This window comes from Apium graveolens, chromosome 4, assembly GCF_009905375.1.
Source record: "Apium graveolens cultivar Ventura chromosome 4, ASM990537v1, whole genome shotgun sequence".
In the NCBI taxonomy this organism is placed as follows: domain Eukaryota; kingdom Viridiplantae; phylum Streptophyta; class Magnoliopsida; order Apiales; family Apiaceae; genus Apium; species Apium graveolens.
Genome location: NC_133650.1, coordinates 227,549,971 through 227,622,059, shown reverse-complemented (window position 1 = coordinate 227,622,059; position 72,089 = coordinate 227,549,971).

Below are 72,089 nucleotides of genomic sequence, written 5' to 3'. Positions count from 1 at the left end.
TGCTATGAAAGATTCAGATGTGATAGCAGGTACCCTTTCTCTAAATTCAGTCAGTGGAAATGTTTTATTTGATTCGGGAGCAACTAAATCTTTTATATCAAAGGACCTTGCGCGTAAGTTAAAACTTAAGGCTGAACCCTTGATAGAACCCTTACAAGTAGAAATAGCCAATCATGAAATTATTCCTGTTAACCAGATTCACCCCGTCTGTGAGATAGGCATAGGGGAGCAATCTTTCAGTGTTGATCTGATTCCTTTTAAATTAGGGGAGTTTGATGTGATTTTGGGAATGGACTGGCTATCTAGCAACGATGCTCAGATAGACTGTAAAGGGAAGAAAGTTAAGTTAAATGTCCCAGGGAAGAAAGAAGTTATATTTAGAGGAAAGAGGCAGACGCAGAAATTTTTGACTATGGCCCAGGCCAAAAGGATGCTACGAAAAGGAAGTGAGGCTTACCTAGCCTATGTGGTGGACACGCAGAAGGAGGTGCCCAACTTACAAGATATTCCAGTAGTCAACGAATTTGAAGATGTATTCCCACAAGACCTTCCGGGATTACCACCCGATAGAGTGATTGAATTTGCTATTGAGTTGGCCCCAGGGACGGCGCCAGTTTCAAAAGCACCTTACCGGTTAGCCCCATTAGAAATGAAGGAATTAGCTATCCAATTGCAGGAACTCTTGGATAAGGGTATGATAAGACCCAGTGTGTCTCCGTGGGGAGCACCAGTTTTATTTGTTAAGAAGAAAGATGGGAGCATGAGGTTGTGCATAGACTATCGAGAGTTGAACAAGCTAACCATAAAGAACAGGTACCCATTACCTAGAATAGACGATCTGTTCGACCAGCTAAAGGATGCTGTTTATTTTTCCAAGATCGACCTGAGAACTGGATATCACCAACTAAAGATTAAACCCGAAGATATTTCCAAGACAGCGTTCCGTACCAGGTATGGGCATTATGAGTTCTTGGTAATGTCCTTTGGATTAACCAACGCCCCAGCGGCTTTCATGGATTTAATGAATAGAGTATTTAAGAAGTACTTGGACAAGTGTGTGATAGTTTTTATCGATGATATTTTGATCTACTCAAGTACTGAGGCAGAACATGCAGAGCATTTGAGGATAGCTCTAGGAATACTCAGAGAGGAGCAGTTATATGCCAAATTCTCGAAGTGTGAATTTTGGCGGAATGAAGTACAGTTTTTAGGACATGTGATCAATAAAGAAGGAGTATTGGTCGACCCCTCCAAGATAGAGGCGGTCTCAAATTGGGAAAGGCCAACCACACCCACAGAGGTAAGAAGTTTCATAGGATTGGCCGGCTACTATCGTAGATTTGTTCAGGACTTTGCGAAGATCGCAGCCCCTTTGACACGACTTACTCGTAAGACAGAGAAGTTTGAATGGACGGAGAAATGCGAGAACAGTTTTCAGGAATTAAAGAAAAGGTTGATAACGGCTCCGATATTGGCATTGCCGGACGGAAAAGGAGATTTTGTGATATATAGTGACGCGTCGCACAAAGGATTAGGATGTGTGCTTATGCAGCACGGTAAAGTTATTGCATATGCGTCGAGACAACTAAAGGAATACGAGGTTAGATATCCTACTCATGACCTTGAGCTCGCGGCAGTAGTATTTGCTTTAAAAATTTGGAGGCACTACTTGTATGGAGAGAAGTGCGAGATTTTCACAGACCATAAGAGCCTCAAGTACATATTTACACAGAAAGAGCTCAACATGCGCCAGAGGAGATGGTTAGAACTAATCAAGGACTATGATTGTGAGATTCTCTATCATCCAGGGAAAGCCAATGTGGTGGCTGATGCCCTTAGTAGAAAGGAAAGACTCAAAATGATAACGACTTCGGAAGAGTTGATAAGGGATTTTGAGAGAATGGAAATAGAAGTAAAGGTAACCGGAACCGGAGCTGAAAAACTTTTTGAGATCTCAATGCAGCCAGAGTTATTGGAAAAGATCAGATTGTGCCAGGAGAAAATAATGAATGAAGGCAGAGAGTCAATGACTGGAGAGGAGATCCATACTGAGAAAGATGATAAAGGGATAATGAGGTACTCCTACCGAATTTGGGTTCCGAATGTTCAAGAACTTAAAGATGAGATTTTGGATGAAAGCCATAGTTCAAGGTATTCCATTCACCCGGGAAGTACCAAGATGTATAGGGATTTGAAGGAATATTACTGGTGGCCCAACATGAAGAGGGATGTAGCAGAATGGGTAAACAAGTGTTTGACTTGCCAAAGAGTAAAGGCAGAGCACCAGAGACCCAGTGGACTTTTGCGACCCCTGGAGATTCCCGAATGGAAATGGGAACAGATAGCGATGGATTTTGTTGTAGGCTTGCCAAGGACGAAAGCCAATCACGACGCCATTTGGGTAATTATAGACCGACTGACAAAGTCAGCTCATTTCATTCCTATCAATGAGAGATACACAGTCGATAGACTGGTAGACATTTACCTTAAGGAAATAGTGACGCGACATGGAGTCCCAGCGTCCATTGTCTCAGACCGAGACCCCAGGTTCAACTCCAGATTTTGGAGGAGCTTTCAGGAATGTGCGGGGACCAAGTTAAATATGAGTACCACGTACCATCCCCAGACGGATGGACAGAGTGAAAGGACCATCCAGACACTAGAGGATATGTTGAGAGTCTGTGCAATAGACCTTAAAGGAAGTTGGGATGATCACTTGCCGTTGATCGAGTTTTCTTATAATAATAGCTTTCATGCTAGCATCGGAATGCCGCCTTATGAGGCCCTGTACGGAAGAAGGTGTCGATCTCCCTTATACTGGGATGAAGTAGGAGAGCGGAAGATGCTCGGACCCGAAGTGGTCCAAAGGACCAAAGATATAGTGGATCTTATCAGAGGGCGACTTGTAGCAGCCCAAGACAGACAGAACAAATATGCAGACCTAGCCCGAAAGGACAAGGAATATGAAGTAGGGGACTTAGTACTGTTGAAAGTATCCCCTTGGAAGGGATTAATGAGGTTCGGAAAGAAAGGAAAACTAAGCCCAAGATACATTGGACCTTTTGAGATATTAAGACGGATTGGAAAGTTAGCTTACGAGCTAGCCCTACCCCCTAATTTGCAACAAGTTCATAATGTGTTCCATGTGTCAATGCTAAGGAGGTATCATCGGGATGCCAGGCACATAGTGGAGTACGAGCAGGTGGATATGCAGCCAGATCTAACTTACGTGGAGAAGCCAGTAAGGATTATGGATAAGAAGGAGCAGGTGCTTCGGAACAAAGTGATCAAGCTAGTCAGAGTACTATGGCAGAATCATAATGTGGAAGAATCAACTTGGGAACTAGAGAGCACAATGCTAGAAAAGTACCCCCATTTGTTTTCTGTTTGATTCCGGGACGGAATCCTTTTAAGGAGGGGAGACTGTAATAACCCCAAAAAAATTTCAACTTTTTGTAACCCTTGTGAATAGTGTTTTAGCTGAATGAAGAAACTTTTCACGCCACACTATGTAGGGGTTCTGTTATGGATATTCTGGGATATTATTAGTACTCTATGTAGTATATAAGTGTATGTAAAGATCGTCAGAATCCAATTCCGAACACTTTGGTTTTTTCCGGAAATCCACAAGATACGGAGAGAATTGAGTATAAGGTAATAGGATAAAAAGGATTTAAATTAAAGGATTATAATAGAGGATCATAAAAAGGAATATAATGTATTGAGAAAGGTTAAGGGAACCTAAGTAATAAGATCCCGGGTATGATCCTTCAAACGATAAACGAGAACGAAAGTAAGCGAACCGTATAACAGATCAGCGGTCATTAGGCAAACGATTAGGAAGTTAATCAAAGGGATTAGTGGGAATGATGTCATCCAACCAATAGAAAGAGGACAAGGAAGGGAGGATGACATCATGAGGATGACATAAGCATGACATGGGAAGGAAGGAAGTGTGGTGGCTTTGTAACCACACAAATTCAAGGGCAAAAAGGTAATTGACTAAATCAAATACAAAAACCAAGCAACCAAGCCAAGTAAATTCATTCTTCATCAAAAATCAAAAAGCAACCAAGGCTTTGTTCTTGAAGCTCTCGGCTTTTCACTATTCAAAAGGCAAGAAAAATTCAAAATCAAAGATCCAAGCTTCCTAAATTGGTAAGATAATTCCCTAATCATCTTCATGCTTAGTTAGGACTATATCATGAGTTTAAGCCATTAATTCCTTCTCAATCTTCTTCATTTAATCAAAGAAGAAGACAATGAATAGTGTTTTCAAGTTTTTAACTTGAACTTTTTCTTGTTTTTCTTGAAGATCCAAGCATTCTTAAGACTTCTCAAAGCTTCTTAAGGCTTCCTAGCTCCTCCCACCACTTCAAGGAAGGTATACCATCTCCAAACCCTAGATTCCTATATATTATAAGATGATTTTGATTAGTAGGATGATATTGTAGCTTGTTGTTGTGATTAGAGTTTGGGATTTGAAATGGTAGTGAAATGGAATGGTAAATGTTGAGGTTTTGATGAAAAGAACTTAAGTATGGTTAAATTAAGCTTAGGCATAAGTATAAATGATTAAATTGAATTGGTTGGGGTTTTTATGATGTGATAAGGATGGATGTTGGTTGTATGTTGGATTTGAGGTTGAATTGGGAGGGTTTTGAATGATTTAAAATATTGGAAATCGCGTAAACATAGCCGTCGTAACGTCCGATTTTCTTTGGACTGTTTTTGTGCATAGCATTAGGACCCGATAACCCCCTGCTAGTTTATGACCACTGCCATGTTTAGATAGCTCATGTTACGAGCTTCGTTTTGATATGTAGTTCGTTCGATTCCGATGCACGGTTTAGGAGAAACGACCGTTTCAAGTAACGGCGTTTCGCGAACGAAACTTTTTCCCTCGCCTTACTTTGAAACATAGGTTAAAGACCAAAAAGGGTTAATTAATGTATGAAACATTTATGGTAAGTGTGTTAGGCAGTTGGTAAGACACTCGCGAAGGAATCGCTTTAAAACTCGTAAAGGTTAAATTATTAAAAATGGTGGAGCCGAGGGTACCCGAGTGACTTAAGCAAATCAGTGAGCGCAAAACAAGCGTTAGAGTCTAAGTTAGTTAAAGTAAAGATTTACAAGTGATTTTGGTTTAATTCCAACTTACTTGTTGTTTATAGGTTACCAGACTCGTCCCGAGCCTTTTATCACCCCAAGTCGCTCAGGCAAGTATTCTATCTGTTATACTGTTGTTGTGATGTATACATTTGTATATGCATGATCTTGCGATAAATGCATATTGGTTATTTAGCAAATTCTTGCGATATATTGTAGCATGTGATATGGTATATATGCATGCCTGTTTCATATTCTTGAAATATATATCTGTTGGTTCAGTTGATAATACCTATGCTAGAGAATAGCGGTAACTTGCATATACCCTTAGTATAGGGACCCAAAGGTGAAAATATTTTCTAAAACCGGGAGTCGAGGATCCCGAGTAGATTTTGTATATATGGATATGGATATATATATATATATATTTATATATATATATATATATTTATATATATATATGGTTATAGTTTTCCAAACTATTAATCGAATAAGGTTTATTCGATAACTTTAACTTTATTTTATTATTGAATATTATTTTGAATATTATTCGAGGGCTTATGACTCTTTTATATTATTTATTGAATATTATTTGAATATTCATTCAAAGGCTTATGACTCAGTTTATATTATTTAATGAATATTATTTGAATATTCATTTGAGGTTCTATGACTCCGATTATTTGCTGAGGTATATTCTTTATTTTATTAAAGAATAAGGTGTCAATAATCAAACTTATTTTCGATTATTCAAATAAAGATAATACTTTCATATAAGTATATCTTTGGTTATTTAATACCATATCAGCTTAAATCAGCTTTACTCCAAACACTCTATAAAGTGTTTTCGAGTCTTCAAAATGATTTTTAAAGTTAGAGCGGATCCCAAAACTCATTTTTATATTTAAGATCTTCCTTTTAAGGGGATTTAAATACTCGCTCAAAACCTGGGGAATCCGGCTCTGTGGTGTATTTTATATTCGCAACGAGGTTGCAGTTTTGGTAAATGAATTGATTACTTGCCCAATGTTCGGGAAGTAAGCCCATCTAATTGAGTCGGCATAAGCGACAGGCCGGGGTACGGTCTATTATTGTGTAAGTGGCTGGGTGGCAGTCCATCAACGCGTAAGAGGCCGGGTGGCGGTCCAGCACAAGGCCCTTATGAGGCCAGGGTGATGACCGGAGGGGGATTCATCCATCTACTAGTAGAAAAGGTTACTTATTGGTATCTTTTCCTGATCAGCAAGATATCTGGTTTATGCCAAAATTCTTTTCCTTCCTAAAATTTATTGGATGTTTCAAACTCTGTTCATACTTTACATAACAGAGGTTCCAGGAAATGTTTAAGAGATATATATGTGGATATAAAAACTTATAATACTTTGAACGGTGGTAGTTCAAGTAGCTTTATAAATGATATAAGTGTGGTGAAGTATTGGTAACTTCATTCCTTGTTTTTACTTATATCTAGTAAGTAATTATCTTACACATGATAGAGATTTTAGTAAGTATCCATTTAGATACTTATATTATTGTTATCACTATATATTATCTTGCGAGCTGTAAGGCTCACTCTTGCTTTATTTCTTCATCACACAACAACAGTTAGGAAAGATGGCCAGACTCCAGCAGACCCAGCGCAAGCGCGTGGGAAGCGTCCCGCGTCTTCCCGATGATGTTGTAGCTGCTATAGCTGCAGAGGTAGATCCATTGTAGATCAGACCATCTACTTTTGAGAATCAAATTATGTATAATTATAACTTGTGGCAAATAATGGCAATTAACTGTAAATTTATCAAGTAATCATTTTGGGTTGTAATAACTGTTAAATGGTGGATTCAAAGACTTGTATTTATTTCAATTTCATCTCTGAGACTATAACGGGTTGTGGTGTGTTAGTATGGGGTCACAGCATGAGGTTATTTATTATTAATTAAGTGAAGTGATATTGTGGAAAGAAAGACCGTGACAACCCGGATCCCCGACCCCGGATCTGGGGGTGTTACACATTCTCTCACAATTAACACACATCAATCACCACACACTTCCTCACCATCTCTAGATGTGGATATGTTATTCCCATCAATTCCTGATTCTCCCTCTTTACAACTCAGGAAGGAGCCCCACTCAAATATAGGTGATCATCATCTTTTAGAGGATTTGTTGGATCACCCGCAAATTCTTTCAGATGTAATTGAAGGATCTGTGTCACCAAAACTCATATCAATCTACACAGATTCAACAATTATATCACTTTCAAGTTCTATTTCTTTTCCTTCTTCAACGGATATCACTCATCCGTTGACAAGTGGTTGTTCTTCAACGGATAAGCTTAACAGCAGTTATCCGTTGATACCATCAGTTTCACCTTCAACGGCTATTCCTCATCCGTTGATAGTCTCTACACACACAACTGAAACAATTCCAAGTGTAGAAGACTTGATTACTGTACAATCACTTCTAGGACTGAGGGAAGGGAGTGACAATTTGAGTGAGAGGCTGGGTTGCTCCCAGGCAAAAGGAGAGATTGAGAGCTCAAATATGCATGCTATTTCTTCCAGCATGGCAAAAGTAAGTGAGAGGAGTACCACCTTAGTAGGTGAAGGTGAGGGAGTGAGTTGTGTGAGCGAGGGGGAGCCCCTGATGCAAGAACATAGAGAAAATGAGAGAAAGGCAGGTACAGCAGATATAAGGATGGATCCAGCCATTGCGAATGAGTCAATGATTGTGAATGATGCTGAAAAGGAAAGACAATTTCAGCAACATTACAAAGCTGTAATTGATAACATTTCCTTGGATGCTGACACTTTTACTCATCCTGTTTCAGCCTATCAAGTATTGGCTGCACAGGGCAATGTGGAGGCAGAAAAGACACTACATCTAGTACATACAACAGCATCTCTTCAAAGGGACAAAACTGCTATTAACAAGATGCCTTCAACAGCTGGTGAGTCATTTGAAGAATTTGGAGTAAATTCTGATGATGATGACTTTGTTTCTTCTGATGGAAGCATGAACTTAGGGGGAGATGAAGGCCCTAGTTCTATTCCAAATCTACCTGAATGGGCCTTCATAAAGGAGTCTACAACAGGGCAATTCAATGTCTCCTTAGTCAAACAAATCAGTACTATCAAACAGGCCATTCAGAAAACTTCTCTTGCTGGTACAAAGGCAATCCTTACAGCTCACTTGGACTCACTGCATCTCATGAAGTTGCAGCAAATAAGACAGAATCTGAGTGTGGATGAACTCAGAAAGGATATTGCTGACTTGAAATCCTACAATTCTGAAAAATTGGATTCAATCATGCCCTTTGGTACAATGCAGGACATTTTGTTGAGATTGAAAAAGGAATCACATACTGAAAAGAGGCTGGCCAAATTGGAAGACAGAGTTCAAGTTATTGAAGATTCTGTGGCCACCATTCTTCACAACCAACAATCTCAAACAAATCTACTTATGCAGCTGGCAAAAGCACAGAGCTTGACCCCTCTCCTTGATGATAACAAAAAGGGGGAGAGTAAAAGGGAAGGGGAAGGAGAGCCATCTACAAAAATCAAAATATCTAAAGTGCTAGTTCCTGCCATCACTACTTCTCCAATCATTCAAATCAAAGGAAAGCCTAATGGAATTGATTTAATCCAGCTAGCAGCAGCTGAAATTCAAGTGAAAGAGCAAAGGAGGAGAATTGATGAAAGGATGCAACAGCTGTTTGGCTCAACACAAGATAAATCAATATCTGTGAAACATAGCACAAAGGTTGAACCGATCAATATGGAGCACAAGCCAGAAAGGAGAAATAAGGTTGGAGAGACTTCTTTCAAGAATCTAAAACCTATGGTTCTCAAGCCCAACACCAGATCCAGCAAGGACTCCACAAAGAACCCTCTTGACTTTGCTCAGATGAAAGAAGTGGACTTTCCTCTTCCAAAGCCTGATGAAGACAAAGTTTTGGGTACAAGCATCATAAAACACAAGGAGACCATGGATGAGGCAGTAAGGAGAAACATGGCTATTATCTTTAGAGAGGGAAAGAGCATATGTGTGATGCAAGGACATCCCAAATTCTCAATAGCCAAGAGGGAAGAAACCAAAAGGTTAAAGAAAGAAGCTGAAAAACTCAAGGCTGACAAAAGAGCACAAGCAAAGCTTGAACAAAAGCTAAAGTCAAGTCTAGTTGAAAATGAGAAAGGAATTGAAGTCATGGGTGAAGACAAGATTGCAAACTTAGATGAGGTTTTTGGGAGTATATTTGGTGAAAGCATGGAGGAAAAAGAGAAATGGCAGAAGGGAAACAGAAGAAAGGCCAAGGCACATAGAAGGAGTGAAGGCAACACTGAAGAAACTAAATCTCTACCTTCCATACCTGAACCCTTTATTGCTGATCCCACTATAAACATCCATGGTGAACCAATCATCCCAAAAGAGGAACCTATTGATTGGGACACCATCAATTTGCCTACCTTTTTAACCACTCTTCCACTACCAAAGAAACAGAAAAGAAAATCCAAATCTACACCTCCCCTAAACTCTAAGAAATTCACTCAAAAACATAAACCTAACCCTAAGCCACCCATTTCTAAAGATGATTATGTTCACATCTGTGACATAAAAGAAATTTCAGACATTGAACTCTATCTGGATGAGCTGGAGGATGTAAGGGGAATTGCTGCTTACAGACAGCTACCAGAGAGATTGGTGTTCAGATACAAAGGAGCTGGGGAAAGAACATGGCCTCTCTACAGGATTCTGAATGAAGGCTACTCTACCTTGATCAGAGTCTTTTCAGCCATACAAAAGGATTCTGGATTTACCAGGACTGCCAAGACTGAAATTCTCAACAAGATTGCCAACATAAGGAAAACTTGGAGGGAGCCCAATGCTTTGCCCAGAACCTTACTCATTCAAGAAAGGGGAACTACAATTCACAAATCACCTCATTGGTTGATGGAATTCAGAGATGATAAAGGAGTCAGAAGATTTTTCAGACTTGAAGACCAACTCAAGATTGCCAGCAATGAAACTCTCAAAGAAATGCAATCTAAGTTGGATATCAGTGATGAAGATGAAGCTGAATTCTTCAGACAACTCCAACTCTAAATTGAGGAAAATGACAAAGGGCTAGGAAAGAAAACCAGGGATCAAAGAAGGAAAAGATGATTTGCTCAGGCTAGTGGAGCACCCTTGGAAACACTGTAAATCTTCAATTACCCTCTAGTATATACACTTTTGCAGCACTTTTAAATTTCTACTTAGTTTCAGTTCATATATTTGTTAAGTGTTTTGTTATCATCAAGTTAACCTTGAATTTATGTCTACAATTCTTATAGACATAAATAGGGGGAGATTGTTAGGAATATATGTGCATTAGTTTGATGATATGTTTAACAAAACACTTAAGTAGAAATCTAGTGTTTGTAGCCTCAACGGATAAGACCACTTTGGCTATCCGTTGATGGTGTAGCTTTACTTAGAAATAAGTCTAGTGTTGTAGCACATTTCAGTCTCTGAATTTGAGATATAATTCTTAAATGTTGAGGGAAATTATAAGTCATGTTGACTACTAAAGGATATGCAGATAGGAAGGCCAATTGTAAATATTTCATGCCTTGTAATTTTGTATAAATGAAATGGTGTCAACGGATAACTTAAAGACCTTCAACGGATGAGAAACAAAGCTTCAACGGATGTCTCTAAAGCTTCAACGGATAACATCCTTCAATGGATGAGTGCATCAACGGATAGAGCTTCAACTGTTAACACATCAACGGATAAAGCCATCAACGGATGAAGGCTTCAATGGATGTTCTGTTAAATAGCAGTTGACAAGTGGTAGTTGTACCTACAAACAGAGGCACATGGGTTGACAGAGACAACTGTGATGTGGTAGCCTATTTCAGGAACATCAGAAAAAGCAGTCGTTCTACTCTAGTATAAAGAGGCAATAGTCAACAATGCACTGGAGTAAAATGGAGAAGAAACAAGTGGAGAACTTATTTTATTATTGTACTTTTATCTTTGTCTTCACTTGTAAATTTGGTGTTATATAAACCAAGTAGCAACTAGTAATTAGATAAGAATTTTTCCAGAGCTGTTTAGAAAAATCTTGAGAAAAATTATCTAGTTTGTACTAGGATGCAGCTGTGATCAACTTCTTGAATCACAGATTTTCTGAAATACCATCTCTGGTGGAATAACAAATCCACCAGAAAAGTTTTTAAGGTCTGTTGTGTTCTGTACTTTTGTGCTTGAATATATATCTGTCTGTATTAGCTTAAAGCAATTCACACATTTGTTTATCTTAAACACACAGCCTTTGAAACTACTCAAAACTTGAAAAAGTTTTGAGATTTACATTCAACCCCCCTTCTGTAAATCTCATTGTTAGTTCACTAGGAATAACAGCGGATCAAGCCAGGAAAGATATGGACTATCAGGAAGGAGAAAATGTACTACTCAAAATATCACCATGGAAAGGATTGACCGGATTTGGCAATAAGGGTAAATTGAAACCACGATACGTCGGACCATTTGAAATTTTGAAGAAAGTGGGAAAAGTTGTGTACGAATTAGCTTTACCGCCTCATATGCAACATATTCATAATGTGTTTCACGTGTCAATGCTTAAGCGATATAATCCTGATTTTAGGCATGTAATAGAGTATGAGCCGATAGAAATCCAACCTGATTTGTCTTTTGTAGAGCAGCCGGTAAGAATTTTAGATCGGCGAGAGAAAGTGTTGAGAAATAAGTCTGTATATTTAGTGCGAGTGTTGTGGAGAAATCCTATGGTTGAAGAATCAACCTGGGAACTTAAGAGCGAGATGTTAGAAGAATACCCTCATTTGTTTCCATAGAAGATTCTGAGGACATAATCCTATTAAGGGGGAAGGATGTAACGACTGGGAAATTTACGTTTATATTATATCAGAATCATAATAAATAAGGTGTGTTATGTGTTACATGCATTTCGTGTCATTTCTGTATTTTTAAGGTATTTTTCAGATATTTTATTATGCATTCATCGTTTTCATTTCAAACGTTTTACGACCCAAACAATGATTTTAAAGCCAGTATTTCAAATAAAATAATGGGCCTTATTTTTCATCAAATGACTTTTACAATCGCATTATTCTGAACATCTAGATATTTTATAAATTTTCTCGTTTTACGAAAAATGACTTTTCCGGGCCCCATTGGGTGTCAAAAACCCCACAAAAATCACATTTTTTATATTTATAAAATTATAGGACTTTCATTTATATTATTTCTTTGCATTTTTACATTATTTACAATTTTTGGGAAATTTTGGCATATATATTGTATATATAAAATATTTATAAATTAAATTTTAATACTCAAAAATTATAAAATTAGGGGCCTATTAATTTTAAAAAGTATAGAATTAGGGCCTTAATTTTAATTAGGAGTATTAATTTTACTACTATAAATAGCCTAATTTTTATTTAATTAATCATAATTATTAATTAAAAATCAGAAAAATATACAAAATTCTCTGCAGCTGGGTCGGGTTGAACAAATTCGGGTTGAGGATTCAATCGTTGATTTTGATCTGATTTCTGTACTAAATCAAGCAGTTCGAGTATCCAAATCGAAGGTTTTGATCTGTTCTTTCCATTTCTAGCATCAATTTCACGTTTTAATTCGTAGTTTTTGATTTTCAAATTCTAGGGTTTATGTTCGAATTAGGACTTTTTGATTCTGGGGTTATTATGATGTTTTGATGATTGATATAGCTTTGTTAGATGATTTACAGTTGATTCATGGTGTTTAATTGAACAAACGATTCATGGATAGTGATTCACGATTTCTAGGGTTTATGTCGGATTTTCAAAACACAACTCGATGATTTCTGTGAATATTTGGTTCTTGTAATGTTAGGGCTTTGATTGTATATGTTCTTAGCTTCAATTTGAACTATAGAACGTTAAGTTTGGTTTACAGAATCAAAAGATAGGTTTTTGGCTGGAGTTGAATTCGATTTTTGACCGGAGATGAAGATTCTGAGATGTTTTTGGTATGTTGTGGCCGGAGTCAGATTGGTGAAGTGATTTGGAATTGATTCCAGCTTAAAAATGAACCAAACGGTTCCGTTTTTGGCCTGAAAATGGCTCACCGAGTTCTGCACCGGTGGCCGGATTCTGGGCAAAATCCGGCGTATTCTTCACGACCCGGATTTTGACTCGTCTGACCCGTGTAAAATACCCGGGTTTGATCTGATTTTGTCAGGAATGGTTTTCTGACATATGTTTCTGGAATTATGAATTTAATTTTATTTTTATTAATTCTAAAAATCAGATTTATTTATTTTATAAATTGATTAATTAATTGTTTAATTAATTGATTTATATTATAAATAATTCTGAATTATTTTCAAAATATTAGATTGAATTATTTTCTTATTTATTTATTATTTTTTTATTTTTTTATCAATTATTTATTAATTATTTAAAAATGATTAATTATTTTGATAATTAATCAAATAATTTTCAAAAAATCATAATAAATTCATTTTAATTCCAAAACTTATAGAAAAATCATTTTAATTCTGATTTTTCTTAAATAATGATTTAAAAATTATTTTTGAGTTTTAAAAATTAATAATAATTATTTATAGTGAATAATAAATGAAATTATCAGTATTTAATTAATAATAATTCAACCGTTAGTCCGATTTGAGTGAAACGAAAGCCTGTTGACTCAGAAAAATGAATTCTCTTCATTAAAAATAATATCAAAGCTTAATTTCTTCTAACAATTAGTTGATTTTGTTACTTGTTTGATTATCAGTCGTAATGCGTGCCGAGACGAGTCCGAAAAATTCCGGAAAAATGGGAAATGAGTCAGATAATGATTAGTTGAGCAATCAGTGAGTCGATTTTGGTTCTAAAAATTATTTTAACTATAAAAATATGATTATGTGCCTATGTGCTTATGTGTATTACGTGGTTCATTGAGTCTTAATTGCTAGTAAGTAATATATGAGTCAGTCATAAGCGCATGGGTAGATGTTAGGAACGGTGTGAAGTCGATTCAAGATACAAATGAAGTACGACGTGACTTAACCAGTCTGTTTTGCCAACAGAAGCTAAGCCAGCCAGGCAAGTTGAGTCGGTATTAGTCCAAGGTGATAGACGAAAGTGATCTAATTGCAGTGAGTCGCGCAAAAGGCAAGTTTTTTCACCTATTCTACTTTCAGAATAGTGATATTGATTCAAATGCTTATCACATTTGCACTCTTTTGATTATTGTTCTTAATCACTGATACACACTTGCTATTCCTTTGTTCATATTTCATTTCGATTCTTGATTTCTTCATTTCTTTGGATACTTGGTTCATATTCCATTAATGATACATTGAGATTGATATATTCTGGTGATTAGAATATGTCAAAGCATACCGATTGTTCCGGTTGCTAAGCGATGGACTGGATAATGATATTTTGGGATTGAGTGTGTCTTAATCCTGAGGACCAGGATGACTGGTGCCTCGACGGGGGCCGTAGTGCCTGGGTACCCGACTGGATCTATATATTGAGATATGGATCTGCATTATATTCTGACTGATCAACAGAATATAGATGCGAACTTGTGTCCAGTTTAGTTCATTTGTACTCGCCAGTAATGGCCTTCTTTCTATTCTCGTGGGGTTATATCTTTGCAGATATACCCGGGATGACGGATTCATTTAAAATGCTTTAACACTGTTTATATTTTATGGACTTGTTGAGCAATTTTCGGCTCACCCCTTTTTTTGTTATTCACCTTATTGTTTTCAGTTAAGAAGGAATATAAAACCCATCAGGACTTGAGTGGTAAAGAAGCGGGTCAAGCCTCGGGATCCTCTCATACCCAAGGTGGTGATCCCAATCCAGGAAAAAAACTTTGAGTTGCCCGAGCAGGTGGAGTGTTGATAGATAGTGTGTGTGTGTTTGAATAAAAGTTGAAATTAGTTTAAAATGAATTAGATAATGGTTTGTTATAAAGAGAGTTTGTGAGATTTTGAATGTTGGTTTGTAATAAAGGTAGTTAGTGGTTCTTATTTTCATACTTCAATCTAAAAAGATCCTGGTTAGTGTTAAAGGGGTTTAATTTCATTTCTTTATTAATTGTTAATCAGATTGTGCAGGTTTGGTGATTAGCTAGTAACCCCCAGACTTATACCCCGGGTCTGGAGGGCGTGTCACCTAGAACTCCCTGTTACAGTATCTTTCTGAGAAGAAACCTTCTCAGCTTCTACAATAACAGGTTCTGATATTGGAACCTGTTCCTCAGTTATTTTCTCAAATCAACAGAATTTAATCAAAACATTCATCACAACATAAAGTTAAAAGTCGATGAAGTAAAGATTAATAAATTGCAATTCAACATGCACAGTCACATAATTTGAGAAACAAAGAACAAATCTTGCAATTTAAAGAAAATTTCATTAATATATCAGATGATTACATTCGATGAAATTTATCAATTACATTTAAAAATTATAAGATAGTCCTATTCTACGATTCATAACATCGACAGCCTTAGTCCTAGTCTAAGAAGCCGGACAAAGCTGATGGTGAAGAGAAACGGATGGATAACAATTAATTCTTCTTCCTACTTTTAACAAAGAGAATAGAAAGACGAATGATTTGCTCCTGCTCTTTAAGAATACGAAGATGAGCTTCTCTTTGGAAAGACAACAGATCATTTTAATGTTATCTGGAAGTTGAATCCAGATGACAAATGAAATGTTGTTGATAGGATATGGAGTCGGAATTCCATTTCGAAAAATATGCCCAGTTTCGATGCCATAAGAGTTAAACCAACTGAAATGTTCCATTGTTTGAGAGAAATGAGCAGATGTGGTTTTACTGAAGAATGATCAGTCATTTAAATAGGCAATGGAATACTAAGGGACACGAGGACTGGTTAAACATTACAAGTAAAAAATAATGACCCCTCGACTCCCTAGACTGATGTGTAATAATAACATTCAGTAAAAGATCTAAAGCCAGAGTTAATGGGCACGGGATATGATAATTATTACTGTGCGTATACAGGTTTTCAAGACATACACGTTAACCACTAACCCATAATGATTATGACTGTTTTATCTCACATTAACCAATATTCTGTAAAAATATTATCGTTCAAGTAATGACCAAAAATAAACCAATTAAATAAATATTGCCACGTCAGCATCAAAACTTGATTATTATCAGGATTTAAAATCATCAAAATATGGCTCCTTAACTCGAAAAGTGAATGTGTATTCCTATAATTCTTCACACAAATACTGATATGTTTCATCAGAACTTCCATCAGAACTTGCCCTCAGAATTTATGCAATCTGACACATAAACTGTTCATCTAAAACAACATTTATCACCACAGTAATTTTCATCATTCATATGGAGTGTATGTGTGTGCATTAAGCTAAATATCCGACAAAGAGTAAAGTCTGCTTCACTTCAGTACATCTTAGAAATAAGGCATAACTAAGAACTTTACATAAAATATGTATTTATTCTGAAGCCTACTATTGAATGAGTTCATGCATGAGTCCACCTCAACTATTTTATGCTCATTTTATGCATCTTTTGAAATTCTATTTTATAGTGGCTTCTCAGTGTAAGTGAGTCACGACTGCTTATCAGAATTTATGCTGTTATCAGAGTATTTCTCCAGTAATCATAGAGTGTGAAAAATCACAAAGAAAATTTTGTTTTGCTTTTCTAATGCATATTACTTAATACCAGCAATGCACTTGGGTCTTCCCTTCCACATTTTTACTCTAGATCTCAATGAAGTACCTGATTTTTATTTCTTTCTTTTTTTTTTTTTGATAAGTGAGGCTTATCAACACTTAGTACATTCATCAGATTTACTAACATCATAACTTAACAAATAAGAAGCACTATTTTAGTTTTTGACTTAGTAATAAGATACACAAAGTAAACTTAACTAAGTTCAATATCAGAATTTGCTTGTGTTAAAAGATTTCCACATAAATAATTACTTCAAACATGGGATCTTTAGTATATTAAAGATTACTAGGTTAGCATATAGCACAGTTATCCTCATTGGATTGAATAGTCACAGAAATATTCATATCACTATCAGAGTTTAGAAATTCACATCAGACAACAATCAGCACTTAAGTAATTTTCAATTTAAGCACAGAATACACAAAGATTGTAATATATATAAATACTGATCATAAAATCTGATGTATCAGAACATAAACTAAGCAGATTTAGAGAAAGAACCTGAAACCATTACAAGTTCATTTACCAATCTTGTAAAAGTAGCTTCACACAGCCTTATGAAGTGGTACCTAATGCTGATGTGCTTTGTCATTGAGTGCTGAACTGGATTACCTATCATAGCAATAGCACTTTGATTGTCACAGTAAATAGGGATTTTAGAAAATTCTAACCCATAATCCAGTAACTGATTCTTCATCCAAAGAATCTGTGCATAACAGCTTCCTGCAACAATGTATTCTGCTTCTGCAGTTGATGTGGAAATTGACTTATGTTTCTTGCTGAACCAAGAAACCAATCTGCCTCCAAGAAATTTGCAGCTTCCACTTGTTCTTTTCCTGTCAATTTTGCATCCTGCAAAATCTGCATCTGAGTAACCTATTAGCTTAAAGTCTGATTCTCTAGGATATCACAATCCTAGATCAGCTGTACCCTTAAGGTACTTGAAAATTCTTTTCACAGCTGTTAAGTGGAGTTCTCTTAGATCTGCTTAAAATCTTGCACAAAGACAGGTAGCATACATGATATCAGGTCTACTTGCAGTTAGATAGAGTAAAGAGCCAATCATACCTCTGTAATCATTAATATCTACTGATTTACCAGTATCCTTATCCAACTTAGTTGCAGTGGCCATAGGAGTGGATGCACTTGAACAATCCTGCATTCCAAGTTTCTTCAACAAATTTCTGGTGTACTTAGATTGACAAATAAAAGTTCCTTCTTCATTCTGCTTGACTTGAAGGCCCAGAAAATAGTTAAATTCTCCCATCATACTCATTTGATATCTTGACTGCATCAGTTTGGCAAACTTCTTACAAAGTCTATCATTGTAAAACCAAAAAAGATATCATCAACATATATTTCCACCAAAAGTAAGTCTTCTCCATGGTTGAGGTAGAACAGTGTTTTGTCAATAGTTCCTCTGTTAAATCCACTTTCTAGAAGAAATTGAGCTAATGTCTCATACCATGCTCTTGCAGCTTGCTTAAGGCCATAAAGTGCTTTATCAAGCCTGTAGACATGATTGGGAAATTTGGGATCTACAAATCTTGGAGGTTGTTCAACATATACTTCCTCTCCCAATTCTCCATTAAGAAAAGCACTTTTCACATCCATTTGAAAGACTTTAAACTTCTTGTGAGCAGCATAAGCCAAAAATATCCTTATGGCTTCCAGTCTAGCAATTGGTGCAAATATTTTATCATAATCAATTCCCTCCTGTTGAGAGTAACCTTTTGCAACCAGCCTTGCTTTGTTCCTTGTAATTATGCCATCACTGTCAGTTTTGTTTCTGAACACCCATTTTGTACCAACAACTAATCTGTTCCTTAGTCTTGGCACTAGGGTCTAGACTTTATTTCTTTCAAATTTATTTAACTCTTCTTGCATTGCTTGCACCCAATTAGCATCCTGAAGAGCTTCTTCCACTTTCTTTGGTTCAGTCTGAGAAAGAAAAGAATGATAAAGACATTCATTTGATGTAGCTGTTCTAGTTCTGACACCTGCATCAGGATTTCCAACAATTAAGTCAGGTGTATGTGTTTTAGTCCACTTCCTTGCAGATGGAAGGTTTTCTCTAGAACTGGATGCTCCCCCATGATCCATGTTGTCTCCATCATTATTTTCTGATGCTCCCCCTGAAATTATGCTCTCTGAGTTGGATCCTTCATTATTTGAGTTTCCAGAAATATCAGAACATGAGTTTCCAGAATTATCAGAACTTGGCCCCTCAGAACTTGAAGAGCCTGTTGTAGGTTCTGATGCTTCTTGAGATGTGGTGTGATCTTCAATATGCTCCCCCTGCACAGGTGCATTTTCCTTAGGCGTAGTCACCACAGTTTCAATAACATCAGAGTTTAATCCATCAGAATTTGCAGTATCATGATTTACAGAATCAGAATTTAAAACTTCATTCTCGAATCTCAGCTGATCATGATCATTGAAATCTTCAAGTCCAGTAATCTTCTTATCATCAAAAGAGACATTGATAGATTCCATGACAACCCTTGTTCTTAAATTGTAGACTCTCAAGGCTTTTGTAGAAAGTGGATATCCAACAAAACTTCCTTCATCAGCTTTTAGATCAAATTTGGATAGTTATTCGGGATGAGTCTTAAGAACAAAACACTTGCATCCAAATACATAAAAATACTTCAGATTTGGCTTCTTTTTCTTCACCATCTCATATGGTGTTTTTCCGTGCTTGTTAATGAGTGTTGCATTCTGAGTAAAACAAGCAGTCTGCACATCTTCAGCCCAAAAGTAGGTTGGCAACTTTGCTTCATCAAGCATAGTTCGTGCAGCTTCAATAAGAGTTCTATTCTTTCTTTTAACAACTCCATTTTGTTGTGGAGTTCCAGGAGCAGAAAATTCCTGCTTTATTCCATGGTCTTTGTAGAACTCTTCCATAATCAGATTCTTGAACTCAGTGTCATTATCACTCCTTATGATCTTCACAGAATCTTTGACCAATTTATCCAGTTGCTTGACATGATTAATCAAGATAGATGCAGTTTCACTTTTTGTGTGCAAGAAATACACCCATGTGTATCTGGTGAACTCATCCACTATGACCATAGCATATTTCTTCTTTGCAATAGACATGACATTAACTGGACCAAATAGATCAACATGTAGTAGGTGATAAGGCTCAAGAATTGATGATTCAGTCTTGCTCTTGAATGAATATTTTCTTTGTTTTGCCTTCTGACATGAATCACAAAGGCCATCAGGAGCAAATACCGATTTTGGCAATCCTCTCACAAGATCTTTCTTGACTAGTTCATTTATATTGTTGAAATTTAAATGAGAGAGTTTCTTGTGTCAATCCCAGCTTTCTTCAATTGATGTTCTACTCATCAGACAGATTGCAGAACCATCAGTACTTGTTGAAAGCTTGGCTTCATAAATGTTACCATGCCTGTATCCTTTCAGAACAACTTTACCTGTAGATTTGCTTACAACTTCACAGTGTTCTTCAAAGAAATCCATATGATAACCTCTGTCACAGATTTGACTCACACTTAGCAGATTGTGTTTAAGTCCTGAGACCAGAGCTACTTTTTCAATGATGACATTCCCAAGATTGATATTGCCATATCCCAGAGTTTTTCCAATGTTGCCATCTCCATAAGAAACACCTGGGCCAGCTTTATCCACAAATTCTGATAGCAGGGCTTTATTTCCAGTCATATGTCCTGAACATCCACTGTCCAGAACTAGGATGTTCTTCCTGTTTCCCTGTAATCACAAAGACCACTAATGATTAGTTTTAAGGATCCAGACTTGCTTGGATCCTTTGGCCATTTTAAGTTTATTAACATTTGCAGCGGATTTAGCATTAGAGTTTATGTTAACAGTTTTCTTATCAGAATTTGCAATATCAGACTTTTCATCAGAACTTATACTAGAAGGAATAATGCTAACTTTCTTTATAGAAGGTTTTATTTGATAATAATCATAGTACAGACTATGATATTCCTCTCAAGTATAAATGGAATGCCATAAACTACCACAATGAAAACAAGGATTTTGTGGCTTATATCTAACAGACTGACTCTTAACTCCTGATTTTGAAGGTAAGGAGTTTATATTCTTATTCTTCCTGCAGAAAGAAGCCAGATGGTTAGAATTTCCACATTTATGACATGTTTTTCTAGGAGCATTAGGAACAGGCTTATAATTGTTACTTTTGTTCACACCTTCCTTTCCATTCCTATTTTTCCTAGGTGGCTTTACCTTGTTTACATTCTTAACATCTTTCAGCTTATGCTTAAGCTGCTTCTTTGTCATTAAGCCTATGTTAACTTCGGTTGGCTTATCCTGTTTAGGTTTTTCAGAAGTTACTTTCTCCTTAACTTCTGATTTATCAATATCAGACTTTGCAGTTACAAACTTAACAGGATTTACCTTTGTTTTTTGTTTAACAACTATAGGCTCAGTTTCTACAGTTCCCGTACTGTTCTTATCATCTCCATAACCTAAGCCCTCTTTCCAGTTTCCACTACTAAGAATATCCTGAGTTGCTTTACTAGAGTTAGTCCAAGTCTTGATAATCTCTCTTTCCTTTTCTAACTCAGTTTTTAGAGATTCATTCATTTTTAACACTTCATCCCTAACATAAAAGGCATATCTCTATCTTTCTGAGTTTGATGGAACATGACTAACTCTTTTTCTAAATAATCATTCCTCTTTTTATAAGCAAGATTTTCAGAAGTTAATCTTTCACATGTTAAAGTTTGATCTTTATAACTAATGAACATGGTTTTAAGATATCTTCTCAACTCAATAATATCATCAGTATGAAAGGTATAAGTAGTTTGAGGTACCTTTAAGTCAGCAGTATCAGAACTGCTATCAGCATTTGCCATCAAGACATAGTTTTCCTCATCCTCATAATCTGAAGCATCTGACCAGCTTTTCTTCTTTGTGACAAGAGCCTTTCCTTTGTCACTTTTCCCTTTTCTGCAATCTGGAGATATGTGGCCTTTCTCACCACAATTGTAGCATTTAACATTTGAGCAATCTCCTCTGTCAGACTTTCCTCCTTTGCCTTCAGATTTTCTGAAACCTTTCTTATCAGAACTTGCACCTTTCTTGGAAAACTTCTTTCCTCTCCTGAATTTTCTGTATGCAATCTTTGTGATCCCTTTCACCATAAGAGCACACAGCTTCATCATCTCCTCGTCATGGTCCATCTCAGGTATACTTTCAGTTTCTGAGTCATCATCACTATCGGAACTTGATGACTCAGTACCAGAATTTATGATGAGAGCTTTTTCCTTGCCTTTTCTTGAGGCAGCTACTTTGGGACTCTCCTCCTCAGCCACAAAGGCAACTGTTCTTGACTTTCTTCCATTCCTCTTGCTTCTTTGTTCCATCTCAAGTTCATGAGTCTTGAGCATCCCATAAATTTCATCAAGAGTTGTTTCATCAAGATTATAGTTGTCTCTTATTATTGTGGCCTTCAAATCCCATCTTTCAGGAAGAGCTAACAGGAATTTAAGATTTGAATCTTCAATATCATACTCTTTGTCAACTAGTGACAAATCATTCAAGAGTTTGACAAATCTGTCATATGAATCAGTTAATGACTCATCAGGATTTGAGTCAAAGTGCTCATACTCTTGAGTGAGTATCGTCTTCCTGTTCTTCTTGATTGAATCAGTTCCCTGACACTTGTTTCCAAAGCATCCCATATCTCTTTTGCAGTTTTGCTGTTTATTACCCTGTTTGACATGACATTATCAATGGCACTATGCAACAAGTGTCTTACCTTTGCATCCTTTGCAATCGATGAGATATCTTCAGCAGTGTAATCACTTTTCTCCTTTGGTACAGACTTTTCTAGCTGTCCTGCAACTTCCACAGAGAATTTGGTTGGCATATGTAGTTTTTCATAAATCCTATCGTGATATTCTGTATCTGTAGCTTCCAGAAACATAGCCATCTTCACTTTCCATATGGAATACTCAGAAGGTTTCAACATAGGAACTCTTATACTCTCATATCGACTATGAGTTACAGTTTTTGGAGGTTCTTCAGTTTTGGTGGGCTTGGTTGGAGTTTCTTCTTCAGACATGATTGATTTTGAATCTTAAACTGTTTGTGTGTTAACAGAAGGCTTTGATACCACTTGTTAGGTCACACACACTGTAGAAGGGGGTTGAATACAGTGTTTAGCACAATCAAATCGAATATAAGAACTTAAGTAACAAAAAATAGATTTTATTCAACACAATAAACTCTGTTACAATATGGAACTGTCCTATCTCAGTGATGAACAAATTATCACGAGAGCTGCTAGAGTTACAAAGAATAATAACTTCGATAATCGTAACACTTTTTGTGTAAACTCTATGCATGTGTTTATATACTACATAGTTACAATATAATCTTCTAATTGATATGGAATATAATTCTGCTTCCTAAAATATATCAACTAGTTATCTTTTCTTCCAAGTATTCTATTTTTCATAAAATTCCTTCTTCATACACAATTCTTTCTGTCTTAGTTCTCGATCTTCTTTCCTTTCAATCAACCGCCTGCCTTATCTGAAAGTCATCTTAAGTCCTGATATTATCTCCTGATAAATATCTTCTGAACCTTAAGTTCTGATAACTTAAGTTCTGATATCTTAAGTTCTGTCTTCAGTATAAGTGTTGATTTTCAGTTAAGTATTGATTTGTCCTGTAAGGTAAGATCTGAAAACTAAACACAAATCGTATTCACATGACATTATCAAATATATCTAATATGAGGGTTGAATATGAAAAAATTGATTTATGTGAGAATGATTGTATGTTATTTTATGGAGATGACAAGGATAAAGTTGTGTGTGATATATGTGGTGAAGATCGTTATCGGGATGTTTCTAGGAAAGATGGTAAAAAAAATAGCAAAAAAATCTTAAGACACTTTCCTTTGATCCCTCGATTACAACGCTTATATATGTCGGCACATACATCCGATCACATGAGATGGTACAAAAATAGAGATGTGAAAGATGGAGAAATAAGTCATCCCATGGATAGAGAAGAGTGAATTTTTTTTTAGCGTCGGTATCCTTCATTTGCTCAAGATATTCGTAACATAAGGCTCGGTCTTGCGACCGATGGTTTCAACCTTTTTGGCCCTACCGGGAAAAAAATATATAGTGTGTGGCCCGTTGTGATAGTTGTCTACAATCTTCCACCATCGATGTGTATGAAAAAGCCTTATATGTTCATGCCCGATATAGTTCCGGGTTCAAATAGTATTGAAAAAGATATTAACGTTTGTCTAAGGCCTCTCATCGATGAATTGAAGATATTGTGGAATACCAGGGTGAAGACATACGACCAATCTTTCAAAGAAAATCTTAAAATGAGAGCGGCTATTATGTGGACAATTAGTGACTATCCCGCTATGAGTATGATAAGTGGGTGGTCGGGCAAAGGAAAGATGGGATGTCAAGTGTGTCTTGGAAGCGTGCAAGGGTTTCTATTAAAATATTGTGGAAAATGTAGTTTCTATGGCATGAACCGAATATTCCTTGAATCAAATGATCCACTCCGTCAAAAAAGTAATTGGTTTGATAACGAAGAAAGAAGATTGTTTCGTGGTCGCTTGTCCGGTGAGGGTGTTAAGGAATTTCTTGATGATTAAGTTTTTCCACCACCCGGAAAGACTAATTCGAATGCAAGGAGTGTCAGATACGGGGAAGAGCATCATTGGACTCATGTCCCGATCTTTTACGAACACCCTTATTGGTCATCACATAGTTTACGATATTCAATTGACATCATGCATATGGAAAAAAATGTTTTTAAAAATATTTTTTTACTATTTTCAATGCGTAAAAGTCAAAAGATCATAAAAAAGTAAGAGCGGATTGCAAGCATTTTGGGGTGTTACCACTTTTGTGGATCGATGAGAAAGGAAAGTCACCTAAAGCACCTTATTCCCTTACTAGAAAACAACGTAAACTTTTGTTTGAATGGATTAGTTCACTAAAACTTCCGGATGGTTATTATAACGACTCGTATACTTTTATAGTATTTAAAAATGTAATTATTAAATAAATAGTTAAATAAAATATATGTGTTGGTTTTGATCGCTATGTGTTGTTTTATTATGATCCCTGTGTGAATTAAGGTGTACCGGGTTATTTGTGTAATTAACTATTGAGTTGTATTGAATCGTTTTCACTTTTAAAAGTGAATTTAGTGCAAATTTATTTGCATAAATAGTTGGAGTATCTCTAAAATTGTTTTTATGGGTTCATAATTACAATAATTATTTTTGGGATTTTATAAAATTCAGAAATCAATATTTCATCAATTATTTAACCCAGTATGATTTTCTGATTGCATTTATCTGTAAAATCTGTATTTAATTCCCGAATTCTTCAAAAATTATGAAACTCATATTTATTCAAGTTGGGAATATTCCGGGAATTTTAAAAATATTTTAGGAATTTTGGGATTAATCTCACCCGCGCGTCGTTTCGTTTAATTGTTAAAAGCGGGTATAATTTACATTTCAGAATCTATTTTAAAATTACGAAATTTATGTTTTTACGAACTTCGGGATATTTGTAACATTTTAAAACTATTCTTGTAATTTTCTAAAAAAAATTTATGTGCACTTCGGTCCCTTAATATTGAATTGCGGGTATGTTGTGTGTTTCAAGAATGCTTTAAAAATTTTAGAAAATTTTATTTTATTAGTTTCGGGATTTTTAAGAAATACTAAAATTATTTTGAAAATTTCCGGGTTTATTTTATGTACAACTCGGTTCGTTAAGTCAAGAGAAACGGATCAGATTTCAGTTTTCGGGAATAACAGGACACGTGTCCAGTTTTTATAAAAAGGGGGGACACGTATCAGTTTGCAACTGTGTGGCAGTTTCTCAATTTTTCTCGACTTAACTCATAAGAATTTACAGAAACTAATTGTTTGGGGGGGTGCAATCGATCTCTACTCTCTCTTGTCTGTCCCCTCTCTCCCTCTTCTGTTTCTCTCGATTCGATGTCGTTTTCCTTCTCTTTCCGGCGACTCCGCCGTTGGTTCCTACTATTCCGATAATCTGTTCTATTCCGACCGTTTGGGTTGTGGTTCAGTCATGATTATGGGTGAGTATATATATACACAGGTGTGTGTATATCTCTGTTGAGGATGTTGTTTGTGCTTCGCTTGTCCGATTTTTTCTCCTATTTCCGGCTGTGGTCGTTTGTTCCGATGTCAACAGCGCGTGTATGCGTGTGTTGCTGTGGTTATTATTTATTTATTTAATTATATCCGATTTTCTGCAGAAATGTTCGAGTAATATTCGTGAGATTAAATGATTTTTCGTGCGGGAAATTATTAAGAATAATCGGTGAAATTCGTGATTGGAAACCCGATTCGGGTACCTCCGAATTTTGCCGCCGTTGACGATGAGCCTCGGCGAGTCGACGGTGGACCGTGATGATCGTTATCTGAGTCCTAAAATTTTAAAATATTAATGTAGTTCGTAAATTATTTTCAGAATATAAATAATCGGATAATAATTATTTGATTTAGATTAACGTTTGGGAATTTGTGACTTGTGATTGTGTTATTGGTTCGAGATTGTTGGATTGCGTGGTTGGGTTATGAATTTCAGTTAATTGGATTGATTGTTGATTGATACGTCGAATTGTATCGACGGGTAGTCCAATAAACAAAGGAGACGCTGCCCGATTTCCTGGAAATCGAACTACAGAAATACGAGAGCGTATCCGGTAATTATCGGGACGTCGAGCAAGTATAAACGTGTATATATATATATATATTCTGTGCGAAACGTGATTTCATGTTGTGGTGAATGTTTTGTTAAAACCCAATGACCCTAATTTCGTAAAAGGACGAGTAAGCGTATTTTCTGAAAATGAACACCAAACCGATTTTGAGAACGTGAACCCTACATTGATGTGTGTATTATAATAATATATAAGTACGAGTCGGGATTTGATATCGATTGGATAGATGTGTTATTGAGGATATGTCAAGCATACCTAGACGTCTAACGTAGGGTATTTCGACTCTGTAGGTTCTAGACGAAGGACTCAAGAATTGAAGTCGAACTAAAGATAACCTAGTGATCAGTCGACAAGCGTAGCGAGGTTCCAAGAGAAGGACCTGAATGTTGAAGTCGGATCCAGGATAGTCTGTTAGTAAGGCGATAAAGCCGAGTATCCAAGTTAGTCCAAGCTCAATCAGTAATAGTGGTAAAGCTCTGCAAGGCAAGTACCCTTGACCATTCTTTTATGGTTCAGTGCGTATGAATAGCTAAATGTTTTATTCTCGTAATAGAAACGTTTTAAGTTACGTATCCCATGTATTTGAAAATGTGTTTAAAATTATGTTTTGGGGAAAAGTAACTTCTGAAAACACCTATCTCTAAATGTGATTTAAATGAAAAAGAGGATTTGAATAGTGTGCTGTGACAGAATTGATTTTTAAAAGAGATAGGTAAAAGTGATGATTTTGAAAACTGGATTAAAACGATCAAATATGGGATACGTTGGGGCCAGAGTAGGCCTATTGAGGTGGCATAAGAGGCTAATTCGGTTGCGCGCACTGTATAACCCATTAGTCCAGCAGGTCAGAGACCTAGCTAGTCTCTGAGTTCCGGAACAGATAAATGAGATGGCAGTTGGAGCCATAAATGAGATGGCAGTTGGAGCCGTCTGGTGTTGATAGCCTGATCATCTGTCTTCACATATCCGTTACGTATCTGATTTGGTTTTTGTGATTCCCGTAAGGGTACGAATATTTGATACAGTAATTTTAAAAGAGTGACTAGCATGCTAAAATTGGACTCCGGTGTTTTTACAGCACACTGCTATGTTATTTTTATGAAGCATGCTAGTTAGTGATATCCAGTTTTCTCTGATTTTGTTGCATAATGTTGATATCATGATTATAACTCTGTTCCTATTATTGTTACATTACTGTTTTATTCGGTTATTCATATTTTGGTACTGCTGAGCGATTATGCTCACCCTTACAGAATATTTTATATGTATTGCAGATGCCTAGGTGATTCTCGCGCGGTAGTCAGGGCAGAGTTCCAGCTCCTTTCGAGTCAGACTCCTCTGAGGTAGTTGTGCTCAGACCAGAATAGGTCTGTTGAGTTGTTGCGTTAAATTAGTGGTCATGATTGTGTAAGGTAATTTGGGTTGTATTAGTTGAGTAACCTAAATCATACTTAAACCTGGAAAAGGTCTTGGTAAAAGGGGTCGTAGTTATGTATTATTAATGATAGGGATCAAATTATAATTGTTATTATTGTTGTTGATGACGTCAACTCCTGACCCCAGGGTTGAGGCCGTCACAGTTATTCCTCAAATATATCACGTCGTTGCAATGTTGAGGAGTGTACATTTTATGGATTCAAATCGCACGATTGTCATATTTTTCTTCAAAAATTATTGCCTCTCGCAATTCGTGAACTTCTACCAGCGCCTATTGCCGATGCAATCACGACAATTTTTAACTTTTTCCAAGATTTATGTTCATCCGTGGTTACAAAAACCGACTTGGAAATAATGGAAAAATCGGTTATCAAAGCGTTGTGTTTGTTGGAAACGATTTTTCCTCAAAGTTGGTTTGATTCGATGGAACACTTGGTTGTACATTTAGCCGAAGAAATTAGACTTGCTGGATCTGCTTATTGGCATTGGATGCAATCGATTGAACATTTGTTGGGAAAATTAAAACAAAAAGTCGGTAATAAAGCAAGGGTTGAGGGGTCAATTGCCGAACGATATATGGAGGAGGAGATTCTTAATATTTGTTCTTTTTATTTTTCCTCTGACACGATCCATAATAAGGTACGTCGTAACGAGGTTTTGTTTGATGTGCAAAATTTTGAGAATTTATAAGTGCTCAAATATCCAATTCAATCTCTTGGAAAGGAAGGAACTCGATACATGAGTGATGATGAACAAGAGTTAGAAAAGAATATGTTCTTTTAAACTCTCCTGAAGTTCAACCTTATCTAAGGTACCAAAATCTTACTTTAAAAAATAAGCGTAATAATTTTTGTTAATGACACATGCATGATTTTTGTTAATTTTTGTTTATATTTTAGGAAGTACCAAGATCGTGTTATGCGACAACGCCCGGAAACAACAACTCAAGATTTAGATCGTATTGTCAAAAGTCGATTTAAAACTTGGTTTAAACAAAAGGTATTTATCTATTTTTAATTTGCATGCTTTGTTTTTTTTTAAATTCTTATAATTATAACGTCTCATCGATTTGAATTATTTTTAGGTTGATAAAGATGAGGTGGAAGGACCTCGTTTTAGGGACTTACTTGAAGGGCCGGTATTAAAAGTTATAACTTTTGATACTTGTCAAGTTAATGGATATAAATTTTCAACAAAATCTAAATCTGGTTCCGGTATTGTTGTTAAAGGAAATTTGCACGGAAATAATCTTGATTATTATGGTCAACTACAAGAAATTATTAGACATATTTATCAAGGATGCAATCATGTATATTTGTTCAAATGTATATGGTTTGATAGTGTTGGTAATGGTGTGAGGATTGATAAGAATCGTGTGATTACAATTGATATGACTTCAAGATTGAAGTTAAATGAGATTTTTATTTTAGCTAGTCAAGCCTCACAAGTATATTATGCTCCTAGTGTATTGGATCCAAAAGCGAAAATATATACGATGGTCAAATCTAAAAGTCCCCCAATTGATGAATCTATCGTTGCGTAAAATGATATAGAGGACGCTTTTCAAGAAGATAGATCTAACGCATCGACCTCGTTTTCGCTCTTTGTCGATTTTACACAATATGGACAAATAATGTTTATTCGGCGTGAAGAAGACGAAGAAGGCGAAGAAGACGATTTGAAGGATGACGAAGATAAAAATGAAGGAGAAGAAGAAATAAGTGAAGGTGATAATGAGAATGATGATGATAACGAAGATGATGATGGTTTTGACGATTTTGAATAACGTCATTTGTATTTTAAAGATGATTTTTAGTAAATTTTGTGATGATTAGGATACTTTATTTATAAGTTATTGTAAATTTTTAATGGGTTTGTGAATTTTTGGTTTTAATGCTAAATTTTTATGCGTTTACGTCCGGTTAGGGCCAAAAAATCATAATATTTGACCATAATATTTCCCGAAAAACCGACCATCTCCTTGCCTAAAACCGACCACCTTCTTGATAAAACCGACCGTCTCCTTAAAGGGGTGGTTGTTTTTAAGGTGGTCGGTTATAAGAATTAAATTTGCTTCTGAAATAAAACCAACCACTTTGCACATTTGACCTCAGTCGGTTTTAGCAGTCTTGGTCAAAGTACATTTTTAATACTTATTTTCAACGATCAAACCGTACGAATGTTAACTTCATTACAAAATATGCTTATGCACAAAAAATTAGCACTTTTGAACGAGTACCATTACGTTTTTATAAGTAAATTAACCAATTTAATTAAAAATTAAAAAAAATGAATTTGATGTGAAAAGTATAATTTTAAAAGGTATTTTTAACGATCTAACTGTACGGATGTTAAATTCATGTCAAAATATGCTTATGCACAAAAAATTAACACATTTTAACGAGTACCATTACGTTTTTATAAGTAAATTAGTAAATTTAAGTAAAAACGAAAAAAAAATGAAAAATATAAAATACACATGATCGAACCGTATGGATGGACTAACGCGGTGAAAATGAACAAATGTACCAAAAATTAGGCTATTTAATACATATTATAATCAAAATCATATGGAATATAATTATTTCAGTAAGTATGTCGGCATTCTGTAGACAGGATAAGTTGAACTTACCATTCGATACTATAAGTATAATTTTAAAATTTATTTTTAACGATCGAACCGTACTGATGTTAACTTCATGTCAAAATATGTTAATGCACAAAAAATTAACACATTTGAATGATTACAAATACGTTTTTATAAGAAAATTAGTAATTTTGATTAAAAAGGTGAAATAATTAATAAAATATAAAAATTATGAAATACACATGATCGAACCGTACGGATGGACCGACGCGGTAAAAAAGAGCAAATGTACCAAAAATTAGGCTATTTAAATAATAATAATCATGTTTTTATAAGATTTTTTTAAATTTAGGAGTTTTTAACCCCTAGGCAGTCGGTTTTAAGTCTGTTATAAATACCCCTAGGAATTTCTATTACAAAAATGCGGGTTTTTTTGGTGAAAAATTAAAAACCCCGCTTTTTACAAAACAACGTCGTTTTGCATGTTACACAGGGTCCAAGGACAAAACCGACCGACTAGGCAGTCAGTTTTAAGTCTGTTATAAATAAAAAAACTGTTCATTCTTTCTTCTTTCTCAATCTCTCTATTCCCTTTATTCTCTCTCTATCTCAATTATACACTAAAATCATCCTCCAAACTCAAATTAATGGCGTTTAATCCATGAAATACCCGCAAATCATCTCTCTTTGCTTCCGGTTTCACTCTCGATGTAAGATTTTCACTCGATTATGTACTTTTTTTTACTCGATTATATAAGTGTGTATATGTATATATTTTATGTGTGTGTATATATGATTCGAAGTTAGTAATTTGTTTTTTGTGTTTGTTAAGGTATGATTCTCACTTAAATTGAATTTTTTCACTTTTAATTGAAGTTCATATGATTTTTCAGTTTTCATGTAAAATTTTGCATGTAAAAGATTCGTCGGTTTTGTCAATTTGTTGAACATATGTATAAGTATAAATTTTAGGTTTTTTGTCGGTTTGTTTATGCTTAACTAGAAGTATAAATGTATTTTTAGGGTTAATTTGTAGGGGTTTGCTCTTGTAAACATGATCCGTACTCGAAAATGGATAAATATTGCACTTTCTATTTGAGTTTGGAACTTTAATTTGTTGTATATTTAGATTAAGTTGATTTAATGATTTAATTTGCGTAATTAAACAATGCTCTAATTAGTTATGTTTATTTTTATCGTTAATTTGTGAAATGGATACGTTTATATGCATTTTATGTGATTTTAAATGCTTTTTTATGTGATTTTAAAATCATTTTCATGTAATGTGATTTACTAGCATATGTTTTATATGTAATATGATTTAATATGCATTTTATGTGATTTTATATGCATTTTTATGTGATTTTAAATGTATCGTTAATATGTAAATTTATATGTATTTCTAAGTGATTTTAGATGCATTTTTATGTAATGTGATTTACTAGTGCAAGTCGTTTCATCGATTTGTTTGTTTTCATATTGGCTAATATATTTTTATTGCTTATTTTAGGATCTTTTTGCTTGGATGTTGACATTGGTTATAATAAGTCTTGTGGTGTTGGCGATGGCGAAAAAAGGGAAGGGGAAAGACAAGGAGCCGTAAAAAGATAAGGGGAAGGCAAAGGCCAAGGGAAAGGCCAAAGTCGCGACTAAGAAGGGTGCAAAGGGAAAATGAGGGAATTTACATTTGCGGGATGAGCCGACGGATTCGGATTCAGATCCGAATGATCCGACTCGGCACATGACAAATGCGGAGGAGCGAGAATGGCGAGGAAGGCGACCTCGATCACATTCGAGTGGCATATATGGAGAGAAACCGCCATTGAAGCCATATCGCATTAATATCTCCGATGGACAGTAAGTTAAAAAGTTTTTAAATTGCATTATTCCTATATGTTTATATTTTTGGGTCATTGTTCAATATTGTTATTTGAATTGTTAATTTTTATTATTTCCTTTTGTTTAAATATAGTATTGAAGATGATACGGCTAAGAAAACGCTTTTGGCTATGATTCGGGAGAAGTTGCCTCTTGGGCGTTACACCTATACCGATATCGAAGAACGTCACCCGGGTTGGTTGAGTGCAAGAGTTGAGGATTTCAAGTAAGTTAAAATTCAATTGTTTTTGTAATTGTCATTTATTTCTTGATTTTATGATGCATTTATCTTTGTTTTCTTTCTTTTTTTTGCAATTTTAGAAATATTATAGGCATCTTAAGGGGTAAAGCCGTTCAAAGGCCCGAAAAATTGTGGAAGATCACATTAAAGTGACGATAAAAAGGACTTTGAACGAGCTTAAGAAGAGGGTGGACCGAAAAGTAAGGGAGGAGGGCGTGAGCAAGTTGTCTTTGAAGCCATCTTATTGGTCCGTTCCTTTTTTGAAGGACCTTTTGGAGTATTGGGAGAAGAACGAAGGACACTTGCGCCGGTCATCGGTTGGATCCGCCAACCGACAACAAGTTGAAAGATTGCATAGTGCCGGTGGAAGGTCATTCAATAAAGTTCGGGAGGTAATATTATTATATTCCATCACACACATAAATACATGTTCTTAGGACGTGCTAATATAAGTTGTTTAATATTTTGAAAGGTTTTGACGAACAAAAATAAAAAAAAACCGACGAGACTCGAGATGTGGGATAAATGTCATAGGAAAGTTGGATCCGATCCGGAAATTCCGGTCTACACTACATCGGCCGCCATGCGTATTGCGGTAATTTTTATGTAATTTTATGACCATTTTATGTAATTTTAAATACATCTTTAATAAGTGAATTTATATGTATTTTCATGTGATTTTAAATGCATTTTAATGTGATTTTATATGCATTTTTATGTTATTTTAAATGCATCTTTAATATGTGATTTTATATGTATTTATGTGATTTTAAATGCATTTTTATATGTAATTTTATATGCATTTTTATGTGATTTTAAATCCATCTTTAATAAGTGAATTTATATGTATTTTCATGTGATTTTAAATGCATTTTTATGTGATTTTATATGCATTTCTATGTGATTTTAAATGCATCGTTAATATGTGATTTTAAATGCATTTTTATATATGATTTTATATGCATTATATGTGATTTTAAATACATCGTTAATATGTGATTTTATATATATTTTCATGTGATTTTAAATGCATTTTTATGTGATTTTATATGCATTTTTATGTGATTTTAAATGCATCGTTAATATGTGATTTTATATGTATTTATGTGATTTTAAATGCATTTTTATATGTGATATCATATGCATTTTTATGTGATTTTAAATGTATCGTTAATATGTGATTTTAAATGTATTTATATGATTTTAAATGCATTTTTATATGTGATTTTATATGCAATTTTTTTATTTTAAATGCATCGTTAATTGTTTTAAATGAATTTGTAAGAACGATATGCCGCCATTCTCGAGCGCATGCCCGTGGAGGTTACACAAACGAGTGATCGGGATGAGCCGTGGGATTGGTGGATGGAAGCCTTGGAGGTCCCCCAAGGTACAAGGCCGAAAAAGAATTATGTGGTGGGGTTCCCCAATGCTCGGGCCACCGATCTCTTGCCTACACCTGCTACCCGGTACCGAGATTCCACACGAAATGAAGTCAGCTCATCCTCATCCGCTCCGAGACAACATGAAGCCATCCCCGACAATATATATCTTGCCATCGTGAGGAATGTGCTTACGGAGATATGTGCTAATCCAAATCGGTTTGCTCATCAACTTTCCGATGCGGAGATAGCTACATTCGCACGTACCGCTCTCGAGGCCTCGGATCCATCCTCCGATCCTAGCCAAAGGTTGCAATGGAATAACCTTATCGGTGGCGAGATCGTGCATATCGTGGGCTCCTTGATTGAAGATATCGTTCAAAAGACGGAAGCTCGTATTGCGGAGGTATAATTTTTGATCTTCTTGTTTAATTATTTGTTTCATTCACATGTAAATTTTGTTTTTTCTTTTTAACTAGTTTAATTAAACTTGTGTATCTAGGAAAACAATCGGCGTGCTATGGAAGTCGATAAGGATTACACGTTCGAGGATGAGACCTCTGATGACGAGGACTTTGATGACGGCGACGGTGATGGAGGTGGATCGCCCAATGTTGATTTGTCGGATTAGTTTACATTGATCGGTTTTAAGACTTAATTTGATGGTTATGGGATGGTTTTTAAGACTTAATTTGTCGGATGTAATATAATACGTTGTGATAGTTTGATACTTTGTCGGTTATTTAGGATTGATTATAATGATATAATGAAACGGTTTAATACTCCGGTTATCGGAGTTTGTGAATGTTTGCATTGGATTTAGTTACTATGGTTTAATTGTGAAATTTACTAGTTTTTGCGAATGATTTTGAGTAGTATAGTTTAATAATTGTCATTGTTATTTGGTTGTGATTGGATTGGATTTGTGATTGGTTTATGTATTGATTTGGTTTGGTATACAGGCAAACAGGCATAACCGACCACTTTTGACCATTACAAAACCAAGAAAACCGACCGTCAAGGGACATAACCGATCACCGTCTTCATAAAATCGACCGTCTCCTTTAGAAAGTGGTCGGTTTTAGGACGGTCGGTTATGACATTTAAGTTAGCTTCTGAAATAAAACCGACCGATGTGCACACTTTGACCACGGTCGGTTATGAGTTCCAGTCAACTTTTTAAAATAGACATAACCGACCACCTACGGTCGGTTATGACCACTTTTTCCCATTACAGATCCCAGAAAACCGACCGTCAAGGGACATAACTGACCACCTTCTTCATAAAACCGACCGTCTCCTTTAGAGGGTGGTTGGTTTTAGGACGGTCGGTTATGACATTTGAGTTAGCTTCTGAAATAAAATTGACCGATGTGCACACTTTGACCACGGTCGGTTATGAGTTCCAGTCAACTTTTTAAAAATAGACATAACCGACCACCTTCGGTCGGTTATGACTCAGTGACGTGGCAACACGTGTGACACAGTGACCCCACATCTGAATAAAATGTCCAGGCACTTAACCGACCACTATGTTGGTCGGTTATGAGGGTTAAACCCGACCAAAAGTCATAACCGACCAGGCTAAAACCGACCATGCCCTGTGGTCGGTTATGACTGTTTTTGTTAGGTCACACACACTGTAGAGGGGGGTGAATACAATGTATAATATAATCAAATCGAACTTTAATATATTAAGTAACAGAAAACAAACTTTATTGAAACAATAAATTCTGTTACAGTATGGAACTGTTACCTCTCAGTGATGAACAAATATCACGAGAGCTGCTAGGGTTACAATGAATAATCTTCTCGAATATATTAACACTTATAGTGTAAACCCTATGTCTGTGTTTATATACTACATAGTTACAAGATAATCGCTAATTGATATGGAATATAATTCTGCTTCCTAAAATATATCAATCAGATATCTTTTCTTCCAAGTATTTCATTCTTCACGGAACTCCTTCTTCATGCATATCTCTTCTTATATTTATCTTGATCTTCTTTCCTTTAATCAGCTACTGTCCTTGTCTGATCGTCCTTCAACACTTAAGTTCTGATATCTAACTTCTGATGATTATCTCCTGATAATATAAGTACTGATATCCTTAAGTCCTGACTTCCAGTATAAGTACTGATCAACAGTTAAGCACTGATTTGTCCTGTTAAGTAAGATCTGAAATCTAAACATAAATTATATTAGCCATGACATTATCAAATATATCTAACAGTTTTAACCAACCGTTTTGCCTTTTAAACGACCATTTTTGACGGTCGGTTTGTCATGTTTTTTTGTAGTGAATACACTAATCATTAACGTACGAAATACTAAATTGTGATAAATACTATACCTTATATTTAAAAATTTTCGTAATTAATTGGAGATATCTAGTATTATACTTAAGTTAAAAAAATATAGGCAAGAGTATATTTGATCTAAATTCGCTTCATAATGACATAACATCTTAAGTAGGGGTGTTTATGGGTTGGTTCGCTTGGCCCAACCGACCCTAGCCTACCCAACTCGATAAAATTTAAACTGAATTTTGATTGGATTGTGAATTATATTTTAAAATCGAAATAAATGGGTTGGATTAGGGTTTTGCAAACTTTAAACCAAACGGACCCGATATACTAATGCCCATGGATTACTAGTTTACTACTATACTAAATATTACTCCAAGACTTGTACTACTTGCTGATAACTACTAGTTTACTTGGTGAAAGTTTAGCCAGGGGTTTACTAAAATTTTGATCAAGGAAGATTGTGTTTATCCAAATTTGAGGGATTGCTGTCGGTCTGATCCCTGGAGGGTGGCTGTAAACTGCAGAGTGAAAAAAGATAACTAATGCATGGGCTTGCCATAAGAACATGCATTAAATTGACACATAGCATAATATACATATTAAACTCTTTGAGTTAAAATCCTTTTTTTGAAGTAACTAGATAAATGAATCATAATGTTATCAAGTGTAAAACCCATTATTTGGTGTACATGTCCCTGGACTATGAATAACTCTATACTTGTCTAAATCTGACTATCCAACTACTGGATTATGATTTGTTAGGCGCGAAAAGTTGAACTATTAAAATTTTATTAAATTTTATTATTGCTATTCAGTTTTTATTTGTTAGTATTTTTTATTTATAGCCAATCCAACCAATGCAAACGGATAAAACTTAAACCACAAACCACATAATAAACAGAATTTTGATTGGATTAAAATTTACTAAAACTGAATTAATTAATGGATTGGGTTAGAATTATGTGTCCAAACCTCCAACCAAACCGCTGGCACCTCAAATATTAAGTAACCCGTATTAAGTTATTTACTCATAAAAAATAAAGGAAAATTTTAAGACTCCTTGCGATTCAAATGCTTTTCATTTTCAATGAGAAATGCTAAAATGATTAATTAAAAATTATTAAATAATAATTATATAAAATTTAAAAAATCTCTAAGATGATGTAAATAAGCAGAGTTAGCTACAACAGTTTTTATATTTAAAAAAAAAGTATATGGGGTTATTTACTTGAACAATTTTTCAAAAAAAAATTATAAGAAAACAAAAAATATGAAAATATGTGCGAATTAAGAATTTTTTAAACTGGAAAATGGAAAAGTGGAAAACAAGGTTTTCCAAAATATAGTTGTAATTTAGGAAACTCAAGAAAACATCATTTGATTATTCTCTACACCTGTAAAATAGATCAGGCCTTGGACATCTACAAGAGAACACCCCTAGACACTTTAGACACTCGGAAAACACACCCATTCTCTCTTTTTATGTTATTAAGGTATGTCGGTTATATTTGGTGACAAATGATAAAAATTATTTAACAAACTTATAATTTTTTACTTGTTTCAGTTGTTTTTGTTAGTAAACACATTTGTAAATCAATATCTTGAAATATATTTGTTAGTATGATAGATGATATATAATATATAGAATTATTTGAAGATAGTCATTAATAAATTATAGATATAGAATAAAGTATTAATTTATTTTTCAAATACTTTTTGATATATTAAATTTAGATCGGGAAAGATTTAAATTTTTATTTATAATTTAAAAAATTTATGTAATATAAGTATCAACTTTAACAATATTTAAATTTTATTAACAATATTTCTATTAATATTAAAATGTATCGATAAATGTTGCCTTATGAATGACGTATGAATCAAACAATAAATCAGTTGGATTGGCTCTATGATAAAAAATATATTTTATATTTTATATTTTTTTAAACAATATTCAATTATTTTTAATACCAAATATGTGAAAATATATTTATGAACAAAGTAAATTACTAGTTAGCTGTTAAATTATACATACTTGTCAAATAAAACATACTTATATAAATTTCAGACAAAAAATATATACATATAATATTTATGAATCTAAATAAACAAAAAACTAGTCAAGTCTATTTTGTGTCGGTGAAACATGTTTTCTCAGTTTTCATCTATTTTCTAAGAGATGAAAATTTCAGAAAATTTTAGAAATTTTTTGAATAGAAAACTGAAAAAAAAAATTGCAAGTAAACAGCCCTTATGTTACTATTATTTAATTTTTTTATAAATAAAACATATTGTTAGAAGGGGGTTCAATACAGTGTTTAATACAATCAAATCGATTTCGAACACAAGTAACAGTAAACAAATATACTCAATATAATAAACTCTGTTACAATATAACTGTTCTCTCTCAGTGATGAACAAATATCACAAGAGGTGCTAGGTTACAATGAATAATGTATCTCGATAATGATAACACATATAATGTAAACCTATGTCTGTGTGTATATAGTACACAGTTACAAGATAACTTCTAATTGATATGGAATATAATTTTGTCTTCTAAAATATATCAATCAGATATCTTATACAAGTCTTCTTATCTTCTAACTATTTCCATGAATATCTTCTTTTGTTTTAGTCTCGATCTTCTATCCTATAAATCAGCTTATTCATTCCTTAACTGTAAGTCCTCCCGTACCTAGGTTCTGATATCTATCTTCTGATATTTATCTTCTGATAACCTAAGTTCTGATATCCTTAAGTTCTGACTTCCAGTAAGTACTGATTCCAGTAAGTACTGATATTTCCTGTTTGTTAAGATCTGAAAACTAAACATGAAACATATTAGACATGACATCTCAAATATATCTAACAATCTCCCCCAACTTGTAAATTGTGCAAAAATATATAAGTTAATAGATTTGATGATATCAAAAACATTTAAGTTCAAATGCAATGAGAGTTTAATAAGACTATTAACTACAACTTACAGTCCTTGTAGCTTTACCAATATCACTGGATCAATCTGAATCCATAATGATTCTTAACAAAATCTTTTACCAGCTTATCTTCAGCTTTTCTCAGAACTTCAACTAACTGTGCTTTGACCTGCATCAGTTCTTCATCTTTACTATCACCAATTTGATAAATGGCTGTTCTAAGAGCTTGAATTGATGTTCTTTCAATCCCATCACCAAGTCTGATAACTCTAGGATGTGAAGTGTTTTCATTATAACATAAGCATCTTCCTTTCAGAATAACTTCCACTTTAGCAGAGTTCTTCAGCATAGAAATTTCTCTTCCATCACCTTCAGTAATCATTGGTATATACTGAGAAGTCTTTGTACCAGAGATTCTAAGTAGATCTCTTATAGCCTTTAAAATGTATTCTGACCATCTTCTTGTAATATCAGATTTTATTTACAGAAGATAGTGAATATGTTGAAGCTCTCTGACAGACTTCTTTAGCACATCAGTATCAGCTAGTCTGTAAGTTAGTCCATCATTGAGAAATAAGATCAATTTCTCCTTTAGATTATCCTTATCATGAGCATCTATCACAATTTGAGCATGCAACACTTTGTCAATGTGCTTTTATTTGATTTGTTCATATGGTTTGTCTGTCAACATGAACGGATCTCTTAGAGTAACTTCTACTTCTGTTTGTATCTTCTCTTCATCAGAACCTAATCCAGCTCTATATCTAGGTTGCCTGGCTCTCAACCCAAATGTTGCGAGTTGATTAATCATAAGATTGGATTTTGGTTCAACTGGAGTAGATTTCTTCCATAACAGCTTCTTCTTATCAGCAATTGTCATCTTTTTCAAATCAACTTGATCAGAATTTGCTGTTTTTTTGTAGCTTGTTGTTCTTCATTCTGAACAACTTGAGCAGTGTCAGAGGTTGTATTAAATTCTTCAATTACCTTTCTTCTCTTCAGAATTTGAACAGTTTCATCTTCTATCAAATCATCATCTTGCATAGTAGTTTGATAGACTGGAACGGAAGAACTTATCGTTTTCTCAATCTTTAAAGGTTCACCAACCTTTTCTTTTCCCTTTGACTTAGGATCAATCTCAGTTTGTGATCTAGTCTTGGACTATGAAGTCTCAGAATTTGACTTTTCCCTGATCACAATGCCTTTTTCCTTAGGCCTTGGAGGTTTCTTTATATCAGAAGCTTTAAACTTAAGATTTATCTTCTCTGCTGCAAATCTAGCTTCTTCTTCCTTGAGAGTTTCCAAATCCATTCCTGGATTTTGTTTCAGAAATAATCTTCTAGCTATCTCCTCATCAAGTGTCTGGATTTTAGGATCTTTGTAATAAACAGTAGTCTGCTTCCCTTTTAGCTTCAGAGTTTGTAAAAACTTCTGAGAGTCTTTAGATCCTGACTGAATCAAAATATCAGAACTTGACATCAGACTTTGTTTATCAGAACTTGACTTGTTCTGTGTAGAAGATTTGCTAACATCAGAAATTACTTTCTGTGAAGATTTTCCTTAAACTTTTCCTTGACCTCTGCTCTTATCAGAGTTTCCCTGGTCATCACCTTTGTCATCCTTCTTCTTCAGTATTTCAATATGTGAGCATTTGGACTTAACTACCTTCTCCCCCTTTTTGGCATCATCAGGAAGTAAGAGAGAGAGAGAGAAGAAGTTTAATGGAAGATTGGATTTCATCCATTTGAGCTTTCTGAGAAGCTTGGTTAGCCAGGACCTCATCAATTTGGGCATGTTGCTTCTCTTGAATCTTCTCAATGGCTTCAATTTTCTCAAGAGTAGGTCTGATATATCTATTCTTGTCAATCTTGAGTTGTAGATCTAGCTTATCAGCATGTTCCTTTAGTGTATCAACCTTTTCATGAGTAGAAGAATGTAGACCTTGAAGATGTTTGGTAGACAGAGCTGTGATCTTGAGTTGTGTCTTGTAATCAGCATTTGTGAGCAACTCATCAGCTTTAGCAATATGCTCTGACAGAATTTTAGGGCTTGGAATGAAATCAGTGTCATTCCACTTCTTGGTCCACTCCACACCTCTGTGAGTATCCTCCCAAGGAATAGGTGCATCTTGTTCAACAAATTTCTTTACCAATGCTTCCTTGCCTAGTATGGGAACTGGAGTCTTAATAGAAACACTGTCTTCAGAACTTGAGAAAGACTCATTATGTTCTGACAGCACAAGAGTGTGTGATGCTACTGGAGATTCAGGAATAACATTATCTAAATTCGGAGCATCAGAATTGATCTCCAGAGCTGGTGTGGTTGGTGTAGATGGTATGTCAGCATTTAAAATTGGAGAATGAGTTGAAGATTGCTGAGCTGTTGTGGATGGAGCTTCCAGATAAAGAACATTTGGTATATTCAAATTGTGAATATCTATCTCAGAGTTTTCAGTTTGTTCTTTAGCATCATCTGTAGCTTTAATAGGAGAGACAGGAGGGGTAACCATTGTATCATTAGCAGTGTCTTTGGCTTGAGCTGGAAGGGCTTCAATGATAATTGGTTCTTGTGAGATCAGAGATTCTTGATCCCCTTCCTCAGCTTCTTCAGTATCTTCTGATGGAGCCTTAGCCAAATACCTCCTAGCCTTCATTTTCTTCAATCTCCTTGCCAATAAAGGAGTTGCTTCAGCAGCAACAGAACTTACAGATTTCTTTCTTTTCAAAGTATCAGAACTTTGTGCTGATGTTTCTTTCTGAGAAGTAACATTCTCAGCTTCAACTATCACAGGTTCTAATGCATGAACCTGTGCTTCAATTATCTCAAATTATCACAATTTATTAGTGACCACAGTTTTAATCAAAATATTCATCAAGAAATAGATTAACAGACTGCACTAATAACATTCACAATCACATAATATGAGAGAAAAAGAGACTAAATCTTGCAACCAAAGGAAATTTCATTAATATATAAAACGATTAAATTTCATGAAACTTGTAGATTACATGCAAAAATTACAAGTTAGTCCTAGTCTAAGATGATTATCATCAACAGCCTTGGTCCTAGAAGAAAACCTATCGACTAGTTCCTCCTGCTGCTGACAAAAAGCACTGCAAGACGGATGATTCGTTCTTGCTGAAGGAAAGCCTCTCTCCTTTCTTCTTCCAATCGATCAAGATGGAGCTGATAGTCCATCGAAAAGAATAAGAGGTCTGTGTGAACCTCTTGTGGAACAGAGTTCCAGATCTCTTCAGGAAAGGCGGTGACATGCCATTCTTGTTGCCAGTCATCACAACTCAACTCTACATTAAAATTTTCATAGTTCATGAACAAGTTGAAAAGAACCATTGTTGTTTATGAAGAAGAAAAGTGATGAGAAGTAAAAGAGAGAGTGAGTTTGTGAGAAAATGGAAAATGATTTGGTTGACATGAATTGTCGGTTTAAATAGCCATAAGAATACCAAGGGACTCGGGACTATTTAACAATTAAGAGTAGAAATAATGATGCCTCATCTCCCTAGACCGATGTGTAATAATAACGGTCAGTAAAAAGTTAAAGTAGGAGTTATTGGGCGATGAAAATAAGTAACAATTACTGTGCACATGCAGTTTTTCAAGACAAACGCGTTTACCACTAACCCTTAATGATTATGACTATTTTTATCTCGCCTAAATATTCTGATTAAATATGACCATTCAGTTTTTACCAGAAATAAGTCAAGTAAAGAATAATGCCACGTAAGCATCAAGGATTCCATCAGGATTTAATATCAGAACTTTAACTTATATCAGATTTTAACAGTCATCAGAATATGGCTTCTGTACTAAAAAAGTGAATATCTTATTCTGTGATTCTTCATACAAATACTGACTTGATTTTTCAGAGTTTAATCATCAGAACTTTCATCAGAACTTGTCCTCAGAATTTATGCAAATGACACTTAACTGTTTGTCAACAACAACTTAATCACCACTGTAATTTTCATCATTCATATGGAGTAAAAGTGTGTGCATTCAGCAGAATATCAGATAAAGATTAAAGTCTGATAAACTTCAGTACTTCTTAGAAATAAGGCATAACTAAGAAAAGTGCTTAAAATCTGTCATCAATCATGAAGTCTACTATAGAACAAATTTATGCAAGAGTCCACCTCAACTGTTTGTGCTCATTTTAAGCATCTTTTGAAATTCCTTTTTACAGTGGCTTCTCAGTGTAAGTGAGTCACAACTGCTTATCAGAATTTATGCTATTATCAGAGTATTTCTCCAGAAATCAGAGATTATGAAAAGTCACCAAGAAAAATTTATTTGCTTTTCTAATGCATATTACTTAATACCAGCAATGCACTTGGGTCTTCCTTTCCACATATTTACTCTAGATCTCAAAGGAGTACCTGACTTTTATTATTCTTTTCTTTTCTTTTCTTCAAATAAGTGAGGCTTATCAGCATTTAGGTTCATCCTTAAGATTTACTGACATCAGAATTTGACAGATAAGAAGCAAGAATCTAGTTTGTGACTTAGTAATAAGATACACAAAGTAAACTTGAGTAAGCTCAAAATCAGAATTTGCCTGTGTTAATGAATTTCCACATAAACAACTAATTCAAACATGGGATTTCTAGTATATTAAAGACTACTAGGTCAGCATCTAGCACAGTTATCCTCATTGGATTGAATAGTCACTGAACATTCAAAACACTATTAGAGTTTAAAGATCCACATCATATAACAATCAGCATTTAATGAATTTCAATTTAAGCACAAATTTATATGAAAGTAAAACAATCTGTAAACACTGATCATAAAATCTGATGCATGAGAACAAAAACTAAGCAGATTCAGAGAAAGAACCTGAAACCATTCCAAGTTCATTTACCAGTCTTGTGAAAGTAGCTTCACATAATGGTTTTGTGAAGATATCTGCTAGTTGTTGATCTGTTGAAATAAAATGCAATTCCATTGCACCTTCCATTACATGTTCCCTTATGAAATGGTACATAATGCTGATGTGCTTTATCATTGAGTATTGAACTGGATTACCTGTCATAGCAATAGCACTTTGATTATCACAATAAATAGGTATTTTCGAAAATTCTAACCCATAATCCAGCAACTGATTCTTCATCCAAAGAATCTGTGCACAATAGCTTCCTGCAGCAATATATTATGCTTCTACAGTTGATGTGGAAATTGACTTATGTTTCTTGCTAAACCAAGAAACCGATCTGCCTCCAAGAAATTGGCAGCTTCCACTAGTGCTTTTCCTGTCTATTTTGCATCCTGCAAAATCTGCATCTGAGTAACCTATTAGCTTAAAATCTGATTCTCTAGGATACCACAATCCTAGATCAACTATACCCTTAAGATACTTGAAAATCCTTTTCACAGCTATTAAGTGAGGTTCTCTTGAATCAGCCTGAAATCTTGCACAAATACAGGTAGCATAAATGATATCAGGTCTACTTACAGTTAAATAGAGTAAAGAACCAATCATACCTCTGTAGTTAGTAATATCTACTGATAAGCCAGTATCTTTATCTAACTTGGTTGCAGTGGCCATGAGAGTGGATGTAGTTGAACAATCTTGCATTCCAAACTTCATGAGTAAATTTCTGGTGTACTTGGATTGACAAATAAAAGTACCTTCTTCATTTTGCTTGACTTGAAGGCTCAGAAAATAAGTAAGTTCTCCCATCATACTCATTTGATATCTTGACTACATTTGCTTTGCAAATCTCTCACAGAGTTTGGCATTTGTAGAACCAAATATGATATCATCAACATATATCTGTACTAAAAGTAAGTCCTTTCCATGGTTGAGGTAGAACAGTGTTTTATCAATTGTACCTCTGTGAAATCCACTTTCCAGAAGGAATTGAGCTAAAGTCTCATACCATGCTCTAGGAGCTTGCTTAAGGCCATAAAGTGTTTTGTCAAGCCTGTAGACATGATTTGGAAATTTTGAATCTACAAAGCCTGGAGGTTGTTCAACATAGACCTCTTCTTCCAATTCTCCATTGAGAAAAGTACTTTTCACATCCATTTGAAAGACTTTAAAATTTTTGTGAGCAGCATAAGCCAAAAAGATTCTTATGGTTTCTAATCTAGCAACTGGTGCAAATGTTTCATCATAATCAATACCCTCATGTTGAGAGTAACCCTTAGCAAACAGCCTTGATTTATTTCTTGTAATTATGCCATCACTGTCAGTTTTATTTCTGATCACCCATTTTGTGCCAACAACTGATCTTTTCTTTGGTCTTGGCACTAGGGTCCAGACTTTCTTTCTTTCAAATTCATTTAACTCTTCATGCATTGCTTGCACCCAATCAGTATCTTGAAGAGCTTCTTCCACTTTCTTTGGTTCAGTCTGAGATAGAAAAGAATGATAGATACATTCATTTGATGTTGCAGTTCTAGTTCTGACACCTGCTTCAGGATCTCCAATAATTAAGTCAGGTGTATGTGATTTGGTCCACTTCCTTGCAGATTGAAGTTGACTTCTAGAACTGGATCCTCCCCTATGATCCATGCTGTCTCCATCAGCATTTTCTGATGCTCCCCCTATAGTTATGCTCTCTGAGACTTCAGAATTTGACTTGGATCCTTCAGGATTTGAAGTATCAGAGTTTTCAGAATTATCAGAATTTGGCTCATCAGAACTAGATAAATCAGAACTTGAAGAGCCAGTGACAGGTTCTGATGCTTCTTGAGAGTCTTGAGATGTGGTAGGATTTCCAGCTTGCTCCCCCTGGACAGGTGCATTTTCTTTTGGAGTTGTTACCACAGATTCAATGACATCAGTACTTACAGGATCAGAGTTTAAGTCATCAGAATTTACAGAATCAGAATTTAAGTCTTCATTTTCAAATCTCAGCTGATCATGATCATTGACATCTTCAAGTCCAATAATCTTCTTATCATCAAAAGATACATTGATAGATTCCAGGACAACCCTTGTTCTTAAATTGTAGACTCTGAAGGCTTTTGTGGAAAGTGGATATCCAACAAAAATTCCTTCATCGATGTTTAGATCAAATTTTGACAGCTGTTCAGGATGAGTCTTAAGAACAAAACACTTACATCCAAATACATGAAAGTATTTCAGATTTGGCTTTTTTTCTTCACCATCTCATATGGTGTTTTTCCATGCTTGTTTATGAGTGTTGCATTCTGTGTAAAACAAGCAGTCTGCATAGCTTCAGCCCAAAAGTAGGTTGGTAGCTTTGCTTCATCAAGCATAGTCCGTGCAGCTTTAAAGAGAGGCATGTTCTTTCTTTCTACAACTCCATTTTGCTGTGGAGTTCCAGGTGCAGAAAATTCCTGTTTGATTCCATGCACTTTGCAGAACTCTTCCATGATTAAATTCTTGAACTTAGTGCCATTATCACTTCTTATAATTTTAACAGAATCTTTGACCAACTTATCTAGCTGTCTGACATGATCAGTTAGAGTAGATGCAGTTTCATTCTTCTTGTGCAAGAAGTACACCGAAGTGTACCTTGTGAACTCATCCACTATAACTATATCATATTTCTTCTTTGCAATAGACATGATATTGACTGGACCAAATAGATCAACATGCGGTAGGTGATAAGGCTCAAGAATTGATGACTCAGTTTTGCTCTTGAAAGAAGATTTTCTTTATTTTGCCTTTTGACATGAATCACAGAGGCCATCAGGAGCAAATACTGATTTTGGCAGTCCTCTCACAAGATCTTTTTTACAAGCTCATTTATGTTGTTGAAGTTTAAATGAGAGAGTCTTTTATGCCAATTCCAGCTTTCTTCAATTGATGCTCTATTCAATAGACAGATTACAGAACCATCAGAACTTGTTGAAAGTCTGGCTTCATAGATGTTACCATGCCTGTAACCTTTCAGAACCACTTTTCCTGTAGAATTGCTTATCATTTCATAGTGTTCTTCAAAGAAATCCACATGATAACCTATGTCACAGATTTGACTCACACTCAACAGATTGTGTTTAAGTCCTGAGACAAGAGCTACTGTTTCAATGATGACATTCCCAAGATTAATATTGCCATATCCTAGAGTTTTTCCCATATTTCCATCTCCATAAGAAACTCCTGGGCCAGCTTTCTCCATAAAGTCTGAGAACAGGGCTTTATTTCCTGTAATATGTCCTGAACATCCACTATTCAGTACTAGGATGTTTTTCCTGTTTCCCTGCAATCACAAAGACCACTAATGGTTAGTTTTAAGGATCCAGACTTGCTTGGATCATTTGGCCTTTTTAAGTTTGTTAGCATTTTCAACGGATTTAATATCAGAGTTTATGCTAACATGTTGTTTATCAGAACTTATATCAGACTTTACACTAGAAGGAATTAAAGCAACTTTCTTCAAAGAAGGTTTTATTTGATAATAATTATAGTACAAACTATGATATTCCTTACAAGTATTAATGGAATGTCATAAACTACCACAATGAAAACAAGGTTTGTGGCTTAAACCTAACAGACTGACTCTTAACTTCTGACTTAGGAGGTAAAAAGTTTATATTCTTATTCTTCCTGTAAAAAGAAGCAAGGTGGTTAGAGTTTCCACAGTTAAAACATTTTTTTCTAGGAGCATTAGGAGCAGGCATATAATTATTGCTTTTATTCACACCTTCCTTTCCATTCCTATTTTTCCTAGCTGTCTTTACCTTGTTGACATTCCTTATTTCTTTCATCTTATGCTTAAGCTGCTTCTTTGTCATTAAGCCTATGTTAACTTTAACTGGTTTATCATGTTCTAATTTGTCAGAAGTTGACTTCTCCTTAACTTCTGTCATAGACTCTTTCATCTTTTCAGAATCAGACATCACAGTTTTAGCTACAAACTTTTTATGATTTACCTTTGGCTTAGCAGTTTGTTTAACAATAATTGGCTCAATTTGTTCAGTTTCTTTTTCACTTTTATCATCTCCATAACCTAAGCCCTCTTTCCAGTTTCCACTACTTAATAAATTCTGAGTTGTTTTACCAGAGTTAGTCCAAGTCTTGATAATCTCTCTTTCCTTTTCTAACTCAGTTTTTAGAGATTGATTAAATTTTAGCAATTCATCTCTAACATAAAAAGCATCATCTCTTTCTTTCTGAGTTTGATGGAACATAACTAACTCTTTTTCCAAATAGTCATTCCTTTTCTTATAAGCAAGATTTTCAGAAGTTAATCTTTCACATGTTAAAGTTTGATCTCTGTAGCTAATAAACATGGTTTTAAGATATAATCTCAACTCAGTAATATCATCAGTATGAAAAGCATAAGTTGTTTGAGGTACCTTCAATTCAGCAGTTTCTGGGCTGCCATCAGCATTTTCCATTAAAGCATAATTCACCTCATCTTCAGAATCTGCAGAGTCTGTCCAGATTTTCTTCTCTATGACAAGTGCCTTGCCTTTGTCACTCTTTCCTTTCTTGTAGTCAGGAGATATGTAGCCTCTTTCACCATAATTGTAGCATTTGACATTTGAGTTGTCTCCTCTGTCAGACTTTGCACTTTTGCCTTCATACTTTCTGAACCCTTTCTTATCAAGTACTTCCACCTTTCTTGGAAAACTTCTTTCCCCTTCTGAATTTCCTGTAGGCTATCTTTGTGATACCCTTCACCATAAGAGCACACAATTTCATTATCTCTTCATTAGCATCTATTTCAGGTAAACTTTCAGTTTCTGAATCATCGTCATCAGAACTTGATGATCCTGAATCAGACTTTATGATGAGAGCCTTTCCTTTGCCTTTTTCGAGATAGCCAATTTGGGGGATTCCTCCTCAGCCTTAAGAGCAATTGTCCTTGACTTTCTCCCATGCCTCTTACTCCTTTGATCCATCTCAAGTTCATAAGTCTTGAGCATACCATAAATTTCATCAAGAGTAGTTTCATCAAGAGCATAGTTGTCTCTTATAGTAGTAGACTTCAAATCCCAACTTTCAGGAAGAGCTAAAAGGAATTTTAGATTTGAATCTTCAAGATCATATTCCTTGTCCACCAGTGGCAGATCATTCAAGAGTTTGACAAGCCTGTCATATAAGTCAGTTAATGACTCATCATCTTTTGAGTCAAAGTGCTCATACTCTTGAGTGAGTATAGTCCTCCTGTTCTTCTTGATTGCATCAGTTCCCTGGCATCTTGTCTCCAAAGCATCCCATATCTTCTTTGCAATCTTGCAATGAATTATCCTGTTTGACATGACATTATCAATGGCACTATGCAACAAATGCCTTGCCTTTGCATCCTTGGCAATGGATGAGATATATTCAGCTGTATACTCACTTTTCTCCTTTGGTATAGTCTTTGCTGGCTGATCTGCAACTACAACAGAGAGCTTGGTTGGCTTATGTGGTCCTTCATTAATTCTGTCAAGGTATTCTGGATCTGTAGCTTCCAGAAACATAGCCATCTTCACTTTCCATATGGGATACTCAGAAAGTCTCATTATGGGAACCCTAATAGTCTCATATCGACTGTGGATTTGAGTGTTTTTAGTTTCTTCAGTTTTGGTGGGCTTGGTTAGATTTTCTGCTTCTTCAGACATGATTGTTTTGGATCTTTACTGTATGTGTGTTAACACATAAGCTCTGATACCAATTGTTAGGTCACACAACACTGTAGAAGGGGGTTGAATATAGTGTTTAATACAATCAAATCGATTTCAAACACAAGTAACAGTAAACAAATATATTCAATATAATAAACTCGGTTATAATGGAACTGTTCTCTCTCAGTGATGAACAAATATCACGAGAGCTGCTAGGTTACAATGAATAATGTATCTCGATAATGATAACACATATAGTGTAAACCTATGTCTGTGTTTATATAGTACATAGTTACAAGATAACTTCTAATTGATATGGAATATAATTCTGTCTCCTAAAATATATCAATCAGATATCTTATACAAGTTTTCTTATCTTCTAACTATTTCCATGCATATTTTCTTTTGTTTTAGTCTCGATCTTCTATCTTGTAAGTCAACTTCCTTCCTTAACTATAAGTCCTCCCGTACTTAAGTTCTGATATCTATCTTCTGATATTTATCTTCTGATAACCTAAGTTCTGATATCCTTAAGTTCTGACTTCCAGTAAGTACTAATTCCACTAAGTACTGATATTTCCCATTTGTTAAGATCTGAAAACTAAACATGAAACATATTAGACATGACATCTTAAATATATCTAACACATATTATTTTTATGTAATAATAATGATGTGAAAGTTTACTTCCACAGGGTTAGACAAATACAGTATAAGTGTATAATCGATATATATAAAAATAAATTACAACAAGATTAACTAAAATTTTAGATAAGAAATGCATTTAGATTTTAGAGCAACTACGTGCGAGGAGAAAGGGTGCTCAATGCCATGTGACATAATAGCATTTCATTGAATCTGTTGAGATGTCATCGAAGACGAAGTGAGATGGCATGGATGCCAATTTGGATGTCAAAATTTGATATAGTATCCCTGATTCCAATAATATATATAATATTTTTTTCTACTATATTCTTTTATATGATTTGTTTGGTAAATTAATGAAATTGACATCCAATTATTGGAATATATTTAGAGAAAAGATTATCAAAAATGATATAAAAGAGTCATAACATAGAATATAATATTTTTAATTTTTAGCAAAGATCCAATTGCACAGATATTAGGACTATAAAATTAATTCTCAAAATAGTTATAAAATGAAAGTCCATTTCTTCTATTACTATTAGATTAGAAAATTAATAGATGGCTAGTAGGGAAATGTTTGTATCGATTTTTGTAGGTTAAGTGTTATGTTTGGTTGATTGTATTAATCGTATAATGTAACTAAACTAAGAGCAATATAAGCGAAATTAACACGAAGAATTGGTGACGAGGAAAACCCGTAAGTGGGAAAAAACCGCGGGTGGGATTGATTACCCAACCTAAATATGATCCATTAGATTTTTGATGAAGATTATATAGAGTTTATCATGATACATTGCCTTATGTATTTGCTATGATTAATTCTAATGTAGTGTTTATAGACTTTGATTTAAGGTGGTGTGTTTTTGTGTAATGCTAGCTGTTCTATTCAATGTCGAAGATGAGCTTTTTTTTGTGTTGTTCTTTTCTTATTCCTCTCCTCGGCCTTATGTTTGTTTATGTCGTTGCTGATTTCTTGGCCCTCTCCCTTATCCCTTATTTTTCTCATGATTCAAACTCCATCACTTTTTTCCCCTTCTTTCTCCATCATATGTTGTTGCTGTTGAAGACCAAGTCCAGTTGTGTAACTACAGCTCCTATAAATCCAGTATGTTGCAGACTTAGTCTCTCACTTTGCATTGTTGGCCTTTCCTATTTGATCCTGTCATGGACGTCTTCCGCCTCTTCTCGTCTTGACATGCTCCTAATTAGCTTGTCGTCCATTCGTCGATCATGTCTTGTCATGACAGAAAATCCATATATAACAATAGCCCCAGATTTTATTAATTAAAATAAATTAATTCAAAAAATCTATGAACTAATAATTACTCCGTTAGCGTGGATTAGTAGCTTGTACATTTAAACTATTGATCTCCCTAGATCCGCGTGTGTTTAGCTTTTCGATATGCATGCACTGGTTGTCCAGCTTTCAAGAAACTCTTCAAAGTCTTATCACTTTACCATTCCCTATATACTCTCACAACTATTCTTCTCCCCCAAATTTGTTATCTTTCTTCTGTAACACAATATCGCCAAACCCAACCACTGTCAGTCAAGGCCAAGAATAACTCCAAACACGCTGAAAGCCCTAACATCAAAAGCCCCAATTCGTCTTCTATTAAATCTGGATGGATCGTCACCAACTTGTTGGATGCTCATGACAGCTTATGCCACGAATTAGTTGTGGATGTGTTAAAACCCTTGAATATCTCTCTTGGACAACTTATGCCATTCGCATGGAGGACCCTTTCAGATTGATGTCGAAGTAATCAAACAGGCATATAGTCTAAAGAAGTTCAGCAATTATCATTTTGGCTTTTTGAATAAGAATACAGATGGACCCTTGATCTTGAACCATGATACCGTCAATGACGGAAATTGGAAGAAGGACTTCTTTTTTGTAGACAAGAAGTCACTTGGAGAAAGAGGCCCTTATTTGTTAGAGCGTTGGAACAACACCGATAAATATCGTTCTGACTTCATTGTTTCTTATTTTTTATTCATCATCGTATGTCGATGTTGTAATTTTTGCTTTGTTTATGTCATTTTTTTTGTTAAATTTGATCATTGTATCCTCATGTTTACGCCATACTTGTTCATCTCCCCTTACTCGCTGAATTCATTATGTCGTCCTTCATTCTTATTATTTTAGGACTTATTCTTCTTGTAATTTTTTTTTAACTTTTCTTCAAACAGATTGTGAGTTTGAAGTTGACAAAGAGAATCTTATTACGAAAGAGACTGGGGCAAAGATCCGTGCTCTCCCTGTCGGTGACATGTTATGGCCCAATTGCCTTGATCGTCCTATCCACAATGCTAGTAGGGTAAATGTTGAAGAGTTTGCTATGAATATGAGGAAAAATTTGGATAAAGCTGAAGGGTATGCTTTTGAGATTTCCGAAAGTAAGGGAGCAACCGCAAGGACTAAAAGTAAGTTATCTACCCATATTCCTAAGCCTTCCATGTCTGTTCACAGTATTTCATCAGAATCTATGGAAAGTTCAAAACCTAAAACAAGAATGAGATGAGCTCAGGACTCAAATATGCTATAGGTATATGTCAAATATTTTTCTTTTTGGCGTGTCTTCTTATTTCTTGTTGTTCTTTATTTATTTTATTAACACAACTTGACCCCTATTTCCTAATTATAGAATTCAAACCCATGGTATCAAACCCTTAATGATCTGTAGCAAGGATTTGTTCAAAAGATCCTGTGAGGACAAACCTTCTGAAACTGAATTTTCCAAAGCCCCAACGGTATCAAGCCCCTTTCTGAGCCCTACTATGAGCCCTATAGCCAAGAGAGTTAGAGTCAATCCTTTCGCTACCACCATTGGTTCTGACATTCCTTCACCACTCCTGATCCAGAATTATGCCTTTCATGCTTGCCCATCTATTTTTGCTCATATGCTCGACGACACGATCCTTCCACAATCAATAGAAAATCTTTCTCCCAAGGAACTTGAGGATGTGCTTGACAACGACGCTGGTTATACTTTTCACGTAAGCTATTTCTATAAAAACTTCATTCGCATTCATATCATATTCGTTAATTGTCACAATCTCTCCTTAACATGCTTATTATTTTAATATAGGCTTTGCAAAGTGTTCTGGTGGCCCGTGAGGTTTACAAACATAAAATGCAGATGAACAGAGAACTCGAGTCTGAGCACAAGAGTTGCATCAAGAAGCTGAAGGCTGCAGAAACCCTGGCTGAAGAGAGACTAGTTGCTTTGAACAATTCTCAAAAAGATTTTGATGATTTTGCCAACAAGGTGCAGTCCATGGAACAGGATTTATGTTCCGAGGCTGAAAAGGTTGTTCACCAGTAGATCATGAGGACACGTGTTGATATGATGCTTGAATACCACATGGGTGAGTGGACTTCATGGGATGTACTCGAGACTGTGAAGATTTACAACGAAGCTTTCCCAGATGATGTTTTACCCTAGATGAATTCAACAATCACGGTGATGATGATACGGAGATGAAATATCCTAAGGATGATGACCCTGATAATAAAAAATTACTTTTTGCTGTTTTAATCATGAACTTGTTTCTTTTTGTTGGTAGTTTGATTTTTCTGAATTTGTGTTGGTGTTTCGTCCCTGTTTCACTTTATTGTGGGGGACTTCAGGCTTCATCTGGTTATTTTGCGACTTAAACTTTTGACGTAGCTTTATGCACGTTATTTATGAATTTTAGCTCCATTCTTATCTTACTTTTAATTTTTCTTTGGATGTGTTGAGTGTATTTTTGACTTATTTCTTTTCGTCAATTATATTTGTTACTTGTGTATAATGTTGTATACGTAATTGTTCGTTAAAGTGTTGATCGTCGTATAACTGTTTAATCTTTATCACGTCGTTTAAATGACTTAGTTCATTTTTTTAAAATATATTCGTAGTCATTGTAATCGTTACTATTTTATTTGATTTGTCAACATACGTCGGTGCATGCACTTGTAGGGTGGTTAAGAGGCCTTATTCCCTCTTGAAACTCACCAAGTTTATTTTTATAATAATTCGTAGGATTATGTGATTGTGTATAAATGTTACCTAGTTGTTGTAATAGACGTGACAGGACATTTATATCGACTATGTTCATTTTTGAAGCAACACAATTGTAGTCGGGTGATCAGCCCTTACATTTATAATTCACATATTTTTTCAACATATATTAGCATTTAATATTTTCATTGATATAATATTGATAAAGTGGATTTGTATAAATAAATTTAGGTAACAAGCATAATTGATAAAAAATTATTTGCATAGCCATGTAGTTCATGATATTAATCACAATGAGTTGGGAATATAAACATGGAATCAAGCTTTCTTCAACAAAACATCATAAACAAAGCACAGTGATAAGCAAACATCGTCATATCAAATGTAAGCAAACAACGATAATTAACTATGTCCTAGTGACTTACTAATCAAGGATTCCTAACAATTGAATTTTAAAAGATAGGATAGGAAACTTTACACGTGATAAAGCTTCAAGTGCAAAGCATTCCAGCTTCTCGGTATTTGTATGCCGTCCATTCTTGACAATCGGTAATCCCCACGTCCGATGACAACATCGATAAAATTAGGACCTTTCTAGGTGTCAGCGAATTTCCCTGTCGTCACGTCCATGGTGTTTTGGAACGTTTTTCGTAACACTATGTAACCAACACGAAAAGATCTTATATGAACATGCTTGTTATAGGTATTGGCCACCCTTTGTTGGTAAGCAACCAAATGAATTTTTGCCATTTCTCATAGTTCATCCACAGTGTCCTTGTCATGTACCAATTCAATGTTATTCACGTCATTCGTCAAGAGTCCATATCTTATTGTCAACATCATGATCTCTGTTGGTAATATAGCTTCAGTGCCATAGACTAGGCTATATGGTGTCTTTCCCGTTGACGTCCTAGGGGTCGTTCTGTCCGACCACAACACCCAAGGCAATTCTTCAGCCCATTTTCCTTTGCACGACATCAACCTTCTTTTGAGATTATTGATTATAATTTTGTTTCTTGACTCGTCCTGCCTATTAGCTTGAGGATATCTCGGTATTGACTTAATCAGATTGATGTTCCATCTCTTGCAAAATGCTTCCGTCTTGTCGCTTATGAACTGTGATCCATTGTCGTAAATGATTTCGGACAGTACACCAAACTTGCACAGAATATTCCTTTTAATGAATGATATCACTTCCTTTGATGTCACTAGCTTAAATGCCTCCGCTTCGATCCATTTTGAGAATTAATCTGTCATGGCCGACATGAACACTTTCTGGCCGGGTGCAGGTGGCATCTTTCGTACAATGTCCATTCCCCACTTTATGAAAGGACAAAAAGGAATGGACATGTTAAGATGTTCAGACAGTTGATGTATGACAGGTGCATGTCTTTGGCAAGCATCACATCTCCTTGTGTAATCTAGGGCATCCTGTCATAGCGTCGGACAGTAGTAACCCGAGCGTAGAATTTTTAAAGAGAGATTTCTCCTGTTAGTGTGGTTTCAACACTCTCCTTCGTGTGCATCTCTTAAGACCATGTCAGCCTCGTGTTTTCTCAGACATCTTTGAAGCAACCCTGTAGAAGATTTTATGAATAACTCGTCATCTATGATTGTAAACCTTGAGGATTTTATCCCGAGGGTCCTAGCTTCATTGTTGTTGTTTGGTTTTACACCAAGCTGTAAGTAGTCTTTATATGCTTTGATCCAGCTGTCCGTATCCTCACTGATATTGTCATCACGTCGATCAAGAGCCATGATTTCTTTGTCATGAACCAATCTTTTCATGGCAGGCTTCATGATATGGACCACTGGGATGTTGTTTAAGTCAAGACTCTTAGACACGGCTCCTAAATCGGCTAATGTATTGGCTTGTACGTTATTCTCTCTTAGAACCTGCTATATGCTGAAGTTGTCAAAGTAATTTGTCAATATTTTGGTGATTTCTAGATCGTGACCATCTTGGGATATTTGGCTTCATAGGATCCCTTGACGTGATTAACGATTAATATTGAATCACAATTAACGTCAATACTCCTCATTTTCATGTCCTTAGCAATCGTGAGTCCCATAATAGTGCCTCGTACTCAGCCTCCTTATTTGTAGCTTTAAAGTCACAACATATTGATATTGCTATCATATCCCCATATGGCAATTTGAGGACAAGCCCCAATCCCATTCCATTTATATTCGAGTCTCCATCAGTATATAGCGTCCAAGGCCTCGTATCTATTCTTGAAAAGGCTTGTTGGAAATCCTGCTCAGCTGTCGTAATTTGGCTTGGACTAAAATCAGCCATAAAGTCAGCTAAGGCTTGTGATGTTATAGCCGTCCTAGCATCATACATGATGTTGTAGGTACTCGGACGTATTGCGCACTTTTCCATCCTTCCATCAAGTCGGGTTTACTCAAGACATTTCTCAAAGGAAAGTTCGTCATGACATGTATTTTGTGTGATTCAAAATAATGCCTCAATTTAGTGGAAGTCATAGCTAATGCGAGTAATAATTTTTCGAGAGATGTGTACCTTATTTCCGCATCTACCAAGCTTTTACTGACATAGTATACAGGTGACTAAACACCTTCACTCTCTTTCACGAGCACTCCACTTACTACGTGATCTGTTACAAACAAGTAAACAAAAAGGTCCTCACCTTGAAGGGGCTTGGAAAGGAGTGGCGATGTAGTAAGATAGCTTTTCAAATCATTCAAAGCAACTTCGTGTTTGTCCGTCCATAAGAATCCTTTGTTCTTTCTTAACATGTCTTAAAAGTTTACATCTGTCAGAAGATCGTGAAATAAACACTTTCAAGGCCGCAACCCTTACCGTTAACTTCTGTACATTGATATTTGATGGGCTTTTTAATTCAAAAATCACTTTGATTTGTTCTGGACTCGCCTCAATTCCTCTTCTGGTCACCATATGCCCGAGAAACTTTCCTGATGACACAGCAGAATTACACTTGGAGGGATTCAGCTTCATGTTGTATGACCTTAATATGTCGAACACCTCTTGAAGATCGCGAACATGATTCTCATCATCAACGGACTTAACAACCACGTCATCAATGTAGACTTCCATTGTCTGACCTATTTGGTCCTTGAATAATTTGTTGACAAGCCTTTGAAACGTTGCCCCGGCGTTTCGTAATCCAAAGGGCATGGCCAAGTAGCAGTATATCCTTATGTCCGTTATGAATGTAGTCTTCTCACTGTCTATATTTGAATTTGATTAAAACCACTCGACGCATCCATGAACATCAGCAATTCATGTCCAGCTGTCGGGTCCACCATGGTGTCAATGTGAAGTAGTGGATAAGGGTCTTTGGACAGCCTTTGTTCAGGTCTGTGTAATCGACACAAACTCTCCATTTCCCGTTCTTTTTCTGTACTATTACTATCATGACGTTTGCTAGCCACTCGAGATAATCAACTTCTTTAATCATTCCAGCCTTCATGATCCTTTCCACCTAGTCATTAATTATCTTGTTTCTTTCTTTCGTGAATTTCCTTCATTTTTGCTTAATGGGTGTGTAGTTGGGATCGACATTTAACTTATACGTGATGACACTTAGATCTATCCTCGTTATGTCGTCATGCTCCCATGCGAATGCGTCCAATCTTATGGTCAGGAAACATACCAAGTTTGCCTTCATTGTTGTGGAGAGATCTTCTCCTATTAGTACCTTCTTGTCTCCTGTCTTTAGGTCGACTTCAGCTAACCATTCAGGTCCTGTAATCCTAGCTACAGGCGTCTCATTCCCATGATGCTGGACAGTTGGTTTCAGAAACGTTTTGTAACATTCATGTGCCATATCTTGATCCCCTCGTATCTCCTGAGCCCCCCCATGGTGTTGGGAATTTGAGAACTTGATAATATGTCGATGACAATTTTCAAATTATGAATCAAAGGCCTTTCCATGATTATGTTGTATGTTGACTCAACATCTATTATGCAGAATTTTTCTAAAAGATTTACTCCTTGTGCATACATAGGCAATGTAATTTCTCCTAACGTACTGTTATTCCATAACAATACAACAAGAATTACAAAAGGGGGGTTAAATGTAATTCTGGCTACTTTTTTAAGATTTTAAAATAGTTCTAACTCGATAAATATATGAGTGTTTGATTTGCAGAGTGTGGAATAAAAGAGTTATATAAATCAAAATATAAAGTAATAAAAACACAAGTTTTTAAAACTTTCTGGTGGATTTGAAAGTATCCACCAGATATATATATATATATATATATATATGTATATCGAATGAGAACCATGTGAGGTTTGAATAGCTCACAGCTGCTTACAAGTAGAATAAATAAACTACGGAGAAATTCTTGACAAGTACAACTTTTCTATCTCTCTTTGAAATGTGTTTGCTTGGTTGGTTGAATGTTCTACTAGCTACACTTGGTTTATATATCACCAAGTTTACATGACAATAAGAAAAGATAATAAAACAAAACATATCTAGTCTAACTTCATGTTACTTCACTACTTTATTCCAGCATCTTTAAATATCTTCTAATAGCATGGAAATGGTACTGCTCTTTTGTTCTCAAATCCCTGCTAAACAGGCTGCCACATTCCTTTTAAAAATACTCGATGCATGTGATTGTGTTGTCACTGTCAACGGATATTTGAATTGGATCATCTGTCGGGTACATGTTTGTCATCCGTCGGGTAGCTTTGTCTATCATCCATCGGGTAGCTTTATTGATCATCCGTCGGGTAGATATTTGTCACTTGACTTCATTTCACTTATACAGAATTACAAGACATCTCATATTTACAATTAATCAACCTATTCTACATATCCACTAGTAGTCAACATGACTCATATGCTCCTATAGAATCTACACAAAGTTGTTTGCAGAAATGTGCTACAGATCTTATTATTGCATAAGCTACTCACCCGATGGATGTCAAATAGTCATCCGTCAGGACTATATTAAATCATCCATCGGGACTATATTTGATCATCTGTCGAGTGCTACAAAATACACTAAGTTAAATATACTAAGATGTTTTGTTTAATTTATCATCAAGTTCACAACATATTCCTAACAATCTCCCCCAATTTATGTCTACTGGAATTGTAAACATAAATTAAGGGGAAACTTGATAATAATAAAACATCCTAATGATACAAATTGAAAAGTAGTAGATAAAACTGATAAGTGCTGCAATATTTACTGAAAATTGAACAAAGCAAAATGTACAAAAAAGTTGCTCATAATCATTATCAAGGTGCTCTTCTAGGCTGAGCAGATAAGTCTATTTCCTTAATTGTCTGGATTTCTTTCCAAGCCTCCTGTTGTTCTCTTCTATCTGATTTTGAAGTTGTCTGTGGAATTCAAGTTCATCAACTTCTGAGAGATCTAGAATTTCTTGCATTTCCAATAGAGTCTCATTACTAGAGATACTCAACTGGTCCTCCAATCTGAAGAATCTTCTTACTCCCTTTTCATCCCTGAATTCCATCAGCCAATAAGGCTTCAAATGCACTCTCTTTTCTGTGAAGGGAATAGATAGAGTTTTTGGTAGTGCATCTTTAGCTTTATTACTCCTCAGCTCCTCAATCTTCTTTAGAACTAATCTCTTTGCAGTCACATTGTATCCAAAGTTCTTTTTGAAAGATGAGTAGATCTTTATTAGAACATATTGGCTTTCTAGAAGAATCATGTGAAGTGGCCATATTATCTCTTTTCCTCCCTTATATTTAAACACCAGCCTTTCGGGAAGATGTCTATGAGCATCAATTCCTCTTACTTCTTCCAATTCATCTAAGTAGAGGTTTATGTCAGAGAACTCCTTGATGTCACAGATGTATAACAAATCTCCCTTATTGACTATAGATTGAGATTTGGTTAGGGTCTTGGATCTGAGAGTCACAGGCTTCACTTTCTTGCTTACTCTAGTCTTTGTCTTCTTTGGCTTGTTGAAGATTGGAAAGTTTAGTTCAGGAATTGGTAAACTATCCCAGTCTACTGGCTCATCCTTTGGAATTATGGGCTCACCATGAATATTCCTTATTGGATCCACCACCTTGAATTCTTCAAATACCATTGGGGGTTTTGATGTCTGAGTTGAAGTTGTAGACTTTTTGGGAATGTAGTCTTCAAGTTCCTCATCACTGAAGTCCAATTTTCTTTTGGAGTGGAGCTTGTATCTGAATCTTCTTTTCTGTTGTGGTTCATCTTGCACTTTTTGATCTTGAGGTTCAACAATCACAGATGGTTGTGCAGAAATCTCAGTTGTGGTCTTTACAGCTTAAAGTTTGGCCAAGATAGCAGCTTGCTTCTTCTTTTGTTTGAGCTTCTTAGCATCCAGAGCAGCTTGCTTCTTTTCTTGCCTGATTCTTTCTTTCTCTTCCTTTTTAGCTTCCACAAATATAGGGTGTCCAGCCACCACACAGATTTCCTTACCATTTCTGTAAATCTTGGCTAATCTTCTTTTAAGTACTGAATCAGCTGGATCTTTGTAAAATTCAAATGACCTAGCCAATAGCTTCTTTTCATCTAGCCTAGGTGTCTCATACACAATATCCATAGGATTTTTGTCTGAAAACTTTGATTAGTTTCTTTTAGGCTTCATGATAAGATTTGCTTTTAGAGATCTGATACAAGATGTTTGACCCTTTTCCAGATAATTTAAACTCATTTCATTTATAGAGATGTTCTTGACTTGAGAGTGATGATTAAAGACTTTGTCTATTTTCTGAATTGGTCCAAATTTCTGTTGAATTTTTGCATCTGTTTTCCTTTATTTTTCTTTTAATTCCTTCTCAGTTGATGCTATATCAATCTTTAGCAGTTTGTCATTTGTTTCCAGTTTTGATGTTGCCAGATTTATGATATCAATGTTGTTCATGGCTGGTGGCTTTGTGAAAGCAATTATTGGCACAATTGCTTTACTGTGCTGTAAGTAGCCTCTATTGGAGAGCTTGAATCTTATGCAGCTGGAGTGCTTCAAGATGTGCTGTAAGTAGCCTCTTTGTGCTGGCATTTATAAATGCTTGAATGGCTGTTTGGGTGTCATGAATCAGCTTGAATAGTGTTGATTGGAAATGTGAGTAGGGATATTCTTTTGTTAGCTTTCAGGCAGGAATATCTGCATCTCCCCATATGCTTATACTGTCTTCCTCATCATCCCCACCAGCATCCCCAAATGAGTCTTCAGCCAGTTCAAAATCACTGCCAGTAGTTGAAGGCATGGCAGTGATTGCATCATTTGCTCTTTGTAGAGATTAAGTAGTGTGCACCAAATTGAGTATCTTTTCAGCCTCCTCATTTCCCTGTACAGCTAGAGTTTGATAAGCTGTAACAGGATGAGTAAATGTCTCAGCATCTAGGGAAATAGAATCTGTGACAACTTGATATTCTTACTGAAATAGTCTTTTCCTTTCTGCATCACTGACATTCACTGACTCGCTAGAAATGGTATCCATTTTTATCTCTTCAGTACCTGCATTTCTCTTAATATCTCTCTCTTTTTGCATCAAGGGCTCCCCTTGGCTTCCCACCCTCACCTTCACCATCTAAGGTGGGACTCCTCTCACTCACTTTTCCCAGTCCTGAAGAAATGGACTTCATTTGTTCACTTATATTCTCTCCTTTTGGCTAGGAGCAACCCAGCCTCTCACTCAGTTCACTTCCTTCCTTCAATCCTAAGAGTGATTGTACTACCACTAAGTCTTCTGCATTTATGAGAATTGAAGAAATTTGAATTTGTGCAGAGACTCCCGAAGGATGATGAATATCCATCGAGACATTAGTATGGCTATCCGACGGATGACTGCTGTTAGGCTTATCCATTGGGATACAATCACTACTCGACGGATGATGAATATCCATCAGGATAGAAGAAATGAATGAGTTTGGAGTGGAGACTATTGTAGACTCTGTGCAAATTGTTAAAATTTTAGGCACATATATCTCAACAGACTCAGAAAGAAATGGCAAGTGAGCCAACAAATCATCTAAAAGATGATGCTCACTTGCTTGGATTTTTAGCTTCTCCAAAAGAGTTAAAGATGGAGAATTTGGAAGTGATGTATTGATCATGTCAACATCCAGTGAGTGTGTGGGTGAATTTGGTGTTTCAGGTGCTTCAGTTGTTAAAGATTTTGGCTGTGACTCCACATTTATTGGAGCCACATCAATCTGACTTTCAGATGGTGCAGTGACTGGGTCTTTAGCTCCAGTTTGTATTGTATGTGTTCCCTGTGCATCCCCAAGGGTTTTTGATCTTTTCTTTCTAGCATAAGTCTGTGGTGAACTTGTGTCCCTAGCCCTCTTGATATGTGCTCCTGGTTGGGAGCTTGTTTCAATAGTAACATCCTTTTGGGAGGATGAAACTAGAATTGAGCTTATTTCCTTATTAACAACCACGGTTTGTTGGGAAACTGTGGTGTGTCTAGGCTTAGGTACACTCATCTCACCAGCCTTATCCTTAGGGTTTCTTTGATTTTGACCATGTCCTTCACCTTGCTCACTCACCTTCACACTCCCCTCTTTGTGTTTAGTAGATTTTGCAACTGATTTCTTTTGAAAGAAACCAGAGGGGGCTTTCTTACTTTTGGGTTTAATAATTGTTGGTTTGGTGGCTTGGATAGGCACCAGTTGGGTCATTGACACAGATGCCATAGCTACACTAGAAGGCAAAGAAATGTGTGAGGTTGGAAGAGTGGAGACAATAGAGCTTACCTCACTTACCTGAGGACCCTCAATGACTGGAAAATAGAAAGGGGCACCTCTTTGTGGTGATTAGCTCTATGAAGATCTGCAATAATCCTCCTTTCTTGAACCCAACAATTTAGCTTGTTGGTTGGGTTCTCAATATTAATGTTCTCAATAAGATGGTTAACAAGCATCATAAAGAATCTAGCATAATAGACACTTTTACCTCTCTTATTAAGATCTCCTAACTTATAACCTAACTCAAACAATACCAAGTCACTGAAATTAAAATAGTTATTAGTAACTAGCATGTAAAGCATGTTAAGCATGGAAATGTTAACAGATTCAAAATTGCTAATTTTTCCAGAGAAAACTTTAGTTACCACATCACAGAGATAACTCCATTCTTTTCTAAGACCTAACCTCCTAATTTCACTTAATTTAGAGGTAGAAAGTTCATAGCCCATGGAATTTAGCATATTAACTATATAAGTGTCTGTGTGTGGAACAGTAGCAGTATTATCTGGAATTCTAAAGCATGCTTTGACAATGTCACTATTAATGCAAAACTGCTTACCTTTGAGAGTGAAAGTTATGTTCCTGTCAGTAGAGTTGCACACTGCAGTTGTCCATATCTCCTCCACAACTTCACAGTAGATTGTGGGTGATTCCAGCATAGCATCACTGAGTTTACAGCTTTTCACAAAATCCATCATCTTGTAAAACTCTCCAGACTGTTAAATCTCCTTGTTCACAAGAGCTGTGAAGTTATTCTTTTCATAGATATATCCATTTTGAGACATGATTTTGACTACTGGTGCCATTGTTAGAGAATGAGAAATTTGCAGAGAGAATATTTTCTTTGGAGAAGAAAGGAAGTTAGAGCAATTGAATTGAGAATGATAAAAGAGTAGAGCAAAAATGAATTCCGCTTTTATACTATCTCATAAATAAACTGTCCAAAATAATAAAGTAAAATAAAGTAACCAATCAAAATAGCCATTTAAAAAAATAAACTGTAAAAATTTTGTCACTTATCCGTCGTGTCATGCTTAAAAACTGTAAGTATACTTGATGGATAATGTTCAGAGTTTTAATGGCTAAGATTGAGACAATTCGACGGATGAGGATAAATCAATTATCCGTCGGGTTATGAAATAATCCAGAAAAGTAATTGATTTTTATTAACAGATAATGTTCCGATGGATGATCAAACTCGATGGATAATGAGCATCCGTCGGGATGTAAATTTTGACTTAGCAAAAATTTCATCTAAAACAAAAAAATTAATTAAGTTTTTGGCTGCATTAAAACTTGCAAAAATATCTGAAATAATTCAAGAATAATTAAGCATACCTAACTCACTTACCAACCTTGAAAAGGTGGATTTATCAAGTTGCTTGGTAAATAGCCCTTAGCAACCAATCTAGCTTTTTTCGTGACCACTATGCCATTTTCATCCATCTTATTTCTGAATACCCATTTGGTGTCAATTGGATTCTTTCCTTTAGGCTTGGGTACCAGCTTTCATACTTTATTCCTTTCAAATTGGTTTAGCTCCTCCTACATAGCTAAAATCCAATCAGGATCCAATAAGGCTTCTTCTACCTTCTTTGGTTCTTCCTTAGATAGGAAGCTGCTATATAGACATTATTCTTGAGTTGCTCTCCTTATTTGAACTCTAGAAGATACATCACCAATGATGAGCTCAAAGGGGTGATCTTTTGTCCATTTTCTTTATTGAGGTAGATTAGCTCTAGATGAAGAGGCCTCATTATTGTCTTGATGTATAACTGAGTTTTGATTATTAGAAACTCCCCCTGATTTATGGATCTTTGATTTGAGAAAGGGGAACTTTCTGTAAGTGATCTATTCTGACTTGCAGCTTCTTTTGATGAACCGACGGATGGTGCATTTTGAGTTCCGACGGATGAAGCTGATTGTCTCCCGACGGATAAAGCAGATTGTCTCCCGAAGGATGAAGCATTTTGCAACTCGACAGATATTGAATTTTGTGCTTCATTAGTAGTAGGTTTTTCTGTAATATCCTTTGTCATTGTTTCCTAATCACTTTCATCATCACTATCATCACTAACCATCTCCACATTATCAAATTTGAGACTTTCATGAGAATCTTCATCTTGTAGTCCTTCAATCTTTTTATCATCAAACACAACATGTATTGATTCCATAACAATGTTGGTTCTAAGATTGTAGACTCTATATGCTTTTCCCACAGCATATCCAACAAAAATTCCTTCGTCTGCTTTAGCATCAAACTTCCCATTTTGATCAGTTTGATTTCTCAATATATAACATTTGCAGCCAAAGACATGAAGAAAATTTAGAGTTGGTTTCTTATTTTTGAACAATTGATATGGTGTCATGCACTTTGCTTGATTCACCAAAGAGATATTCTGAGTGTAGCAGGAAGTATTCACAGCTTCAGCCCAGAAATATGTTGGTAACTTTGATTCTTCAAGCATTGTCTTTGCAGCTTCAATAAGTGATATGTTCTTTCATTCCACTAGTCCATTTTGTTGTGGAGTTCTTGCTGCTGAAAACTCATGCATAATCCCATTCTCTTCACAAAATGCTCTCATAACAGAATTCTTGAACTCGGTTCCATTGTCACTCCTGATTCTTCTAACTTTGAAATCTGGATGATTGTTGACTTGCCTTATGTGATTGATGATGATTTCACTAGCCTCATCTTTAGACTTCAGGAAATATGTCAAAGAGAATTTTGAGAAATCATCTACAATTACTAGGCAAAATCTTTTCCTTGAGATGGAAGACACATTGACTGGTCCAAACAAATCCATGTGTAGCAATTGCAGAGGTTCTTCAATTATTGAATCAAGCTTCTTCCTGAATGATGCTTTAATCTGCTTTTCTTTCTGGCAGGCATCACAAAGTCCATCCTTAAAAAAATCCACTTGAGAAATACCTCTAACCAGTTCTTTCTTGACAAGCTCATTCATGGTCTTGAAGTTTAGATGGGACAGCTTCTTGTGCCACAGCCAACTTTCATCTTGACTTCCTTTACTGAGAAGACAAGTGACAGATTCTGTATTTGATGAGTTGAAGTCAGCTAGGTACACATTTCCTTTTCTCACTCCACTGAGAACCACTTTGTTACTCCTTTTATTTGTCACAACACAGGCTTCTGAATTGAAGGTTACTGATACTCAGCAAGTTATGCTTGAGATCATCCACTAGGGCAACCTACTCAATGATGACATTGTCTTTTGAAATCAAGCCATATCCCACAGTATAACCCTTGCTGTCATCTCCAAAAGTAATACTTGGGCCAGCTCTCTCCTTGAACTCTGTTAGCAGGGTAGAATCTCCAGTCATATGTCTTGAACAACCACTATCCAGGTACCAAAGATTCTTTCTGTTTCCCTGCACACATCAAAACCAAATCAAGTTGATTTTGGTACCCAAGTTTCCTTCGGTCCTGCCTTAAATTAGATTTCTTCTTTTGTTTCTTAGGTTTGATCTCATTTGACTTGGGGATATCAGATTCATCCTTAGTCATCTGAGTTGAACCTTTGAAACCTGTCATTAAAACAGAATTATCATGCACATTTTGATTAACAGGAAAAGGCATGCTGTTTGCAAACATGTTATTCCAGTAAGGCATGCTAAATGGCATTTGAGGCATACTAAATGCAGAATAATAAGGATTACGTGCAAATGGCATATTAGAAAATTGTGCATTCATATTATGTGCAGACATAACATTCATAGGCATGGAAGGCATGGCATTCATGTTAGAAAAGAAGATGGTATAGAGATAAGAGTAGGCATAGCAAGTTTGAAATTAACAGACAGATGATTAACACTACCACACTTAACACATATTTTTCGTGGAGCATATTTATCAGGTGTGTAGTTGTTATATTTGTTAATCTCTACCGTCCCATTTCTATTATTTTTCTTTTTAGTTTCTGTTTTAACCTCAATCTTTTCTAATCTGTCATTCAATTCCTTGATAGACAGATGACCAACATTCACTTTCTTCTCCTTCTTCACTTGACTTGATTCTCCTGGAACAAAGTTTTTGAAAATTGATCCATATTTTTCATTTAACTTAACAAGCTTGGCTTTCTCATAGATTTGCTAACATCCGACGGATGAGGATTTATGTCACTCGATGGATTATCCTTTTGATTATCCGACGGATGACTCTCATCATCCATCGAGTCTACATCTGTTACCAATCCTTCAACTAAATTGGATTCCAGCTTCTCCTTACTCTTTTTCCAGACTACATCACAAAAGGACTCAATACCTTGAACTTTGGTGATTTGAGCATGAACATCTCTAGATAATTTCCATGCCTTAATCACCTCCTATTCTCGTTCAATTTGTTTCTTCAAAATCTCTTATTTTTTCAAGGACTCATTTAATTCCTCCTTAGCAATCTTACATTATATTCTCAATGTCTCAAATTCAATAAACTAAGACTCTAGCACATTATTCCTCTCACTTAAAAATAGATTGTTTTCTTTGATTTTAGCATTTTCCTTAGTGAGAGACTTAAGTGTAACACGCAAATGATATAATTCTGTAGACATGTCATTAATTGCATCATTACACTCAGATTTAAATAAATGTGCTAGGTTAGTGGTGATTACCTGATTACTTGAAGAACTTGTTTCTGTTTCATCAGATTTGGCCATTAGGGCTAGATTTACATAGCTGACATCTTCATCCTCATCCAAACCATCTGCTGCCCAGTCATTTTCTTGTGTAATAAAAACCTTTTACTTTTGTTTGAGCAACTCAAAATACTTCTGTTTATAATCCACAGGCTTAAACTTCTTCTTGCTGGAATCTGACTTTCTACACTCACTGGCAAAATGCCCTGCCAAGCAATATTTGAAATATTTGAATTTTGATTTATCCACCATATTTATATTTGGCTTAGTTGCTCCAAAGTTCTTCTTGAACTTGAGCTTGGTAAATCTTCTGAAAAGGAATGCAAGATGTTCATCAATATCATCCATGTCATCTTGGCTCAAAGAATCTTTATTTTCAGTTACCAGCCCATTGCCCTTGTTTTCACATATCTTTGTAGTAGACTCAACAGCTTCTACCTTCACCTCTTTCTCTTTCTCCAACTCAGCAACCAGTATTATGGACCCTCCTTTCTTCCTTCCTTTCTCTATCCTCTCATCTTGCTCTATTTCAAGCTCATAAGTTTTCAGGATGCCATACATTCAAAGTAAACTCCTTGTAATCTTGAGAGTTTCTCAATGAGACTGTCATTGGTTTCCATTCTTTTGGAAGAGATCTAAGGAACTTGAGATTGGAGTCTTTTGTCTGATAAAATCTTCCATGCAACTTGAGAGCATTTAGTAGCTTTTAAAACCTACTAAATATGTCAGTGAGAGTTTCACTGTCTTCACAATGAAAGTGCTCATATTGCTGAATTAGTAGCTGCATCTTATTTTCTCTAACTTGCTCAGTACCATCACAGATAATTTGAATGGTGTCCCAAACCTCTTTGGCTGTCTTAAAATTGATGATGTTGTCAAACATGTCACCATCAACTCCATTGAATAAAATATTCATGGTCTTTTTGTCCTTCCTGACTTGCTCAATATCAGGATCTGACCATTCATGCCTAGGCTTGGGGATTGAAGGCTCATTGCCAGTAGTAGCTCTCATTAGAACATGAGGACCTCTATATATGCAATCAACATAGGCCTCATCTTGAGAAAGAAGATGTAGGTGCATCTTCACCTTCTAGTGATAATAATTGTCTTTATCCAGAAATGGAATTTTGTCTCCAACATCTTTCTTGTTCATCTTACTGTTTTGTTGTGATCTTTAAACTCTTTGTACTTCAAGAGCTTGCTCTGATACCAATTATTATTCCCTAACAATACAACAAGAATTATAGAAGGGGGGTTGAATGTAATTCTGGCTTCTTTTTGGGATTTGTGAAAAATGGTTTTAACTCAATTTATATCTAATTGTTTGATTTGCAAAGTGCGGAATATAGAGTTAAGTTAATCAAACATAAAGTAATAAAAACTCATGTCTTTAAAGCTTTCTGGTGGATTTGAATGTATCCACCAGATATATATATATATATATCAAGAGAACCTTGTGAAGCTTGAATAGCTCACAGCTGATTTACAAGTGAACAAACAAAACTATAGAGAAATGCTACAAGATATAGCTTATAAATGTTTCTCCGAAAAAATGTGTTTGCTTAGTCTATTTGTTGCTATTGTTCTACTTGCTACACTTGGTTTATATATAACCAAGTTTACATGGTAATAAGACAAGATAATAAAACAAAACCTATCAAGTCTAACTTCATGCTTCTTCACTACTCTATTCCAACATCTTTGAATATCTTCAATATAGCATGGAAATGGTAATGCTTCTTTGTTCTCAAAACCCTGCTAAACAGGCTGCCACATTCCTTTTGCAAACACTCGACGCATGTGACTGTGTTATCACTGTCAACAGATATTTGAATTGATCATCGGTCGGGTATATGCTTGTTATCCGTTGGGTAGCCTTGTTGATCACCCGTCGGGTAGCTTTGTTGATCATCCGTCGGGTAGCCATTTATCACTTGACTCCATTTCATTTGTGCAGAATTACAAGACATCTTATATTTACATTTAATCAACCTATTCTGCACATCTACTAGCAGTCTACATGATTCTTAAGCTACTACAGAATCAATATAAAGTTGTTTGAAGAAATGTGCTACAGTACTTATTGTTACATAAGCTACTCACCCGGTGGATATCAATTAGTCATCCGTCGGGACTATATTGAATCATCCGTCGGGACTATAATTGATCATCCGTCGGGTGCTACAAAATTCACTAAGTTAAATCTACTAAGGTGTTTTGTTTAGCCTATTATCAAGTACACAATATATTCCTAACACATGTTATTCAGTAAGGTATGCTAAATGGCATTTGAGGCATACTAAATGCAGCATAATAAGGATTAGGTGCAAATGGCATATTAGCAAGTTGTGCATTCATTTTCTGAGTAGACATAGCATTCATAGGCATGGTAGGCATAACATTCATGTTGGAAAAGGAGGGAGGTGCAGACATAGGAGTAGGCATGGAAAGTTTGCAATTAACAGACAAGTGATTAACACTACCACTTAACACAGATTTTTCTTGGTGCATATTTATCAGGTGTGTAGTTGTAATGCTTGTTAATTCCTACTTACCCATTTCTATTGTTTTTCTTTTTAGTTTCTGTGTTAACCTCAATCTTTTCTAATCTGTCATTCAATTGCTTGATAGACAGATGACCAATATTGACTTTCTTCTCCTTCTTCACTTGACTTGATTCTCCTGGAACAAAGTTTTTGGAAACTGATCCATATTTCTCATTCATCTTGGCAAGCTTAGCTTTGCTCACTGGTTTACTTACAGCCGACATATGTGGCTCTTTGTCACTCGACGGATAATCTTTTTGATTATCCGACGGATGATTTTCATCATCCGTCAAGTCCACATCTGTCAACAATCCTTCAACCAAATTGGATTCAAGCTTCTTTTTACTTTTCTTCCAGGCTGCATCACAAAAGGACTCAATACCTTTAACTTTAGTGATTTGAGCATGGATATCTTTAGGTGATTACCATGCTTTAATCACTTCATGTTCTCGTTCAAGCTGCTTCTTTAAAATCTCTTCTTTCTTCAAGGACTCAGTTACTTCATCCTTAGCAATCTTACACTCAATTCTCAATTTATCAAATTCAATAAACTGAGACTCTAGCACATTATTCCTCTCACTTAAAAACAAATTATTTTCTTTAATTTTAGCATTTTCCTTAGTGAGGGACTTAAGTGTGACACGCAAGTGATGTAATTCTATGGACATGTCATTTATGGCATCATTACACTCAGCTTTAGATAAATGTGCTAGGTTAGTGGTGATTACCTGATTACTTGAAGAACTTGTTTCTGTTTCATCAGACTTGGCCATCAGGGCTAGATTGACATAGTTTGTTTCTTCATCTTCATCCAAACCATCTGCAGCCCAGTCATTCTCCTGTGTGATGAAAGCCTTTTCCTTTTGTTTGAGCAACTCAAAGTATTTCTGTTTATAATCAACAGGATCAAACTTCTTCTTGCTAGAATCAGACTTTCTACATTAACTTGTAAAATGCCCTGCCAAGCCACATTTGAAACATTTGAATTTGGATTTATCCACCATGTTTCTACTTGGCTTGGCTGCTCTAAAATTCTTTTTGAATTTGAGCTTGGCAAATCTTCTAGATAGGAATGTTAGATGTTAATATCATTTATGTCATCTTGGCTCAAGTGATCTTTATTTTCAGCTACGAGCCCTTTGCCCTTGCTTTCACAGACCCTTGATGTGACGGCCTCAACCCCGGGGTCGGGAGTTGACATCACTAAACACAATTACTAAAAATATAAACAACAGAATTATTATTAAAATATACTAACTTGACCCCAAAACCAAGATCTGATCCAGGTTCAAGTATAGTTCAGGTTCTCACTATTACAAACTCTTTAATTTCAACATCTAACACACACTAACTTTATTCAGCAACTCTTCAGACCTCCTGGCCTGATACTAACTACCTCAGAGGAGTCGGGTCCAGTAGGGGCGGGAACATGGGTCGGTCTGACTGATCTTCTAGGCATCTGCGAAATATACATAACAGTTTGCAAGGGTGAGCATAATCGCTCAGCAGTACCAAGATATGAATAACAGAATAAAAACTGGAATGTAACAATAATAGGAACAGAAC